The following is a 72,089-nucleotide window of genomic DNA, read 5'->3' as shown; positions in this document are numbered from 1 at the left end:
GTTTTGTCTTGATTGTACACACCTGGTTTCCATTACGTATATATTTATTCCCTATTTAATCCTCTGGTTCCCACATGGTTTTGTGCGTGTTTGTTCTTTGTTAAGTGATCGCTCTTTTGTGTCGAGCTGGAATATTTTTCCCTGTATGGAATCAGTTTGTGATTTATTTGAGTAAAGTACATTTTTACTCAGTTCTGTGTCCTGCGCCTGACTCCGTCCTACCTGCTGCACACTGACACTTGACAGAAACAAGCACCTCGATATGGAGTCAGCTGGTACACCCAGTCCTCCGTTACCAGTGGAGGAGCGCTTCCAGCAGCATGCGACCATGCTACAAAATCTTGGCACAGCCATGGATCGTGTGCTGCACACCATGGAGCGATGGGAGAGAGGGGGTTTTCCCACACCCCCATCCACTTCACCACAACCCATGCCGCTGTCCACTCCTCCGTCACCAGAACCCAGTGGAGATCGGCTCTCGCTCCCTAGGGCATATGATGGGATGACTGCCGGGTGCCAGGGGTTCCTGCTCCAGTTGGAGCTCTACCTGGCGACTGTCCACCTGGCTCCCTCGGGACACGAGAATGTGTCCACCCTCATCTCCTGTTTGTCGGGGAGAGCACTTGAGTGGGCCAACGCCGTATGGGGGAGAGAAGGTGCAGCATTGGTCCACTATGATCATTTCACCCGCCGTTTCCGTGCGGTATTCGATCATCCACCTGAGGGGAGAGCGGCGGGGAAACGGTTGTTCCATCTTCGACAGGGGATGAGGAGTGCACAGGACATTGCACTGGACTTCAGGACCCTGGCAGCCAGCGTGGGAAGGAATGAAAGGACCCTGATCGACCATTACCAGTGCAGTCTACGTGAGGATGTTCATCAGGAGCTGGCATGCAGGGACAACACCCATAACCTCGATCAGCTGGTGGATTTATCCATCCATCTGGATAACCTGTTGGCCACCCGCGGACGTCCGGATCGGGGCCCGTCCATTCCATCCCACAGCACCTACGACTCTACACCTATGGAGCTCGGAGGTGCTGCTCGGAGGGTGACCGGAGGGGGGGCCGTTTCCTGCACCACATGTGGCCGCAGAGGGCACACTGCTGGTCGGTGCTGGTAAGGTTCCCCAGGGAGTCGAGGCAGCAGGCAGGACACTGGTGGATCATCCCAGGTGAGTAGGCATCCGACTCACCCAGAGCTTCCTGTTGCGCACATGTGTGTATGTATATAATTTCCTGGGTTTTCCCTGCATTCCCGGTATAAGGCGCTAGTGGATTCAGGCGCAGCTGGGAACTTTATTGACGTTCATTCGCCATTAGATTAGGGATCCCTAATGTTCCTGTTGATGTGCCCTTCCCTGTACATGCCTTAGATAGTCGTCCTTTAGGGTCAGGGCTGATTAGGGAGGTCACAGCTCCAATATGTATGGTAACGCAGGAGGGTCATGAGGAGATATTTAGTCTCTTTCTGATCGATTCTCCTACGTTTCCTGTGGTTTTTGGTCTTCCCTGGTTGGCCTATCATGACCCCACTATTTCGTGGCAACAGAAGGCTCTCAAGGGATGGTCACGTCAGTGCTCAGGGAGGTGTGTATTTGTTTCCATAGGTGCAACTACGGTGGAGAGTCCAAACCAGGTCTCCACCATGCACATCCCCCCCTGAATATGCCGATTTGGCTCTCGCCTTCTGTAAGAAGAAGGCAATTCAACTACCACTCCATCGATGGGGGGGATTGTGCGATAAATCTCCTGGTAGACGCAGCACTTCCCAGGAGTCACGTGTATCCTCTGTCACAGGAGGAGACAGTGGCTATGGAAACATATGTCTCCGAATCTCTGGGACAGGGATACATTCGGCCTTCCACTTCACCTGCCTCCTCGAGTTTCTTTTTTTGTGAAGAAGAAGGATGTAGGTTTACGCCCATGTTTTGACTATCGAGGTATAAATCAGATCACGTTGAAGTACAGTTACCGGCTGCCTCTCATATCCAGTGTGACGGAGTCATTGCACAGGGCGCTTCTTCACAAAATTGGATCTCAGGAGGGCTTACAACCTGGTGCGTATCCGGGAGGGGGATGAGTGGAAGACAGCATTTAGTACCACCTCTGGGCACTATGAGTACCTCGTCATGCCGTACGGGTTGATGAATGCTCCATCAGTCTTGCAATCCTTTGTAGATGAGATTTTAAGGAACTTGCACAGTCAGGATGTAGTGGTGCATATAGATTACATTCTAATATACTCCGCTACATGCGCCGAGCATGTGTCCCTGGTGCATAAGGTACTTGGTCGACTGTTGGAGCATAACCTGTATGTCAAGGCTGAGAAATGTCTGTTCTTCCAACAGTCCGTCTCCTTCCTAGGGTACCACCTGACTGCATCAGGGGTGGAGATGGAAAATGATCGCATTTCAGCTGTGCGTAATTGGCCTACTACAACCACAGTAAAGGAGGTGCGGAGGTTCTTAGGGTTTGCCAACTACTACCGGAGGTTTATCCGGGGCTTTGGTCAGGTAGCGGCTCCCATTACCTCCTTGCTGATATGGGGACCGGAGGGACTGCGGTGGTCAGCTGGGGCGAACAGGGCTTTTGGTCACCCGAAGGCTCTGTTTACCTCTGCCCCCGTGCTGGCTCATCCTGATGCCTCCTTGGCGTTTATAGTAGAGGTGGGATAGGAGCTGTGCTGTCTCAGCGCTCAGGTACGCCACCAAAGCTCTGCCCCTGTGCTTTCTTCTCGAAGAAGCTCAGCCTAGCGGAGCGAAACTATGATGTGGGGGACCGGGAGTTGTTTGCTGTTGTCAAGGCTCCGAAGGCATGGAGGCATTGGCTTGAGGGGGCTACCCTTTCCTCATTTGGACTGACCACCACAATCTGGAGTACATCCGGGCAGCGAGGAGTCTGAACCCTCGCCAGGCAAGGTGGGCCATGTTTTTCACCCGTTTTGTTTTCACCCTATACTACAGACCAGGTTCCCAGAACGCTAAGGGAGATGCACTGTCCCGGATGTATGACACGGAGGAGCGGTCCACGGATCCCACTCCCATACTTCCGGCTTCTTGCCTGGTGGCACCGGTGGTATGGGAGGTGGATGCGGACATCGAGCGGGCGTTACGTACAGAGCCCACTCCCACCCAGTGTCCAGTTAGGCGTCTGTACGTTCCGTCTGATGTCCGCGATCGTTTGATCTGTTGGGCCCACACGTCATCCTCCTCTTGTCATCCTGTTATCGGTCAGACAGTGCGCTGTCTTAGTGGGAAGTACTGGTGGCTCACTTTAGCTAAGGACGTGAGGGTTTATGTTTCCTCCTGCTCGGTGTGTGCCCAGTGCAAGGCACCTAGACACCTGCCCAGAGGGAAATTACAACCCCTACCCGTTCCACAACGGCCGTGTTCACACCTATCGGTGGATTTCGTGACGGATGTTCCTCTGTCACAGGGAAACACCATGATACTGGTCGTTGTGGATTGGTTATCTAAGTCCTGACGTTTAAAAAAAAAATGTATTTCACCTTTATTTAACCAGGTAGGCTAGTTGAGAACAAGTTCTCATTTACAACTGCGACCTGGCCAAGATAAAGCATAGCAGTGTGAACAGAAAACGACACAGAGTTACACATGGAGTAAACAATAAACAAGTCAATAACACAGTAGAAAAAAAAGAAGAAAAAAAGAGTCTATATACATTGTGGCAAAAGGCATGAGGAGGTAGGCAAATAATTACAATTTAGCACTGGAGTGATAAATGATCAGATGGTCATGTGCAGGTAGATATACTGGTCTGCAAAAGAGCAGAAAAGTAAATAAATAAAAACAGTATGGGGATGAGGTAGGTAAATTGGGTGGGCTATTTACCGATGGACTATGTACAGCTGCAGCGATCGGTTAGCTGCTCAGATAGCAGATGTTTAAAGTTGGTGAGGGAGATAAAAAATCCAGAGAATTGAACCCTGTGGCACCCCCATAGAGACTGCCAGAGGATCGGACAACATGCCTTCCGATTTGACACACTGAACTCTGTCTGCAAAGTAGTTGGTGAACCAGGCAAGGCAGTCATTAGAAAAACCGAGGCTACTGAGTCTGCCGATAAGAATATAGTGATTGACAGAGTCGAAAGCCATGGCCAGGTCGATGAAGACGGCTGCACAGTACTCTCTTTTATCGATGGCAGTTATGATATTGTTTAGTACCGTCTCCTTCCTTTGCCCGGTCTCCCTACGGCTCTACAGACTGCGGAGGCCCTGTTCACCCACTTCTTCTGGCACTACGGGGTGCCTGAGGATATAGTTTCTGATTGGGGTCCCCAGTTCACGTCTAGGGTCTGGAGGGCGTTTATGGAACACCTGGGGGTCTCGGTAAACCTAATCTCAGGTTTTCACCCAGAGAGAAATGGGCAGGTGGAGAGAGTTAACCAGGATGTGGGTAGGTGTCTGCGGTCCTATTGCCAGGACCGGCCGGGGTAGTGGGCAGCTTTCATCCCCTGGGCATTGATGGCCCAAAACTCCCTCCTCCACTCCTCTACTAACCTATCCATCCTCCACTAACCTAACCTATCTTAGTATGTACTAGGTTATCAGCCGGTCCTGGCACCATGGCTTCAGAGCCAAATCGAGTCACCTGCAATGGACGAATGGTTTCCGCGCTCGGAGGAGACATGGGACACTGCCCATGTGCACCTGCAACGGGCCATCAGGCGGCAGAATGCGAGCGCCAACCGCCACCGCAGTGAGGCCCCGGTGTAAGCACCAGGGGACCGGGTCTGGCTCCCAACCCGAAACCTACCCCTTCTCCTGCCCTGCCGGAAGATGGGTCCATGGTTTGTGGGGCCATTTAAAGTCCTGAGGAGACTGAACGAGGTTTGTTATAGGTTACAGCTCCCCCTGATTACCGTACTAACCCCTCGTTCCATGTGTCTCTCCTCAGGCCGGTGGTGGCTGGTCCGCTCCAGCAGTCTGAGGTGCGGGAGGTTCCTTCGTCCCCTCTGGAAATCGAGGGTGCCCCGGCGTATACTGTGCGAGCCGCCATTGACTCAAGGCGTCGGGCGAGGGGCCTTCAGTACCTTGTGGAGTGGGAGGGGTACGGTCCGGAGGAGAGTTGCTGGGTGCCGGTGGGGGACATCCTGGACCCTTCCTTACTGCAGGATTTTCACTGTCTCCACATGGATCGTCCTGTGCCTCCGGGTCGACCCTGAGGCCGGTGTCGGCGCGCAGCTGGAGCCGCGCGTCAAGGGGGGGGGGGGGGGGGTACTGTCACGACTTCCGCCGAAGTTGCTGCCTCTCCTTATTCAGGCAGCGTTCGGCGGTCGTCGTCGCCGGTCTACTAGCTGCCACCGATCCCTTTTTCCTTTTCGTTTGTTTTGGTCTAATTGTTTTCACCTTTTCCTTGTTGGGGTTTTGGAATGGGTGTTATTTAAGTTTGTTTAGCCCACTGGTGTTTGTGCGGGCTTGTTGTTATTGTACGTTAGTGGTGTATTGTTGATTTTGGGTTTTCGCTGTCCGGTGTTTGTAACAGTGGTATTGGGTTGTTGTTTGCGCCTGTGTTTTGGGCTTCACCCTATTTTGTACCTGTTCCTGTTACGGAGGACATTAAAGCATTTTTCCTGTTTACCTTCTGCTCTCTGCGTCTGACTCCACACCAATCACTCTCCCAGCATTACATGAATAATTTGTTAAGTTTGCTGAAAATAAATGCATTTTACAGTGAGAGGACGTTTCTTTTTTTGCTAAGTTTATGTATAATAACTTTACAAATTACCTCGACTAACCTGTACCCCTGCACATTGACTCGTTACGATACCCCCTTTATATAGCCTTGTTATTGTGATATAAATATGTATTTTACTTTTTGATTGATTAGATTTTTTTTAACTTTAGTTTATTTAGTAAATATTGTATTAACTCTATTTATTGAACTGCAATGTTGGTTAAGGGCTTATAAGTAAGCATTTCACGTTAAGGTTGTATTTGGCGCATGTGACAAATACAATTTGATTTGAGATGCGGAAGTGCAACATAGGCGGATGGGGTGGATATCTCTGGCTTAAACTGACAGTTTTTTAATGGGGTTTAAATAAAAACGCTAGATTTCCGAGGGGGCACGGAGATTGACCTTAGGGGTTTAACATGATCTACACACACCCACACAGTTGTGAACAAAGCACAACAGTGCCTCTTCCCCCTCAGGAGGCTGAAAATATTTGGCATGGGCCCCGTAGAACCTCAAAGTTATACAGCTGCACTATTGAGAGCACCCCCAACTCACAAACACACAAAAACTATAGTGCCTTGCAAAAGTATTCATACCCCTTGGCGTTTATCCTATTTTGTTGCATTATAACCTGCAATGTAAATGGACTATTAAAAATAACTTGTTACAAAAAATTCTGCAACAAAAAAAACCAGGAAAAGTGGTGCGTACGTTTGTATTCATCCCCTTTGCCATGAAGTCCTTAAATTAGATCTGGTGCAACAAATTACCTTCAGAAGTCACATAATTAGTTAAATAAAGTCCACCTCTGTGCATTCTGTGTGTCACATGAACTGTCATATGATCTCAGTATATATACAACTGTTCTGAAAGTTGTGGAGAAGTACAGATCAGGGTTGGGTTATAAAAAAAATATCCAACTTTGAACATCCCACGGAGCACCATTAAATCCATTATTCAAAAATGGAAAGAATATGGAACCAGAACAAACCTGCCAAGAGAGGGCCACCCACCAAATCTCACAGACCAGGAAAGTAGGGCATTAATCAGAGAGGAAACAAAGACACCAAAGATAACCCTGAAAGAGCTGCAAAGCTCCACAGTGGAGATTGGAGTATCTGTCCATAGGACCACTTTAAGCTGTACACTCCACAGAGCTGGGCTTTACGGAAGAGTGGCCAGAAAAAAGCCATTTTGTTTTCGCAAAAAGGCATGTGGGAGACTCCCCAAACATATAGAATGAGGTATTCTGGTCAGATGAGACTAAAATTTAGTTTGTCTGGCGCAAACCCAACACCTCTCATCACCCGAGAACACTATCCCCACAGTGAAGCATGATGGTGGCAGCATCATGCTGTGGTATGTTTTTCATTGCCATGGACTGGGAAACTGGTCAGAACGAATGAATGATGGATGGTGCTAAATACAGGGTAATTCTTGAGGGAAACCTGTTTCAGTCTTCCAGAGATTTGAGACTGGGATGGAGGTTCACCTTCCATCAGGACAATGACCCTAAGCATACTGCTAAAGCAACATTCGAGTGCTTTAAGGGGAAACATGTAAAGGTCTTGGAATGGCCTAGTAAAAGCCCAGACCTCAATCTAATTGAAACTCTGTGGTATGACTTGAAGATTGCTGTACACCAGCGGAACCCATCCAACTTGAAGGAGCTTGAGCAGTTTTGCCTTGAAGAATAGTCAAAAATCACAGTGGCTAGACGTGCCAAGCTTATAGAGACATACCCCAAGAGACTTGCAGCTGTAATTGCTGCAAAAGATGGCTCTACAAAGTATTGACTTTTGGGGGTGAATAATTATGCATGCTGAAGTTTTCAGTTTTTTTTTGTCTTACTTCTTGTTTGTTTCAAAATAAAAATATGTTGTATCTTCAAAGTGGTAGGCATGTTGTGTAAATCACATGATACAAAGCCCCCCCAAAATATTTTAATTCCAGGTTGTAAGGCAACAACATAGGAAAAATGCCAAGGGCGGTGAATACTTTGCCAGCCACTGTACATACGCCCACACACACATGCATACGGGCGCCACACACACACTCACACATACACAGTTTCACACACTATGTACATAGCTACTGCAAATTACCTCATGTTCCTGCACATCAACTCGGAACTATTATTTCTACTCATTATTGTTATTCGTTATTCACTGTGTATTTATTCCCCATGACACTATTTCTATTTGATATATTTTTTTTCTTCATCTTTACCTCATTGTTGGAAAATGACCAATAAGAAAGCATTTCTGAACATTGTGATGAGTGGCAGGAGCGGATCAATCTGCTTGTCACCGTCCTCTTCCTCTCCTTTCTCTTCTCTCTCAGAATGCCCTGGCAGTCTGCAATGTAAACACACCACTCATCCCAACACTCACTCTGTACATGTGCGTCACACTGACTATCCATAGATATTTTTAAAGACATTTTATATTTATATTCTAGTCATCTAGCAGACGCTGTTATCCAGAGTGACTCTCACTACATGACAAAAAGTACAGTATGTGGACATCTGCTTGTTGAACATCTCATTCCAAAATCATGGGCATTAACATGGAGTTGGTTCCCCCTTTGCTATAACAGCCTCCACTCTTCTGGGAAGGCTTTCCACTAGATGCTGGAACATTGCTGCGGGGACTTGCTTCCATTCAGCCACAAGAGCATTAGTGAGGTCGGGCACGGATGTTGGGTGATAAGACCAACTGACTTGTTGGAACGGTGGCATCCTATGACAGTGCCCCGTTGAAAGTCACTGAGCTCTTCAGTAAGGCCATTTTACTGCCAATGTTTGTCTATGGAGATTGCATGGCTATGTGCTTGATTTTATACACCTGGAAATAGCCAAATCCACAATATTGAAGGGGTGTCCACACACTTTTGTACAGTATATATTCTGTACATTAGTGCGTTAATCTTAAAATAGCTAGGTGAGACAACAACGTATCACAATCGTAGCAAGTACATTTTCTTTCAGCAAAGTAGATATCAGCAAAGTCAGTGATAGTAGGAAAAGACAAGTGCGTTAGGTGGAGGTTTATTTAAGATACCATACCCTACATGTCAATTCAGCCAACCATCCCTTCAAAGCCACTCTGATTAGTTGTTACAGTAGGTGCCGGAAGTGTCTGGGATTTATTCTTTGTCATGTTATTTCACCCCAATCATACCTCCATGGAGAGTAAGAAAGGTTTAATTGAACCCAAAGTGACAATGACAACCCAAATAATAGGGCCCTCAAAAATAATCACTGGGTAAAACTCAATAAGAAATGTGTCCAATCAAACAGTGAATAAAAAGACTAATGATTCACCACAGAACGGATAACATGAATGTAAAGCTATAATTTGACTGTGTGAAAGAGTCATACAAAGGTGAATTAATGAGTTAAATTGAACTTTCACTTGTTGAATGCTCACACAGCCAAATCTTCGACTAACTGTTCCTCAAAGGAGTGACCATCAGCAGAGATCCAGGTATTGGCATAGCCCTGTAGAAAGAGGTTGACGGCCCAGTGCCTATAGAAGAGGTACAGAGGAGGTAAGAGAAGCATACCAGAGAGAGAGAGACAGAGAAGGATAGAGGGAAGGAATGAGCTCATAAGACTCCAGGCTTCTTATTTCATTTAACTCAGGCACCCTTTATATTGGCCAGATAGTGGAGAATTGCCTTGGGGCTGCTAGCTTATACAACTAGCTGTATGTAAACCTAGAAGTCATATCACTGTACAAACCCATGAGCCTTTCCTATGCTAATGTTGCTATGTTCATACTGTATAACCTGCCTGACAGGGCTATGATAAATGGAATCATCTCGGGGTTTTAAGGTGCATTCAAATCACCATGTAACACTGCTCTGCCGTTTCATATTCTCTCTGTATTTACCAAGTGGACCACTGTTTACTATGGTCTATTGGTACAGTAAATTAAACTGTGTTCAGTTCTTGTACGCATCGGAACATGGGATCAACAGCCATATCTTTTCTATTAAACCTTACACCAATCATCCACTAGTTGAGGTTTCTGGGATACCTGGGTAGGGAGGAGCCATTCTAATGCACGCCACAACAGCTCTCTTCCTCTGTTTGGATAACTCCTTGAGCAACACTGCCTTCCACTTGGGCTACTCTACTTATGGGCAAAGGCAAATGTTCAGATGACAATCAAAATGTGTTTCAGCTACTTTTTAACAGATATTTTTTTGCACAACAATACCCCAAGGCTAAATAAATTCAGCAAAAAAAGAAAAGTCCTCTCACTTTTAACTGGGTTTATTTTCAGCAAACTTAACATGTGTAAATATTTTTATGAACATAACAAAATTCAACAACTGAGACATAAACTGAACAAGTTCAACAGACATGTGACTAACAGAAATGGAATAATGTGTCCCTGAATAAAGGGGGGGGGGGGGGGGGGGGGTTAAAACATAAAGTAACAGTCAGTATCTGTTGTGGCCACCACCTGCATTAAGTACTGCAGTGCATCTCCTCCTCATGGACTCCACCAGATTTGCCAGTTCTTGTGAGATGTTACCCCATTCTTCCACCAAGGCATCTGCAAGTTCCAGGACATTTCTGGGGGGGAAAGGCCCAAGCCCAAACCATCAGATCCAACAGGTCCCAGACGTGCTCAATGGGATTGAGATCCAGCCACTTCGCTGGCCATTGCGGAACACTGACATTCCTGTCTTGCAGGAAATCACGCACAGAATGAGCAGTATTGCTGGTGGCATTGTCATGCTGGAGGGTCATGTCAGGATGAGCCTACAGGAAGGGTACCACATGAGGGAGGGGGATGTCTTCCCTCTACCAACAGCGTTGAGATTGCCTGCAGTGACAACAAGCTCAGTCCGATGATGCTGTGACACAATGTCCCAGATCATGACGGCCCCTCCACCTCCAAATCAGTCCCGCTCCAGAGTACAGGCCTCGGTGTAACGCTCATTCCTTCGACGATAAACGCATATCAGACCATCACCCCTGGTGAGACAAGACCGAAACTCGTCAGTGAAGAACACTTTTTGCCAGTCCTGTCTAGTCCAGTGACGGTGGGTTGGGTTTGTGCCCATAGGCGACGTTGTTGCCGATGATGTATGGTGAGCACCTGCCTTACAATAGTCCTACAAGCCCTCAGTCCAGCCTCTCTCAGCCTATCTGAGCACTGATGGAGGATTGTAAGTTCCTGGTGTAACTCGAGCAATTGTTGTTGCCATCCTGTACCTGTTCCGCAGGTGTGATATTCGGCTGTACCGATCCTGTGCAGGTGTTGTTACACGTGGTCTGCCACTGCAAGGATGATCAGCTGTCTGTCCAGTCTCCCTGTAGCTTTGTCCTAGGCGTCTCACTGTACGGACATTGCAATTTATTGCACTGGCCACATCTGCAGTCCTCATTGCAGCATGCCTAAGGCACGTTCACGCAGATGAGCAGGGCATCTTTTCTTTTGGAGTCAGTAGAAAGGCCTCTTTAGTGTCCTCCGTTTTCATAACTGTGACCTTAATTGCCTTCCGTCTGTAATCTGTTAGTGTCTTAACGACTGTTCCACAGGTGCATGTTCATTAATTGTTTATGGTTCATTGAACAAGCATGGGGAAAAGTGTTTAAACCATTTACAATTAAGGTCTGTGAAGTTATTTGGATTTTTTCGAATTATCTTTAAAAGACAGGGTCCTGAAAAAGGGATATTTCTTTTTTTTTGTTGAGTTTAGCTTTGGGAGCCAGGTAATATCTTAATTCTATGATTCAATGCTCTACTAAAAGTTTTTCTAATAGCAAATACTTGGGTGAGAGAGCAGCCTTCACTAAGCCCACCTTGTCCAGGTGGTAGAGCACACGAGGCAAGTCCACCCTGTCTACTGTCCACATGGGGTCAGGCATGGGAGGTACCTGTACAAGACATCCTACCAGGGCCCCTGGGGCCTCTTGCTGGTACAACACAGAGAACCGGCTGTTAGCGTAAGCTTCACAGAGATTTAGCGCATTTATATTATACGCCAATGCGCGCCTTTGGAATGTCTACATTTTAAACAGTCTTATAAATCAGAAATAATATGATAAAATACACTGCTCAAAAAACACTATGTAACTCCAAGTCAATCACACTTCTGTGAAATCAAACTGTCCACTTAGGAAGCAACACTGATTGACAATAAATTTCACATGCTGTTGTGCAAATGGAATAGACAACAGGAGGAAATTATAGGCAATTAGCAATACACCCCCAATAAAGGAGTGGTTCTGCAGGTGATAACCACAGATCACTTCTGAGCTCCTATGCTTCCTGGCTGATGTTTTGGTCACTTTTGAATGCTGCCGGTGCTTTCACTCTAGTGGTAGCATGATACGGAGTCTACAACCCACACAAGTGGCTCAGGTAGTGCAGCTCATCCAGGATGGCACATCAATTCGAACAGTGGCAAGAAGGTTTGCTGTGTCTGTCAGCGTAGTGTCCAGATCATGGAGGCGCTACCAGGAGACAGGCCAGTATATCAGGAGATGTGGAGGAGGCCGTAGGAGGGCAACAACCCAGCAACAGGACCGCTACCTCCGCTTTTGTGCAAGGAGGAGCAGGAGGAGCACTGCCAGAGCCCTGCAAAATGACTTCCAGCAGGTCACAAATGTGCATTAGTCTGCTCAAACAGTCAGAAACAGACTCCATGAGGGTGGTATGAGGGCCTGACGTCCACAGGTGGGGGTTGTGCTTACACTGAGCACGTGACAGACGTGACAGTCTGGAGACGCCGTGGAGAACGTTCTGCTGCCTGCAACATCCTCCAGCATGACCGGTTTGGCGGTGGGTCAGTCATGGTGTGGGGTGGCATTTCTTTGGGGGGCCGCACAGCCCTCCATGTGCTCGCCAGAGGTAGCCTGACTGCCATTAGGTACCGAGATGAGATCCTCAGACCCCTTGTGAGACCATATGCTGGTGCGGTTTGCCCTGGGTTCCTCCTAATGCAAGACAATGCTAGACCTCATGTGGCTGGAGTGTGTCAGCAGTTCCTGTAAGAGGAAGGCATTGATGCTATGGACTGGCCCGCCTGTTCCCCAGACCTGAAGCCAATTGAGCACATCTGGGACATCATGTCTCGCTCCATCCACCAACGCCACTGCACCACAGACTGTCCAGGAGTTGGTGGATGCTTTAGTCCAGGTCTGGGAGGAGATCCCTCAGAGACCATCCGCCACCTCATCAGGAGCATGCCGAGTTTGTAGGGAGATCATACAGGAACGTGGAGGCCACACACACTACTGAGCCTCATTTTGACTTGTTTTAAGGACATTACATCAAAGTTGGATCAGCATGTAGTGTGGTTTATTTTTGAGCATGTAGGCCACTTTTTTTTTGAGTGTGACTCCAAAACCAGACCTCCATGGGTTGATAAATTTGATTTCCATTGATAATTTTTGTGTGATTTTGTTGTCAGCACATTCAACTATGTAAAGAAAAAAGTATTTAATAAGAATATTTCATTCATTCAGATCTAGGATGTGTTATTTTAGTGTTCCCTTTATTTTTTTTGAGCAGGGTATATACAGTGCCCTGCGAAAGTATTCGGCCCCCTTGAACTTTGCGACCTTTTGCCACATTTCAGGCTTCAAACATAAAGATATAGAAATGTATTTTTTTGTGAAGAATCAACAACAAGTGGGACACAATCATGAAGTGGAACGACATTTATTGGATATTTCAAACTTTAAAAAAAAATCAAAAACTGAAAAATTGGGCGTGCAAAATTATTCAGCCCCCTTAAGTTAATACTTTGTAGCGCCACCTTTTGCTGCGATTACAGTTGTAAGTCGCTTGTTATGTCTCTATCAGTTTTTGCACATCGAGAGACTGAAATTCTTTCCCATTCCTCCTTGAAAAACAGCTCGAGCTCAGTGAGGTTGGATGGAGAGCATTTGTGAACAGCAGTTTTCAGTTCTTTCCACAGATTCTCAATTGGATTCAGGTCTGGACTTTGACTTGGCCATTCTAACACCTGGATATGTTTATTTTTGAACCATTCCATTGTAGATTTTGCTTTATGTTTTGGATCATTGTCTTGTTGGAAGACAAATCTCCGTCCCAGTCTTAGGTCTTTTGCAGACTCCATCAGGTTTTCTTCCAGAATGGTCCTGTATTTGGCTCCATCCATCTTCCCATCAATTTTAACCATCTTCCCTGTCCCTGCTGAAGAAAATCAGGCCCAAACCATGATGCTGCCACCACCATGTTTGACAGTGGGGATGGTGTGTTCAGCTGTGTTGCTTTTACGCCAAACATAACGTTTTGCATTGTTGCCAAAAAGTTCAATTTTGGTTTCATCTGACCAGAGCACCTTCTTCCACATGTTTGGTGTGTCTCCCAGGTGGCTTGTGGCAAACTTTAAGCGACACTTTTTATGGATATCTTTAAGACATGGCTTTCTTCTTGCCACTCTTCCATAAAGGCCAGATTTGTGCAATATACGACTGATTGTTGTCCTATGGACAGAGTCTCCCACCTCAGCTGTAGATCTCTGCAGTTCATCCAGAGTGATCATGGGCCTCTTGGCTGCATCTCTGATCAGTCTTCTCCTTGTATGAGCTGAAAGTTTAGAGGGACGGCCAGGTCTTGGTAGATTTGCAGTGGTCTGATACTCCTTCCATTTCAATATTATCGCTTGCACAGTGCTCCTTGGGATGTTTAAAGCTTGGGAAATCTTTTTGTATCCAAATCCGGCTTTAAACTTCTTCACAACAGTATCTCGGACCTGCCTGGTGTGTTCCTTGTTCTTCATGATGCTCTCTGCGCTTTTAACGGACCTCTGAGACTATCACAGTGCAGGTGCATTTATACGGAGACTTGATTACACACAGGTGGATTGTATTTATCATCATTAGTCATTTAGGTCAACATTGGATCATTCAGAGATCCTCACTGTACTTCAGGAGAGAGTTTGCTGCACTGAAAGTAAAGTGGCTGAATAATTTTGCACGCCCAATTTTTCAGTTTTTGATTTGTTAAAAAAGTTTGAAATATCCAATAAATGTCGTTCCACTAAATCATTTCCCCCCCCCCATGAATCTACACACAATACCCCATAATGACAAAGCAAAAAAAGTTTTTTTAGAAATATTTGCAAATGTATTAAAAATAAACTGAAATAAAACGTTTACATAAGCATTCAGACCCTTTACTTAGTACTTTGTTAAAGCACCTTGGGCAGCGATTACAGCCTTGATTCTTCTTGGGTATGACGCTACAAGCTTGGCACACCTGTATTTGGGGAGTTTCTCCCATTCTTCTCTGCAGATCCTCTCAAGCTCTGTCAGGTTGGATGGGGAGCGTTGCTACACAGCTATTTTCAGGTCTCTCCAGGGATGTTCAATCGGGTTCAAGTCCAGGCTCCGGTTGGGCCACTCAAGGACATTTAGTTAGAGACTTGTCCTGTAGCCACTCCTGCATTGTCTTGGCTGTGTGCTTAGAGTCGTTGTCCTGTTGGAAGGTGAACCTCCGTCCCACTCTGAGGTCCTGAGCGCTCTGGAGCAGGTTTTCATTAAGGATCTGTTGTGGAAATTCTTACATCTTAAATTAATCTATGTTAATTGTCAGGGCACTGGAGAGGTTCCAACCAACTCAATACACCATAGGACACATCAATCAGGAGCTCTCCCTGGGCAGACCCAGCAGTTGTCTAATATACAGCTATACATGATCCAAGATGGCATAGCAGTCAGACGTATTTGTCCTCCATCTTGTGTCCCATGTATACATATTTTTATATATTTTTCTTCGCATATCTTTTTATATTTTTCTAAACCCTTACTTCAAAATACTCTCCTGCAACCCGCCTCAACCAATGTGGTGTGGACCTGCTTTTTCTCTAACGTATTTGTCTTTGCCTCTATTACTGGAACCTCTCCAACATAAACTAGCCAGCTAACTAGCCAGCTAACGGTCATCAGCTAACCTCTAGCTCGGAAAGCTCTCGCCAGTTTGTACAACGCGATTCAACCAGAGCATATCGGACCTATTTTTCTCTCCATATCCCCAGATTCCTATCGCAAGCTCTGAACCTTCTCACCTTCCGACCTTCGCAGCTAACATCCGCTGAATGCTAGCTGTCTAGAGCACAACGGACTGTTGGCTTACGAGGCCCATCGAATACATTCCGAAGCCACTAGCTAGCAGTCAGGTATCCTTTGCTAGCGGTCATCAGCCACCTTTATCCCGGACAACTCTTGCCAGTCTGTACAGCGCGACTCAAACCAGAGCTAGTCGGACTTATTCTTCTCGTTATCTCCGGATTCCTACCGCAAGCTCTGAACCTATTTTTTATTTTAATTTAAAAAAAAATAATATTATGATTATTATTATTTTTTTCAACTGCAATTATAGCAGCTAATGATCCCTGAACGCACAGCCGCTAATCTGCGGCCTGCTAGCTATCTAAAGCTATCTAATTTCTTCGGCCACTATGCATATTTTATCAATTGGCCTGGTTTACCACACGGAGCCCTGCTGATCCGTCTGCACGAGGGGGCCACAACAGACTTCCCTCCATTGCGTCATCCCTCTAAGGTCTTTCTGTTAGCCTGCTAGCCCCGTGCCGCTAGCTACCTGAAGACTCGCACTGGACTTGTATGATCACCCGGCTACGCATGCCTTTCCCTAACGTCACCATGCCGTGTCAATTGCTGTTCTGGTTTGTAACTATTGTTTTATTTCACTTTAGAGCCTCTAGCACTGCTCAACACGCCTCGGCTAACAATTTAGTTCCACCTCCCACACACGCAGTGACATCACCTGGTTTAAATGCTATTTCTAGAGACAATATCTCTTTCATTATCACTGTATGCACAGGTTTACCCCTACTGTATTCACATCCTACTATACCTTTGTCTGTACATTATGCCTTGAATATATTCTACCGTGCCCAGAAATCTGCTACTTTTACTCTCTGTTCTGAACGTACTAGGCGTCCAGTTATGTTAGTCTTTAGCCATACCCTTATTCTACTCCTCCTCTGGCGATGTAGATGTTAATCCAGGCCCTGCAGTGTCTACCTCCACTCCCATCCCCCAGGCTCTCTCATTTGTTGACTTCTGCAACCGTAAAAGCCTTGGTTTCATGCATGTTGACATTAGAAGCCTCCTCCCTAAGTTTGTTTTATTCACTGCCCTAGCACACTCCACCAATCCGGATGTCCTAGCCGTGTCTGAATCCTGGCTTAGGAAGACCACCAAAAATCTTGAAATTCCCATTCCTAACTATAACATTTTCCGACAAGATAGAACTGCCAAAGGGGGCGGTGTTGCAATTTACTGCAAAGAACCTGCAGAGTTCTGTCTTACTATCCAGGTCTGTACCCAAACAATTTGAGCTTCTACTTCTAAAAATTTACCTTTCGAGAAACAAGTCTCTCACCGTTGCCGCTTGCTATAGACCACTGTTAGGAATATTATGAATAAATGACCAAACAATATCCTAATTTTAAATAGAACTGCAACTAAGTAAACTTATACTCTGTTTTATTATATCTGTTTAACAATATGAGTTCATAAGAAGGGATTATGTGACAAGGACAAGGAGTAATTAAAGTTAATGAACACCATTCCAACTAAGCAGGGATGAATGGGTTTGTGAATTAAGTAAGCAGATAGGTTAACTACTCTATGGTTGAACCGACAAAACTTAGCTCTGGGGTGTTTTAGATAAGGCTGCGAGTGCATTCCTAGGTTTTCTGTTAATTAGAATGGTCAGCTAAGTGGTGATCGATAATGGTGAGGGGTCAAGAATTAATTCAGTTATGTTGTGTGACCTGTGAGTGTGTTAGTGAGTTGGAATGAACTTTTAAACTCACTTAATTCTAGGTCGGGAGGAGGGGATTCATTCTAGAAGCAATGAAATGACGTCATGTTATTGTATATAAACTGTTGCTCGTGGTAACGTGGCAGCGCGCTCCGAGAATAAATTCTGTTACCTATTACTGATAAGACTGGTCTCCATCTATGTTATAGATTAAGGGAATTCAATTAATGAAAACATATTGGAACAACTCAATTACAGTAACAACCACCCTCTGCCCCCAGCTGTGCCCGACACCACATGTGATTTGATTGCCACCCATCTATCGTCTGAGCTCGTGCTGCTTGGTGACCTAAACTGGGACATGCTTAACTTCTTGCGACTCCAAACCTGTATCCGGGAATGTAATCATAGCCTCAAGCTCATTACCATAACGCATTGTTTCCTATTCATGAAAATCGGAAAATGAAATGAAATAAATATATTGAAACACAAGCTTAGCCTTTTGTTAACAACACTGTCATCTCAGATTTTCAAAATATGCTTTAACGAAAGCTACACAAGCAACCTTCTTTGGACACTGTTAACAACCCTCCAGGCAAGCTTCAATTCCATACAACTCTCCTTCCGTGGCCTCCAATTGCTCTTAAATACAAGTAAAACTAAATGCATGCTCTTCAACCGATCGCTACCTGTACCTACCCGCCTGTCCAACATTACTACTCTGGACGGCTGTGACTTAGAATACGTGGACAACTACAAATACTTAGGTGTCTGGTTAGACTGTAAACTCTCCTTCCAGACCCATATCAAACATCTCCAATCCAAAGTTAAATCTAGAATTGGCTTCCTATTTCGCAACAAAGCATCCTTCACTCATGCTGCCAAACATACCCTTGTAAAACTGACCATCCTACCAATCCTCGACTTTGGCGATGTCATTTACAAAATAGCCTCCAATACCCTACTCAACAAATTGGATGCAGTCTATCACAGTGCAATCTGTTTTGTCACCAAAGCCCCATATACTACCCACCATTGCGACCTGTACGCTCTCGTTGGCTGGCCCTCGCTTCATACTCGTCGCCAAACCCACTGGCTCCATGTCATCTACAAGACCCTGCTAGGTAAAGTCCCCCCTTATCTCAGCTCGCTGGTCACCATTGCATCTCCCACCTGTAGCACACGCTCCAGCAGGTATATATCTCTAGTCACCCCCAAAACCAATTCTTTCTTTGGCCGCCTCTCCTTCCAGTTCTCTGCTGCCAATGACTGGAACGAACTACAAAAATCTCTGAAACTGGAAACACTTATCTCCCTCACTAGCTTTAAGCACCAACTGTCAGAGCAGCTCACAGATTACTGCACCTGTATATAGCCCACCTATAATTTAGCCCAAACAATTACCTCTTTCCCTACTGTATTTTATTTATTTATTTATTTTGCTCCTTTGCACCCCATTATTTTTATTTCTACTTTGCACATTCTCCCATTGCAAATCTACCATTCCAGTGTTTTACTTGCTATATTGTATTTACTTTGCCACCATGGCCTTTTTGCCTTTACCTCCCTTATCTCACCTCATTTGCTCACATCGTATATAGACTTGTTTATACTGTATTATTGACTGTATGTTTGTTTTACTCCATGTGTAACTCTGTGTCGTTGTATGTGTCGAACTGCTTTCCTTTATCTTGGCCAGGTCGCAATTGTAAATGAGAACTTGTTCTCAACTTGCCTACCTGGTTAAATAAAGGTGAAATTAAAAATTTAATTAAATTTTAAAAAAATTGTGTAAGAGTATTGATAGCCTAGCATAGCATTAAGCCTAGCATTCAGCAGGCAACATTTTCACAAAAACAAGAAAGCATTCAAATAAAATAATTTACCTTTGAAGAACTTCGGATGTTTTCAATGACGAGACTCTCAGTTAGATAGCAAATGTTCATTTTTTCCCAAAATATTATTTGTGTAAGATAAATAGCTCAGTTTTGTTCATCACGTTTGGCTAAGAAAAAAAAAGAGAATCCAGTCAATATCGACAGAAACATGGCAAACGTTGTTTAGAATCAATCCTCAAGGTGTTTTTCACAATTCTATTCGATGAAAAATAATTCCTGGCAGTCGGTTTCTCAAAGGCAAACGGAAAAATACTGCAGCTGGAGATTACGCAATAATTGTGACGGAGGACACCAAGTGACCACCTGGTAGATGTAGTCTCTTATAGTCAATCTTCCAATGATATGCCTACAAATACTTCACAATGCTGCAGACACCTTGGGGAAAACGTAGAAAACGTAAGCTGACTCCTAGCTCCTCCACAGCCATATAAGGAGTCATTTCCATGAGGCGGTTTCAAAAAATGCGGCACTTCCTGATTGGATTTTTATCTGGATTTCGCCTGTAACATCAGTTCTGTGGCACTCACAGACAATATCTTTGCAGTTTTTGAAATGTCAGAGTGTCTTCTTTCCAAAGCTGTCAATTATATGCATAGTCGAGCATCTTTTCGTGACAAAATATCTTGTTTAAAATGGGAACGTTTTTCTTCCAAAAATTAAAATAGTGCCTCCTAAATCCAACTGGTTACCCCGGCCATCCTACAATCTAAGCTTGATGCCCTCAATCTCACACAATTTATCAATGAACCTACCAGATATAACCCCAAATCTGTAAACACGGGCACCCTCATAGATTTCATCCTAACTAACTCACCCTCCAAATACACCTCTGATGTTTTCAACCAAGATGACAGCGATCACTGCCTCCGTAATGGGTCTGCGAGCAAACGACCACCCTTCATCACTGTCAAACGCTCCCTAAAACACTTCTGCGAGCAGGCCTTTCTATTCGACCTTGCCGGGGTATCCTGGAATGACATTGACCTAATCCCAACAGTAGAGGATGCCTGGTTATTCTTTAAAAGTGCCTTCCTCACCATCTTAAATAGGCATGCCCCATTCAAAAAATGTAGAACCAGGAAAAGATATAGCCCTTGGTTCACTCCAGACCCGTCTGCCCTTGACCAGCAATAAAACATCCTGTGGCGTTCTGCATTAGCATCGAATAGCCCCCGTGATATGCAACTTTTCAGGGAAGTTAGGAACCAACATACACAGGTAGTTAGGAAAACTAAGGCTAGCTTTTTTAAACAGGAATTTGCATCCTGCATTACAAACTCAAAAAAGTTCTGGGACACTGTAAAGTCCATGGAGAATAAGAGCACCTCCTCCCTGCTACCAAATGCTCTGAGGCTAGGAAACACTGTTACAACCGACAAATCCACCATAATTGAGAATTTCAAAATGCATTTCTCTACGGCTGGCCATGCTTTCCACCTGGCTACCCCTACCCCGGTCAACTGCCCGGCAAACTCCACAGCAACCTGCCCAAGCCCCCACCATTTTTCCTTCACCCATACCCAGATAGCTGATGTTCTGTAAGAGCTGCAAAATCTGGACCCCTACAAATTATCCAGGCTAGACAATCTGGACCCTCTCTTTCTAAAATTATCTGCCAAAATTGTTGCAACCCCTATTACTAGCCTGTTCAACCTCTCTTTCGTTCCCAAAGATTGGAAAGCTGCCGCGGTCATCCCCCCCTTCAAAGGGGGAGACACTCTAGATCCAAACTGCTACAGACCAATATCTATTCTACCCTGCATCTTTAAGGTCTTCGAAAGCCAAGTTAGCAAACAGATTACTGACCATTTTGAATCACATCGTACCTTCTCCGCTATGCAATCTGGTTTCCGAGCTGGTCATGGGTGCACCTCAGCCACGCTCAAGGTCCTTAACGATATTATAACCGCCATCGATAAGAGACATTACTGTGCAGCTGTATTCATCGACATGGCCAAAGCTTTCGACTCTGTCAATCACCACATTCTTATTGGCAGACTCAACAGCCTTGGTTTCTCAAATGATTGCCTCACCTGGTTCACCAACTACTTCTCTGATAGAGCTCAGTGTGTCAAATCGGAGGGCCTGTTGCCCGGACCTCTGGCAGTCTCTATGGGGGTGCCACAGGGTTCAATTCTCGGGCCGACTCTCTTCTCTGTATACATCAATTATGTCGCTTTTGCTGCTGATGATTCTCTAATCCACCTCTACGCAGACGACACCATTCTGTATTCTTCTGGCCCTTCTTTGGACATTGTGACCTCTTAGAACTACCAATCCCGGATCCGGGAGAATTGAAGTAAGAACTACACTAATTAGCATAGCGCAACGGTCAAAAAATATTACAAGAAAATATTCATATTCATGAAATCACAAGTGCACTGTAGCAAAACACAGCTTAGCTTGTTGTTAATCCACCTGGCGTGTCAGATTTCAATAAAGCTTTTCAGTGAAAGCATTCCAAGAGTTTATGTAAGAACATCTCTCTCAGTAGAGAAAATAAAACAAACAGCTAGCAGTCAAGTAGATTGGTCACGAAAGTCAGAAAAGCAATAAATTAAATCGCTTACCTTTGATGATCTTCAGATGTACTCACGAGACTCGCAGTTACACAATAAATGTTCCATAAAGATGATTTTTATATCCCAAAATTGGTTTTGGCACGTTATGTTCAGAATTCCACAGGCTCGAGCGGTCACGACATCACAGACGAAAATTCCAAATAGTATCTTTAATGGTCGTAGAAACATGTCAAATGTTTTTTATAATCAATCCTCAGGTTGTTTTTACAATATATGATCGATCAACCGGAATGTAGCTCCTTCCATAGGAGAGAGAGAGAAAATGGCTGTTGCTCATGAAAAACTCTGCCATCCACTGACGCGATGGGTTCTTTCTCACTCATTTTTCAAAATTAAGCCTGAAACTATGTCTAAAGACTGTTCACACCTTGAGGAAGCCATAGGAAAAGGAATCTGGTTGATATCCCTTTAAATGGAGGCAGGGCATCCAATGGAACAGAGAGCTTTCAGGAAAAACAGCACCTCCTTATTGGATTTTCCTCAGGTTTTCGCCAGCAATATCAGTTCACAGACAATATTTTGACAGTTTTGGAAACTTTATAGTGTTTTCTATCCTAATCTGACAATTATATGCATATTCTAGTTTCTGGGCTTGAGAAATAGGGAGTTTCAAATGGGTACGTTTTTTAGCCAAAAACGAAAATACTGCCCCCTACACTCAACAAGTTAATTTATTTCCATTGAGATGGCAGTCTTGTGAGCCATGGGAACAAAAGTGATACCAAAAGAAATCAGAACATTAAAGTATCAGTTCCTGAGTTACAACAGCTCTGCCAATCTGGGTAACGGTGAGACCGTGTTATCTACCTGGCATCCAGAGACTGGACTAGTATGAGAAGACCGCTGGGGAAACACAGGGGAAATCACAATCATAAGGATCATAATCATAATCTCACAGACAGCTGATAGGATCTGTGGCTTAGGCATGTGGAGACACATAGGCTATGTATCTATGTATGCAGACAGATGAACATAAACAGTAGCAATGAAAATATAAGCAGAGTAACAAGATTTAAACAAATCTTGAGTCAATAAGCTCTATGTTAACTTAACACCATCCTTACCAAACAGAGATATCCTGTCTGACAAGAGTTCCCAGTATGTAGAACAGGCTGAAAATGGAAGGAGGACAAGAGAGGGATGGAGGGAAAAAGAGGAATATAAAATGAAATATGATGAGAATGTAAAGTTTCAGGGCACAGGGGCATATTTGAAGTCAAGTTGGGTTAAATGCCCCTTTTAAAATGCATAGACAGTTAAGACAAAAAAATCTGCTAACATGTTATTATTGTAATATATTAATAACCAACACCTGGTCCCTATCTCCTTCTCCTTATTGGAGCCATGACACCCATTGCCGTGGGAGCTGGCTGCGGTGGACAGAAAGTAGAGGCGATGGTTCTTTACTGTAGGTACTGTTCCACCAGAGGGTATGATAGAAATGACTGAATCACAATGCTTTTAGAAAAATCTAACCCAATAGACCTAACACACTATTTATTTTTGTCAGCACACCAATATGGGCTATTCATATCACTTTATCACTGTGTTTTGGTAAATGTATCCTGTTTTCCCTCGTTTTCTGCTTTGAGTCATTTCCAAAGGAACAGTGATAGTTGTGCTGTATTTGTTGCCATGTCTCAGTTTATATCTTTGTGCGTAGAGAGTGCAGAGAGACTGGCTGCTGTCTGAATTAGTGGTCCCGTCAGAGGGCCTTATGCTCTTTTATTCTCCGTCTACATAGAGGGAGCGTGGGAGGCGTAATTAATGGTCTGATGGAAATCAACACACCCACATGGATTTCCAAAATGGCTAAATCAATTCCGGTGCCACAGTAGCTTTCACTTACTGGTGTTGCCCATGGCAACCTCCCAACAAAACGATTAGCCTACATCAGTGTGTGGTCATAAAGAAATGAATAATAGCCAGGGCAAAATCAAGCAGGACAATAGATTGCAAACTGTTCATTCATATCCTCCTACAGTACATGCCCATCTCAGTTGTTGGACTGGAGAATACAAAGGGGTTTTACATTTACAAACCTTGCTGAAAAAGTGAATCAGCCTTTACTTTTGTCATCTGACCTTTTGCCTGAATGACCTCTGAGGAAAATCACCACACATTCTAGGATGTCCACCCACTTTGCTCAGTGTGTGAAATTTCACTTCCTTATGTTATAAAATACCATTTACAAAGACAAATATGGTTATTCACCTTCTGAATCATTCAGTGGGGTTTTTCTCTAACACATTAACATTATATCCAAAAAGTTGGAATTCGTAACCTTAAGCTTAATGCTACAGTCTGGGATCTAGGAGTAATGGTCATTTCAAGGAGTCAGGCAACCAGGAAAGACCAGTCTGTGACAGAGGTGAAGTGCATTTTTGAAAAAACAACACTTTATTCCTCTGTGCAGAAAACACTGGACAAACTAGATGCTATTTAATGGCAGTCTGACAAAGCTCAAAGTTGATTTCCAAACTGTATCAAGGGTTGGTTAATAGAGGCTTTTCCCGATGACACAAAACATGTAAAACAAAAATTTGAGAAAGACCTGGTAGAAACTGTTGATGACGATAAATGGATGAAGATATGCTTGAACGCCCAGTCATGTTCAAATTATTGCAGTTTTAGACCATCCATAGAACGTACTATATGCTAGTGAAACTGAATGGCATGCACTCAGAAATGTCATTCCTCTGCTGAAGGTGTAAAACACAAAGGGGAACATATTTGCATATATTATGATCTTGTGAAGGTTGGCAGAATTCTGGCAAAGAGTACAGTGGCTTGCAAAAGTATTCACCCCCCATGGCATTTTTCCTTTTTTTTTTGCCTTATAACCTGGAATTAAAATATATTTTTTGGGGGGGGTTTGTATCATTTGATTTACCACTGAGTCAATACTTTAAAGTGCCACCTTTTGCAACAATTACAGCTGCAAGTCTCTTGGGGTGTCTATGTACACTTGGCACATCTAGCCACTGAGTTGTTTGCCCATTCTTCAATGCAAAACCGATGAAAACATACCACAGCATGATGCTGCCATCACTAGGGAGATGGTTTTCTCGGGTGATGAGAGGTGTTGGGTTTGCGCCAGACATTTTCCTTGATAGCCAAAAAGCTCACTTTTAGTCTCATCTGACCAGAGTACCTTCTTCCATATGTTTGGGGAGTCTCCCACATGACTTAAGGCAAGCACCAAACATGTTTTCTTATTCTTTTCTTGAAGCAATGACTTTTTTTCTGGCCACCCTTCTGTAACGTCCAGCTCTGTGGAGTGTACAGCTTAGTGATTCTATGGACAGATACTCCAACCTCCACAGTGGAGCTTTGCAGCTCCTTCAGGGTTATCTTTGGTCTCTTTGTTGCCTCTCTGATTAATGTCCTCCTTGTCTGGTCCATGAGTTTTGTTGGGCAGCCCTCTCCTGGCAGGTTTGTTGTGATTCCATATTCTTTCCATTTTTTAATAATGAATTTAATGGTGCTCCGTGGGATGTTCAAAGTTTGATATTTTTTTATAACCCAACCCTGATCTGTACTTTTCCAAAACTTTATCCTGACCTGTTTGGGGAGCTCCTTGGTCTTCATGGTGCAACTTGCTTGGTGGTGCCCCTTACTTAGTGGTGTTGCAGACTCTGGGGCCCTTCAGAACAGGTGTATGTATATACACTGAGATCAGATCATGTGACACTTAAATAAAGTCCATCTGTGTGGAATCTAACTACTTATGTGACTTATGAAGGTAGTTGATTGCACCAGATCTTATTTAGGGGCTTTGTAGCAAAAGGGTGAACACATATGCACGCACCACTTTTCCATTTTTTGGGAAAAGTGGTGGTTCTTTTTCTTCATTTCACCTATTTCGTGTATGTCCATTACATGAAATCCAAATAAAAATCTAATTTAAAATTACTGGTAGTAATGCAACAAAATCGGAAAAACACCAAGGGGGATGAATACTTTTGCAAGGCACTGTAGTTGTTAACAGTCAAGTTTGGATTATACAACTTTGTTTATAAGACCTTTCCTTTCTCTGGAGGCCGCCAAACTTTATATGCATGTTGTTATCTTCTCACATATTGCCTCACATGCTGGTCACAAGCAGGATCTACTATTCTGAAACCAATTGAAATCACTCCAAACAAAACATTGTGATTTTTGATAACAAACCAAACAGTTACCACCATTGTCATATCATTTACAAACATAAATTATTTAGTCTGGATACTTTTTTGCCCCACTGTATATGAATGAGTGATGGTACAGAACGGCATAGGCAAGATGCAGTAGATGGTACAGAGTACAGTATGCAAATGAGATGAGAATGTAGTGTCATGACGTTGGCCTGGGGTAGGTTTATGACAGTCATAAATACCTCTTCCCCCCCTTTTTCCTCTCTACCCTACTGATTTGAAATTCAAAAACCCCTTGATTAACATAGAGATTCTGGGAACATCAGAAGGTGGGGGGAAATGAACTATATTCTGGTAATCCGACCAATTGAACATATGCGGTGGTACTTAATGAATATGATGTCTGTTTTGGTTGTCATCTGAGACATTCTCCTTAATGATAGGAGGACATAACTCTGTAGACTTTCCACTGTAGAGTTTATCAGATTCACATGGAATGGTTGTCCAATTTAAATGTTTGAAAATAAAATTATTGGTGAAAAGATTAAATGTAATTTTAGCTTCCAAATGAGAGATTTGGGTTTTCATAAGGTTAGGGCTCTGCTCAATCAGTGACCCGCCCCTGTAAAGAGACATGGCTGTAGACTGTGAAACACGCCCTTCTCCATCCACTATATAAGCCCTGTTCCAGGTACATGAGGTCTGCAGCCTCTGCGTTAAAAGGACTAACATGTCAACTACAGAACTAAACCAACCTCAGCGTGAGCTTTGGTTGCGAATGGTATGAACTTTGAACTCTTATTCACTACAGAAGTGATACCTCCTAGCTGTTGAGTTAGCAACAGCAGCTGCAAACGAGGATTAGGAAGGAACAGACAGAGTATCCCGTCTATCACACAACGACGTTACTACAACGTATCCAATTGACCGCCAGAGACATTCTTCAAAGGACAAAGGACTCGGTTTGGCAACACGGCCTTCCATCTACCACCAACCTACCGAAGCGCAGCTCAGAGTAAATATTTACTGCATTTTCCTTTTCCAAACGAGCGGTAATTTAGAATGCATAAGATACTGTATTTACGATAGCACAGCTTCTCCCTTTGTCCCTCAGTCTTCCCGCTCTTTCACTCAAACCCAGCCCCTTTTCTTTTGTGTAACCAGCTGTCATATGTTCTCTCCGCCAGGGACGTTTTCCTTTGTGACGTAATCAAGGTATGATTCATTCTTTGTATATGTAATTCTGCGTGATTAGTTAGGTATATAGTAAATAAATAATTAAACCCAATTTTGTATTGCTGATTCAACTTGTTAGCCAGGGTTCGTGAAGATAACCAAGAATTTACAACTTTCAGATGAGACTGAATTAAGGTGACGAATAATATTGACTGCTATTGATATAAAATATTACTACGTCTTTAACCTCTTGAAGCTAGGGGGCACTATTTTTATGTTTGGATAAATAACGTTCCCAAAGTAAACAACCTATTTCTCAGGACCAGATGCTAGAATATGCACATAATTGACAGATTAGGATAGAAAACACTAAAGTTTCCAAAACTGTCAAAATATTGTTTGTGAGTATAACAGAACTGATATTGCAGGCGAAACCCTGAGAAAAATCAAACCAGGAAGTGGCTTTTATTTTGAAAACTCCATGTTCCATATCCTCCTATTGCTCCATTTAAAGGGATATCAACCAGATTTTCCTATCGCTTCCTCAAGGTGTCAGTCTTCAGACAGTTTCAGGCTTTTATTTTGAAAAATGAGCCAGAACGATAACATCGCGTCAAGTGGTCACATGAGTTTTGCTCACACAAGAGTTTGGATAGGTATTGCTTTTCCCTCTCCTACTGTGAAAGACATTTACGGTTGATATATTATTGATTATATATTTTAAAAACAACCTGATGATTGATTATAAAAAATGTTTGACATGTTACTGTGGACTATACGGATATTATTTGGAATTTGTCTGTGTTGTCGTGACCGCTCTTTCCTGTGGATTTCTGAACATAATGCACCAAACAAACGGAGGTATTTTGGATATAAAAATAATATTTATGGAACAAAAGGAACATTTGTTGTGAAACTGAGAGTCTTGTGAGTGAAAACATCCGAAGATCATCAAAGGTAAACGATTAATTTGATTGCTCTTCTGATTTGTGACCAAGCGACCTGATGCTAAGTGTACTTAATGTTTGTCATGCGATCGATAAACTTACAAACGCTTGGATTGCTTTCACTGTAAAAAATAATTTCGAAATCTGAGACGACAGGTGGATTAACAAAAGGCTACGCTGTGTTTTGCAATATTGCACTTGTGATTTCATGAATATGAATATTTTTTGTAATATTATTTGACTGAGTCGCTATGCTATTCAGCGGTTGCTGATGACAATTATCCCGCTTAAGGGATGGGTAGCGTCAAGAGTTTATTCGGAAGATAACAGCTCTATAAATATTATTTCATGGTGCCCCAACTCTAGTTAATTACATTTACTTGATTAGCTCCATCAGGTAATATTCATTACGGAGAAAGGATTTTATAGAATAGCATATCACTTAATCCGGCATAGCGAAAGACAAAACAGTAGGGTAAGTGGCATTGTTTAAAGTGGCTAGTGATACATTGATGTAAAAAATGTTTCCATTATTAAAGTGGCTGGAGTTGAGTCAGTATGTTGGCAGCAGCCACTCAATGTTAGTGGTGGCTGTTTAACAGTCTGATGGCCTTGAGATAGAAGTGTTTTTCAGTCTCTCGGTCCCTGCTTTGATGCACCTGTACTGACCTCGCCTTCTGGATGATAGCGGGGTGAACAGGCAGTGGCTCGGGTGGTTGATGTCCTTGATGATCTTTATGGCCTTCCTGTAACATCGGGTGGTGTAGGTATCCTGGAGGGCAGGTAGTTTGCTCCCAGTGATGTGTTGTGCAGACCGCAACACCCTCTGGAGAGCCTTGTGGTTGAGGGCAGTGCAGTTGCCGTACCAGGCGGTGATATAGCCCGACAGGATGCTCTCGATTGTGCATCTATAAAAGTTTGTGAGTGTTTTTGGTGACAATCCGAATTTCTTCAGCCTCCTGAGGTTGAAGAGGTGCTGCTGCGTCTTCTTCACCACGCTGTCTGTGTGGGTGGACCAATTCAGTTTGTCCGTGACGTATATGCCGAGGAACTTCAAACTTAATACCCTCTCCACTACTGTCCCGTTGATGTGGATAGGGAGGTGCTCCCTCTGCTGTTTCCTGAAGTCCACAATCATCTCCTTTGTTTTGGTGACGTTGAGTGAGAGGCTATTTTCCTGACACCACACTCCGTGGGCCCTCACCTCCCTGTAGGCCATCTCGTCGTTGTTGGTTATCAAGCCTACCGCTGTAGTGTCATCTGCAAACTTGATGATTGAGTTGGAGGCTCGCATATGGCCACGCAGTCGTGGGTGAACACGGAGTACAGGGGAGGGCTCAGAACGCACCCTTGTGGGGCCCCAGTGTTGAGGATGTTACCTACCCTCACCACCTGGGGTCGGCCCGTCAGGAAGTCCAGTACCCAGTTGCACAGGGTGGGGTCAAGACCCAGGGTCTCGAGCTTGATGACGAGTTTGGAGGGTACTATGGTGTTAAATGCTGAGCTGTAGTCGATGAACAGCATTCTCACATAGGTATTCCGCTTGTCCAGATGGGTTAGGGCAGTATGCAGTGTGATTGCATCGTCTGTGGACCTATTGGGGCGGTAAGCAAATTGGAGTGGGTCTAGAGTGTCAGATAGGGTGGTGGTGATATGGTCCGGGACTCATCTCTCAAAGCACTTCATGATGACGGAAGTGAGTGCTATGGGGCGGTAGTAGCTCCGTTACCTTAGATTTATGGGAACAGGAACAATGGTGGCCCTCTTGAAGCATACTGGTGGCCCTCATACCAGCAGACTGGGATAAGGATTGATTGAATATGTCCATAAACACACCAGCCAGCTCGTCTGCACATGCTCTGAGGATGCGGCTGGGGATGCCATCTGGGCCTGCAGCCTTGCGAGGGTTAACACGTTTAAATGTTTTACTCACATCGGCTGCAGTGAAGGAGAGTCCGCAGGTTTTGGTAGCGGGCCGTGTCAGTGGCAGCGTATTGTCCTCAAAGCGAGCAAAGAAGTTGTTTAGTCTGTCTGGGAGCAAGACATCCTGGTCTGCGACGTGGCTGTTTTTTTTGTAGCTAGCCAACAACTCAGCTAACACAATCAAGGCACCCTTTGCCAGATCTGTGTAAAGCTGTTCTAACTCTAGTTGTAAAGATTTAAATACAAACTATTTTTGAGATAGTATTTTTCTTTAAAAAACTGTCAAGCTTGCTCATCAACTCTTTTTCTCTAAGGTTATTTAGGTGCATCAGCTCTTTGGCACATTTAGTGGCTACAACTCTGACTTTATATTTGAAAAATTCCCATCTACAGTGCCTTGCGAAAGTATTCGGCCCCCTTGAACTTTGCGACCTTTTGCCACATTTCAGGCTTCAAACATAAAGATATAAAACTGTATTTTTTTGTGAAGAATCAACAACAAGTGGGACACAATCATGAAGTGGAACGACATTTATTGGATATTTCAAACTTTTTTAACAAATCAAAAACTGAAAAATTGGGTGTGCAAAATTATTCAGCCCCCTTAAGTTAATACTTTGTAGCGCCACCTTTTGCTGCGATTACAGCTGTAAGTTGCTTTGGGTATGTCTCTATCAGTTTTGCACATCGAGAGACTGAATTTTTTTCCCATTCCTCCTTGCAAAACAGCTCGAGCTCAGTGAGGTTGGATGGAGAGCATTTGTGAACAGCAGTTTTCAGTTCTTTCCACAGATTCTCGATTGGATTCAGGTCTGGACTTTGACTTGGCCATTCTAACACCTGGATATGTTTATTTTTGAACCATTCCATTGTAGATTTTGCTTTATGTTTTGGATCATTGTCTTGTTGGAAGACAAATCTCCGTCCCAGTCTCAGGTCTTTTGCAGACTCCATCAGGTTTTCTTCCAGAATGGTCCTGTATTTGGCTCCATCCATCTTCCCATCAATTTTAACCATCTTCCCTGTCCCTGCTGAAGAAAAGCAGGCCCAAACCATGATGCTGCCACCACCATGTTTGACAGTGGGGATGGTGTGTTCAGCTGTGTTCCTTTTACGCCAAAGTTTTGCTTTGCACACTTGGCATTCTCTCAACCAGTTTCATGAGGCAGTTACCTGGAATTCATTTCAATTAACAGGTGTGTTTTGTTAAAAGTACATTTGTGGAATTTCTCTTTGCTTAGTTCCCTCCTGTTCTCCTTGTTCACCCACGACTGTGTGGCCACACATGACTCCAACAACATCATTAAGTTTGACGACGACACAATGGTGGTAGGCATGATCACCGATGATGATGAGACAGCGTACAAGGAGGTCAGAGACCTGGCAGAGTTGTGCCAGGACAACAACCTCTCCCTCAACCTCAGCAAGACAAAGGAGTTTTTTTAATATTTTTAACTTTTTAACACAGCATTGTCTGGAAAATGCTCGTAAGCAAGCAATTTACTATAAACATAGTCTACACCTGTTGTATTCAGCGAATGTGACACTTTTTTCAATTTTATTTATAGTATACTGTTTGCACTGTAATTCTGACTGTCCCCTCTTCAGCTTGATTCAATTAGGCATACAGTAATGTCAACTGACCTTTAAACATGAGTAAAATCTGTCACGCCCTGATCTGTTTCACCTGTTCCTATGTTGCCTCCACCCCCTCCAGGTGTCGCATATTTTCCCCAGTGTATTTATCCCTGTGTTTCCTGTCTCTCAGTGCCAGTTCGTCTTGTATGTTTAGTCTTGTAAGTCAACCAGCGTGTTTTTCCCTGTACTCCTTTTTGCTATTCTCCTTTTTCTAGTCCTCCCGGTTTTGTCTCTTGCCTGTTTCTGGACGTTGTACCAGCCTGCCTTGACTACGAGCCTGTCTGCCACTCTTTACCTTGACTCAGATCTGGTTTTGACCTTTTGCCTGTCCACGACCAATCTCTTGCCTACCCCTTTGGATTATTAAACAGGACCATCAGGACCTTCTACTCCGCCCTCATCAACCTGCTGGGCCGCTGTGCTCCTGAGATGCATGTGAGTCTGTTTAACCTCCTGATGGGACACTGTCAATAGACTAGTGCTGTTTTGTAGGACCACAAATAGCTACCCTGGGTTTACACTGATTGGCCATGCAGTGATTTACATGGCATACTAATCCAAACTTTATCAGGGTTAAGAATCTGTATTTCCTCACTTTTGTGTGTCCAAAAAGTGCAGGTTGGTATTATATCGTGCAAATTATTTGACAGCTAAATTATTTGACATTGACTGCTTCTCTGAGGTCTGGGAAATTAGGAATAAATCTATTCTAGATTTACGTGACATAGTTGTGCTGGTCCAGGTATAACCCTTTGCATCTGGATTTCCGGTCACGACTTGCAGACTTGTTTTTGAGTTGCTGTGCGTTTTGTTGCCAACCTGTTTTGCTACCTGACAAATTTACGGTTTTTACTTTTTAATTACCGTTTATATTTTTGTTTTTTCCTACTCAACTTTTTCACTCCGGACGCTTTATCTGGACACGATTCGTCAGGACCTCCAACAGCCGAAGCTAAGTAGTAACATTAACATGATGCCTTCTAATTGTAGTCGCTGTACTCGCCTTATGGCGAGGATAGCTGTGCTACAAGCCCAGCTTCAGACGCAATCGCTAGGCAAGGGTAATTTCAGTGTAGGAAAGGATGAAACAGCGTCTGTGCCACCAGTAAGTACAGATAGTATAAATCCCCTGGCACAGTCCCCGCAGCCGGACAACTTTCTCACGGTTTCTGGAAGGAAATGCTGTAGGAACGCTCAACCGGTGTCGCTCATTCAGCCGACAGAAACTTTCAACCGGTTTTCCCCATTAAGCAGCGGGTCGGAGTCAGAGGCCGAGTCTTCTCTGGTCTCTACTCCTCCCGTTACGGGGTCTGAGACGCCGAAGCTTCCCACCATTAGCTCTGACAAATTGAAAACTCTAGTCATTGGCGACTCCATTACCCGCAGTATTAGACTTCAGAATCATCCAGCGATCATACACTGTTTACCGGGGGGCAGGGCTACCGACGTTAAGGCTAATCTGAAGATGGTGCTGGCTAAAGCTAAAACTGGCGAGTGTAGAGAGTATAGAGATATTGTTATCCACGTCGGCACCAACGATGTTAGGATGAAACAGTCAGAGATCACCAAGCGCAACATAGCTTCTGCGTGTAAATCAGCTAGAAAGATGTGTCGGCATCGAGTAATTGTCTCTGGCCCCCTCCCAGTTAGGGGGAGTGATGAGCTCTACAGCAGAGTCTCACAACTCAATCGCTGGTTGAAAACTGTTTTCTGCCCCTCCCAAAAGATAGAATTTGTAGATAATTGGCCCTCTTTCTGGGACTCGCCCACAAACAGGACCAAGCCTGACCTGCTGAGGAGTGACGGACTCCATCCTAGCTGGAGGGGTGCTCTCATTTTATCTACCAACATAGACAGGGCTCTAACTCCTCTAGCTCCACAATGAAATAGGGTGCAGGCCAGGCAGCAGGCTGTTAGCCAGCCTGCCAGCATAGTGGAGTCTGCCACTAGCACAGTCAGTGTAGTCAGCTCAGCTATCACCATTGAGACCGTGTCTGTGCCTCGACCTAGGTTGGGCAAAACTAAACATGGCGGTGTTCGCCTTAGCAATCTCACTAGGATAAAGACCACCTCCATTCCTGTCATTATTGAAAGAGATCATGATACCTCACATCTCAAAATAGGGCTACTTAATGTTAGATCCCTTACTTCAAAGGCAATTATAGTCAATGAACTAATCACTGATCATAATCTTGATGTGATTGGCCTGACTGAAACATGGCTTAAGCCTGATGAATTTACTGTGTTAAATGAGGCCTCACCTCCTGGCTACACTAGTGACCATATCCCCCGTGCATCCCGCAAAGGCGGAGGTGTTGCTAACATTTACGATAGCAAATTTCAATTTACAAAAAAAATGACGTTTTCGTCTTTTGAGCTTCTAGTCATGAAATCTATGCAGCCTACTCAATCACTTTTTATAGCTACTGTTTACAGGCCTCCTGGGCCATATACAGCGTTCCTCACTGAGTTCCCTGAATTCCTATCGGACCTTGTAGTCATAGCGGATAATATTCTAATCTTTGGTGACTTTAATATTCACATGGAAAAGTCCACAGACCCACTCCAAAAGGCTTTCGGAGCCATCATCGACTCAGTGGGTTTTGTCCAACATGTCTCTGGACCCACTCACTGTCACAGTCATACGCTGGACCTAGTTTTGTCCCATGGAATAAATGTTGTGGATCTTAATGTTTTTCCTCATAATCCTGGACTATCGGACCACCATTTTATTACGTTTGCAATTGCAACAAATAATCTGCTCAGACCCCAACCAAGGATCATCAAAAGTCGTGCTATAAATTCACAGACAACACAAAGATTCCTTGATGTCCTTCCAGACTCCTTCTGCCTACCCAAGGACGCCAGAGGACAAAAATCAGTTAACCACCTAACTGAGGAACTCAACTTAACCTTGCGCAATACCCTAGATGCAGTTGCACCCCTAAAAACTAAAAACATTTCTCATAAGAAACTAGCTCCCTGGTACACAGAAAATACCCGAGCTCTGAAGCAAGCTTCCAGAAAATTGGAACGGAAATGGCGCCACACCAAACTGGAAGTCTTCCGACTAGCTTGGAAAGACAGTACTGTGCAGTACCGAAGAGCCCTTACTGCTGCTCGATCATCCTATTTTTCTAACTTAATTGAGGAAAATAAGAACAATCCGAAATTCCTTTTTGATACTGTCGCAAAGCTAACTAAAAAGCAGCATTCCCCAAGAGAGGATGACTTTCACTTTAGCAGTGATAAATTCATGAACTTCTTTGAGGAAAAGATTATGATTATTAGAAAGCAAATTACGGACTCTTCCTTAAATCTGCGTATTCCTTCAAAGCTCAGTTGTCCTGAGTCTGCACAACTCTGCCAGGACCTAGGATCAAGAGAGACACTCAAGTGTTTTAGTACTATATCTCTTGACACAATGATGAAAATAATCATGGCCTCTAAACCTTCAAGCTGCATACTGGACCCTATTCCAACTAAACTACTGAAAGAGCTGCTTCCTGTGCTTGGCCCTACTATGTTGAACATAATAAACGGCTCTCTATCCACCGGATGTGTACCAAACTCACTAAAAGTGGCAGTAATAAAGCCTCTCTTGAAAAAGCCAAACCTTGACCCAGAAAATATAAAAAACTATCGGCCTATATCGAATCTTCCATTCCTCTCAAAAATTTTAGAAAAGGCTGTTGCGCAACAACTCACTGCCTTCCTGAAGACAAACAATGTATACGAAATGCTTCAGTCTGGTTTTAGACCCCATCATAGCACTGAGACGGCACTTGTGAAGGTGGTAAATGACATTTTAATGGCATCGGACCGAGGCTCTGCATCTGTCCTCGTGCTCCTAGACCTTAGTGCTGCTTTTGATACCATCGATCACCACATTCTTTTGGAGAGATTGGAAACCCAAATTGGTCTACACGGACAAGTTCTGGCCTGGTTTAGATCTTATCTGTCGGAAAGATATCAGTTTGTCTCTGTGAATGGTCTGTCCTCTGACAAATCAACTGTAAATTTCGGTGTTCCTCAAGGTTCCGTTTTAGGACCACTATTGTTTTCACTATATATTTTACCTCTTGGGGATGTTATTCGAAAACATAATGTTAACTTTCACTGCTATGCAGATGACACACAGCTGTACATTTCAATTAAACATGGTGAAGCCCCAAAATTGCCCTTGCTAGAAGAATGTGTTTCAGACATAAGGAAGTGGATGGCTGCAAACTTTCTACTTTTAAACTCGGACAAAACAGAGATGCTTGTTCTAGGTCCCAAGAAACAAAGAGATCTTCTGTTGAATCTGACAATTCATCTTAATGGTTGTACAGTCGTCTCAAATAAAACTGTGAAGGACCTCGGCGTTACTCTGGACCCTGATCTCTCTTTTGAAGAACATATCAAGACCATTTCAAGGACAGCTTTTTTCCATCTACGTAACATTGCAAAAATCAGGAACTTTCTGTCCAAAAATGATGCAGAAAAATTAATCCATGCTTTTGTCACTTCCAGGTTAGACTACTGCAATGCTCTACTTTCCGGCTACCCGGATAAAGCACTAAATAAACTTCAGTTAGTGCTAAATACGGCTGCTAGAATCCTGACTAGAACCAAAAAATTTGATCATATTACTCCAGTGCTAGCCTCTCTACACTGGCTTCCTGTCAAAGCAAGGGCTGATTTCAAGGTTTTACTGCTAACCTACAAAGCATTACATGGGCTTGCTCCTATCTATCTCTCTGATTTGGTCCTGCCGTACATACCTACACGTACGCTACGGTCACAAGACGCAGGCCTCCTAATTGTCCCTAGAATTTTTAAGCAAACAGCTGGAGGCAGGGCTTTCTCCTATAGAGCTCCATTTTTATGGAACGGTCTGCCTACCCATGTCAGAGACGCAAACTCGGTCTCAACCTTTAAGTCTCTACTGAAGACTCATCTCTTCAGTGGGTCATATGATTGAGTGTAGTCTGGCCCAGGAGTGGGAGGGTGAACGGAAAGGCTCTGGAGCAACGAACCACCCTTGCTGTCTCTGCCTGGCCGGTTCCCCTCTTTCCACTGGGATTCTCTGCCTCTAACCCTATTACAGGGGCTGAGTCACTGGCTTTACTGGGGCCCTCCCTCTCATTCCCCTCTCATGCCGTCCCTGGAGGAGGTGCGTCACCTGAGTGGGTTGAGTCACTGATGTGGTCATCCTGTCTGGGTTGGCGCCCCCCCCCCCCCCCCCCCCCCCCCTTAAGTTGTGCCGTGGCGGAGGTCTTTGTGGGCTATACTCAGCCTTGTCTCAGGATGGTAAGTTGGTGGTTGAAGATATCCCTCTAGTGGTGTGGGGGCTGTGCTTTGGCAAAGTGGGTGGGGTTATATCCTTCCTGTTTGGCCCTGTCCGGGGGTGTCCTCGGAGTGGGCCACAGTGTCTCCTGACCCCTCCTGTCTCAGCCTCCAGTATTTATGCTGCAGTAGTTTATGTGTCGGGGGGCTAGGGTCAGTTTGTTATATCTGGAGTACTTCTCCTGTCCTATTCGGTGTCCTGTGTGAATCTAAGTGTGCGTTCTCTAATTCTCTCCTTCTCTCTTTCTCTCTCTCGGAGGACCTGAGCCCTAGGACCATGCCCCAGGACTACCTGACATGATGACTCCTTGCTGTCCCCAGTCCACCTGGCTGTGCTGCTGCTCCAGTTTCAACTGTTCTGCCTTATTATTATTCGACCATGCTGATCATTTATGAACATTTGAACATCTTGGCCATGTTCTGTTATAATCTCCACCCGGCACAGCCAGAAGAGGACTGGCCATCCCACATATGCTCTCTCTAATTCTCTCTTTCTTTCTCTCTCTCGGAGGACCTGAGCCCTAGGACCATGCCCCAGGAATACCTGACATGATGACTCCTTGCTGTCCCCAGTCCACCTGACTGTGCTGCTGCTCCAGTTTCAACTATTCTGCCTTATTATTATTTGACCATGCTGGTCATTTATGAACATTTGAACATCTTGACCATGTTTTGTTATAATCTCCACCCGGCACAGCCAGAAGAGGACTGGCCACCCCACATAGCCTGGTTCCTCTCTAGGTTTCTTCCTAGGTTTTGGCCTTTCTAGGGAGTTTTTCCTAGCCACTGTGCTTCTTCACCTGCATTGCTTGCTGTTTGGGGTTTTAGGCTGGGTTTCTGTACAGCACTTTGAGATATCAGCTGATGTACGAAGGGCTATATAAAATAAATTTGATTGATTGATTGAAATAACACCAGGCATCAGAGATCCTTGCATAATGCTGATATTGCTGTTTTTAGAGCTTTGATTCATTCTAGGACGAAAACGATCAACAGTCGTGCGTTTCATTAAAATTCCCTGAAATAATTAGAAAAGCCTCTGAGTATTTGTTGTGTAAATCCTGTAATTTTCTGGTAAATTGGGAAAAAAGGGGTCTTATGTGAGTTGTGAGTTATGGCCATACATATTACAGATGATGGAAATAGCATTGTCAAGTTTAACAGTTACTATGACTCATCTCCCATCCTGTGAAGATGTGGATTTAAGAATGTCACCTTTAAACTTGTGGAGAAGTGTCAAAAACACCAGCAGAATGGTTTTCATATCCCTTTCACACAAATGTGTTTCCTGAAGGACAAAATCTACATTACTGCGTTTACAATATAAAAATAAGGCTTTCCTTTTTCTAAGATCTCTCAAACCCCTAGCATTCAGCCTAACGATATTGAGAGAAATGAAAACAAACTACTGCATTAAAAAAAATAGAAAACTAGATGACAGATGTAGCAATGTGAACAATAAAACAAACATTTAACCTTGAGGGTTACTCTGACAGAAAACTACAGTCAGCTGAGGTAGTGGTGGTTAACAGTATAATAAATCCCTTTTTTCTTGGAAAGTGTTCATAAATTGTAGTTCAAACATTAAATGTACTTTTGGCAGTATTCCCAGTTCAACTGTGGTTCATGTCAGAGTTAACCAGTAATCTTTCTTCCTTTGATAAACGCGTGTGGGCCCTTGAACCCAGCCTTCTTTCCCTCTTCTCGTGCGTTCTGTATAAGTGGCCACAGTCTCTCCCTGGCAGTCTGATCCTGCGGTATCAGAGTCTCTTTGGATGCGGAGCTTCTTCTCGTCCAGAAACTTGTTCCCCTAGGCCATTTTTCAGATGTCCCTGCAATGGTGCATAGTGAAGCACAGGATGACATTGCGAGGGGGTATATCTGATCTTAGTTTCCCAAGTCAATGTACCACGTCGATCATGTCTCTTAGCTTGTCTTTGATGCAGAGCCACAAGGATATTAATGACGGCTTCCCTAATGTCCTCTCCCTCTCTTACACCTTGGATTTTCAGATTGCACCTGCAAGAGTACCTTTGAAGTTCAGCTACATTCTCACAGCTCATTATTTTGGGATTGCAGTTTCTTCAGCTTATTCTCTAGGAACGTTATTGTTTCCTTGTTCTCACTCACAACTTTGTGAAGCTGAAGGACAGTCTCTAACAATTATCAATCTTTGATGTGTCCTCGGTAGCCTGCTCTATGATTGACACTTTTGATAACATGACACCTTGTTTATTAGACAGGGAGAGGATTTCGGAGAAAAGTTCAGACATGGAAATGTCCTCTTTCACTTTTTTTAAAATTTGTGGTCTGAGGTAAAGAGGTTGCAAGGATCTCATCCTGGTCATTTTTTTCTCTTGCTTGAGTTTGCAGCATCTAGTGTATCCATGCTGTGCTGTCTCATCGTAGCCACCTACTCCTGTCATCTTCTGTGAGGCTTGGATATTCCATCGTCTTCTTTCTGTCATGCGCTTCCCATTCAACTTGACAAAAACTAAAACTGGTCCTGTGGTTAAAACAAGTTATAGTTAGTTTCTTACTACATTGATAGCCAATATTAGACTGTTAACCACCTAACCCTCAAAGTTGCTTTGACAAGCGAGAAAACACTCCCTCACAGGGACGCCATCTTGGCTTCATCTCTTATTGGTATATTAGCTAATGTCACCAGGCAGGCCAAAACTCTATCCCACCAAAATAGGCTGAAACTGCAGGTGGCCTTTTCAATCAGCTCTTACACGAAAAGGGCATTATCATCATTTTCACAATAGCATTCCAGTATTCTCATAGTGCAGAAATATATGTTAATATATGTAAAACACAGGAAATTAAGTTAACTGCACTGTAATACCTACATGTTTCAAGCAGACCATCATAGTCCCTGTGCACAAGGAAGCGAAGGTAACCTGCCTAAATGATTACCGCTCCGTAGCACTCACATCGGTAGCCTTGAAGTGCTTTGAAAGGCTGGTCATGGCTTACATCAACAGCATCCTCTCGGACACCCAAGACCCACTCCAATTCGCATACCTTCCCAACAGATCCACAGATGACGTAATCTCAATCGCACTCTACACTGCCCATTCCCACCTGGACAAAAAAAACAGCTATGTGAGAATGCTGTTCATTGACTACAGCTCAGCGTTCAACACCATAGTGCCGATGAAGCTCATCACTAAGCTAAGGACCCTGGGACTAAACAACTCCATCTGCAACTGGATCCTGGACTTCCTGACGGGCCGCCCCCAGGTAGTAAGGTTAGGCAACAACACATCTACCACTCTGATCCTCAACACTGGGGCCCCTCAGGGGTGTGTACTTAGTCCCCTCCTGTACTCCCTGATCACCCACAGCTGCGTGGCCAAAAACGACTCCAACACTATCATTAAGTTTGCTGACAACACAACAGTGGTAGGCCTGATCACCGACAATGACGAGACAGCCTGACGAGACAGCCTATAGGGAGGAGGTCAGAGGACTGGCAGTGTGGTGCCAGGACAACAACCTCTCCTCTCTCAATGTGACAAGACAAAGGAACTGATTGTGGACTACAGGAAAAGTAGTATTAACATCAATGGGGCTGTTTTGGAGCGTGTCAATCTACCAACGATCTTTCATGTTCCAAACACACTAAGACAGTTGTGAAGAGGGCACAACAAAATATTTTCCCTCTCAGGAGACTGAAAAGATTTGGCATGGGTCCCCAGATCATCAAAAAACTCTACAGCTGCACCAACGAGAGCGTCCTGACCAGTTGCATCACCGCCTGGTATGGAAACTGCTCGGCATCTGACCGTAAGGCGCTACAAAGGGTAGTGCATACAGCCCAGTACATCCCTGGGGCCAAGCTTCCTGCAATACAGAACCTATATAATAGGCGGTGTCAGAGGAAAGCCCATAAAATTGTCAGAGACTCCAGTCACCCAAACCATGGACTGTTTTCTTTGCTAACGCACCGCAAGCGGTACCGGAGTGCCAAGTCTAGAACCAAAAGGCTTCTTAACAGCTTCTACCCCCTAGCCATAAGACTGCTGAACAATGAATCAAATGGCCACCGGACTATTACATTGACCCCCCCCCCCCCCCCCCCCCATATGTTTTGTACACTGCTGCTTCTCGCTGTTAATTATCTATTCATAGTCCCTTCACCTGCCTCGGTACCGGTACCCCCTGTTTATAGCCTCGTTAGTGTTATGCTATTGTGTTACTTTTTATTATTTTTTAAATATGTTCTTAACACTTCTTGAACTCCACTGTTGGTTAAGGGCTTGTAAGTAAGCATTTCACGGTAAGGTCTACACTTGTTGTATTCGGTGCATGTGACAAATAAAGTTTGATGTGATGGCTCCCAACGTTTTTGTAATTATTTTCGGTAATAACAATTACCCCAGCGAAGACATTCTTTAAAAAATATATAATTGGTCATAACAGACATCATATGGGCAAATGCATTTCATCTAATAAATAGGAAAGTTTTACATCTTCCTAAGTCTGAGGGTGGTTTTAACCTTCCAGACTTGGAACTGTATCAATTCTCTACCCAAGGCTTATCTTACAAGAACCAATATCACTCCCTAGAAACACAACCTAACGGAACAATCCTTGGATAGCTTTTCAGAATTCATCGTAAAATTTTCACACATGGAAAACTAAATGCATAGAAACCGTAAATGACTTGGTATATTTATTTGCATCACATTTAAAAAAATACATTTTGGATTGACCAATGTATGTAGATATTTTCAAATACATTTAACTTAAAATTATAAAAGATGGCGTAGCAGTCAGGCGTCTTTGTCTTCATCTTGTCATGTCCCTTCCCATCTTTTTTTCTTCGCATATATTTATATTTTTTTGAATCTCAACTTCAACATACTCTCCTGCAACCCTCCTCACCCAATGTGGTATGGATCTGCTATTTTCTTTACTTTAGAACCGGAACCCCCAACAGAAGCTAGCCAGCTAACTAGATGCTAGATAGTTGTCAGCTAGCCACTGCTAGCGGTCATCAGCTAACCTTTAGCCTGGACAACTCCTGCCTGTCTGCACAGCGCGATTCATCCCAGAGCATATTGGACTTCTTTTTCTCCACATCTCTGGATTTCTACCGCAAGCTCTGAACCTTTTCAAGTGGATCATCGCAGCTAGCAAGTTGCTATCCGAGTGGCTACTCCTGGCAAACGTCTCTGTCCCGAAGCAAGCACCAATTAGCCTGGAGCTAGCCTATACTAGGCCCATCTCCCGGCTAGCTGAAGAGGTCCATCAGCCACTCGTTGGGCTATAATATCTATATGTGAATTGGCCTGGACCGCTTTTACTTCCATTACAGAGCCCCGCCGATACTGGGCGTAATCTGTACGAAGGGGTTTTCAACAGGCTCCTCCGTCGTGACGTCCCCTGACTGCCCATCTGCTAGCCTGCTAGCCGCGGCCAGCTAGCTGTCTAGAGCATATCGGACTGTTAGCTGGAGAGGTCCATCAGCCAATTTCTTGGGCAACAATACCTATTTTGCCAATTGGCCTGGACCCTTTTACTACACGGAGCCCTACCGATCCATTACGACTGGTCTGCCGGCGTAACCGCACAAGGGGGCTACAACAGACTCTTCCGTCTCGACGTCCCCCTAAGGCCCTTTTGCCAGCCTGCTAGTCCCGGCCCACTAGCTGTCTGAATCGCCGTGTCTCCAGCCCGCCTCGCTACTCACTAGACCCCATGATGACTCGACTACGCATGCCTCTTCCTAATGTCAATATGTCTTGTCCATTGCTGTTTTGGTTAGTGATTATTGTCTTATTTCACTGTAGAGCCTCCAGCCCTGCTCAATATGCCTTAGCTAACCCTTTTTTCCACCTCCCACACATGCAGTGACCTCACCTGGTTTAAATGGTGTCTCTAGAGACAATACCTCTCTCATCGTCACTCAATGCCTAGGTTTACCTCCACTGTATTCACATCCTACCATACCTTTATCTGTGCATTATGCTTTGAATCTAATCTACAGCGCCCAAAAACCTGCTCCTTTTAATTCTCTGTTCCGAACGTACAAGACGACCAGTTCTTATAGCCTTTATCTGTACCCTTATCCTACTCCTCGTCTGTTCCTGTGTTGATGTAGAGGATAATCCAGGCCCTGCAGTGCCAAGCTCCACTCCCATTCCCCAGGCGTTCTCATTTGTTGACTTCTGTAATCGTAAAAGCCTTGGTTTCAGTCAGGCATGTTAACATTAGAAGCCTTCTCCCTAATTTTGTTTTATTCACTGCTTTAGCACACTCTGCCAACCCAGATGTCCTAGCCGTGTCTGAATCCTGTCTTAGGAAGGCCACCAAATCAAATCAAATCAAAACCCCTGATATTTCCATCCCTAACTATAGCAATTTCCGACAAGATAAAACAGCCGAAGGGGGTGGAGTTGCAATCTACTGCAGATAGCCTGCAGAGTTCTGTCTTACTATCCAGGTCTGTGCCCAAACAAACAAGCTTCTATTTTTAAAAATCCACCTTTCCAGAAAAAAGTCTCTCACCGTTGCCGCTAGCTGTAGACCACCTTCTGCCCACAGCTGTGCCCTGGACACCATATGTGAATTGATTTCCCCCCCCCCATCTATCGTCAGAGCTCGTACTGTTAGGTGACCTAAACTGGGACATGCTTAACACCCCGGCCGTCATACAATCTAAGCTAGATGCCCTCAATCTCACACAAATGACCAATGAACCTACCAGGTACAACCCCAAAACCATAAACACAGGCACCCTCATAGATATCATCCTAACCATCCTGCCCTTGAAATGATCGCTGAGATCCTGGTTGAAGACAGCAGAGGTGTATTTGTTGTTGCCATCCTGTACCTGTCCCACAGGTGTGATGTTCGGAGGTGTACAACACCTGCACAAGATCGGTACATCCGAACATCACACCTGTGGGACAGGTACAGGATGGCAACAACAACTGCCCGAGTTACACCAGGAACGCACAATCCCTACATCAGTGCTCAGACTGTCCACAATAGACTGAGAGAGGCTGGACTGAGGGCTTGTAGGCCTGTTGTAAGGCAGGTCCTCACCAGAAATCACCGGCAACTACGTTGCCTATGGGCACAAACAAACCGTTGCTGTACCAGACAGGACTGGCAAAAAATGCTCTTCACCGAGGTCGCAGTTGTGTCTCACCGGTGGTGATGGTTGGATTCGTGTTTATCGTCGAAGGAATGAGCGTTATACCGAGCCTGTACTCTGGAGCCGGATCAATTTGGAGGTGGAGGGTCCGTCATGGTCTGGGGCGGTGTGTCACACCATCATCGGATTGAGCTTGTTGTCATTGCAGGCAATCTCAACGCTGTGCGTTACAGGGAAGACATCCTCCTTCCTGCAGGCTCACCCTGACATGACCCTCCAGCCATACTGCTCGTTCTGTGCGTGATTTCCTGCAAGACAGGAATGTCAGTATTATGCCATGACCCAGCGAAGAGCCTGGATCTCAATCCCATTGAGCACGTCTGGGACCTGTTGAATTGGAGGGTGAGAGCTAGGGCCATTCCCCCCAGAAATGTCAGGGAACTTGCAGGTGCCTTGGTGAAAGAGTGTCGTAACATCTGACAGCAAGAACTGGCAAATCTGGTGCAGTCCATGAGGAGGAGATGCACCTCAGTACTTAATACAGCTGGTTAACAGACACCAGATGCTGACTGTTAATCAAAAGATTTTGACCCCCCCTTGGTTCAGGGACACATTATTCCATTTCTGTTAGTCACATGTCTGTAGAACTTTATGTCTCAGTTGTTGAATCTTGTTATGTTCATACACATTTTTTTAAATAAGCGCAGTTCACAGTGAGAGGACGTTTCTTTTTTTGCTGAGTTTATATACCGTAATTTCCGGACTATAAGCCGCTACTTTTTTCCCACGCTTTGAACCTTGCGGTTTATACAATGACGCGGCTAATTTGTGGATTTTTCCCGCTTTCACAAGATTCATGCCGCCAAAAAACTGAGCACCGTCACATACAGTGCCTTGCGAAAGTATTCGGCCCCCTTGAACTTTGCGACCTTTTGCCACATTTCAGGCTTCAAACAAAGATATAAAACTGTATTTTTTTGTGAAGAATCAACAACAAGTGGGACACAATCATGAAGTGGAACGACATTTATTGGATATTTCAAACTTTTTTAACAAATCAAAAACTGAAAAATTTCAGTGCAGCAAACTCTCTCCAGAAGCTCAGTGAGGATCTCTGAATGATCCAATGTTGACCTAAATGACTAATGATGATAAATACAATCCACCTGTGTGTAATCAAGTCTCCGTATAAATGCACCTGCACTGTGATAGTCTCAGAGGTCCGTCAAAAGCGCAGAGAGCATCATGAAGAACAAGGAACACACCAGGCAGGTCCGAGATACTGTTGTGAAGAAGTTTAAAGCCGGATTTGGATACAAAAATATTTCCCAAGCTTTAAACATCCCAAGGAGCACTGTGCAAGCGATAATATTGAAATGGAAGGAGTATCAGACCACTGCAAATCTACCAAGACCTGGCCGTCCCTCTAAACTTTCAGCTCATACAAGGAGAAGACTGATCAGAGATGCAGCCAAGAGGCCCATGATCACTCTGGATGAACTGCAGAGATCTACAGCTGAGGTGGGAGACTCTGTCCATAGGACAACAATCAGTCGTATATTGCACAAATCTGGCCTTTATGGAAGAGTGGCAAGAAGAAAGCCATTTCTTAAAGATATCCATAAAAAGTGTCGTTTAAAGTTTGCCACAAGCCACCTGGGAGACACACCAAACATGTGGAAGAAGGTGCTCTGGTCAGATGAAACCAAAATTGAACTTTTTGGCAACAATGCAAAACGTTATGTTTGGCGTAAAAGCAACACAGCTCATCACCCTGAACACACCATCCCCACTGTCAAACATGGTGGTGGCAGCATCATGGTTTGGGCCTGCTTTTCTTCAGCAGGGACAGGGAAGATGGTTAAAATTGATGGGAAGATGGATGGAGCCAAATACAGGACCATTCTGGAAGAGAACCTGATGGAGTCTGCAAAAGACCTGAGACTGGGACGGAGATTTGTCTTCCAACAAGACAATGCTCCAAAACATAAAGCAAAATCTACAATGGAATGGTTCAAAAATAAACATATCCAGGTGTTAGAATGGCCAAGTCAAAGTCCAGACCTGAATCCAATCGAGAATCTGTGGAAAGAACTGAAAACTGCTGTTCACAAATGCTCTCCATCCAACCTCACTGAGCTCGAGCTGTTTTGCAAGGAGGAATGGGAAAAAATGTCAGTCTCTCGATGTGCAAAACTGATAGAGACATACCCCAAGCGACTTACAGCTGTAATCGCAGCAAAAGGTGGCGCTACAAAGTATTAACTTAAGGGGGCTGAATAATTTTGCACGCCCAATTTTTCAGTTTTTGATTTGTTAAAAAAGTTTGAAATATCCAATAAATGTCGTTCCACTTCATGATTGTGTCCCACTTGTTGTTGATTCTTCACAAAAAAAAACAGTTTTATATCTTTATGTTTGAAGCCTAAAACGTGGCAAAGTTCAAGGGGGCCGAATACTTTCGCAAGGCACTGTAATGTGACGTAAATCGAGCACGCTCAAACTTCCCATAGTTCTGATTACGGTAGTCATTTTGTCACCCTCATCATGGCAAAGACACGGAGAAATGCATATGATGCTGCTTTCAAGTTGAAGGCGATCGATATGGCTGTTGGAAAAGGAAATAGAGCTGCTGACAGCGTGGAGCATTGTCAAAAAAGACACAGTGACCAATGACTTTCTTGGTAGGTTACTGTTTACTACTATTTTTTAAATTTTTGTTACAAGCCGTGTTTCGTTTAAAAGCCTATTTATTTTTGTTACAAGCCGTATTTCGTTTAAAGGCTGTGTAAAGTTCATTTGTTTCAATGTACCGGTAGGCACCTGCGGCTTATAGACATGTGCAGCTTATTTATGTACAAAATACATTTTTTTTTTTATTAAGTGGGTGCGGTTTATATTCAGGTGCGCTTAATAGTCCAGAAATTACGGTGCATATATTACTGTCCTCTACAGTACATTTATTTTATGCTGAGTGGGTCATTCTCACCTGGTAGCTCATATAAGTAGTTGAGGATGTTCTCCCACTCATCTGCTCCCTTTTCCCAGCAGCTTAGCAAAATGAGTTGCGTTGCTGTACAGGTGTAAATGGTCAATGCAGTCAAGGACCAAACCTGATGACCCCCTGAGAGAGAAAGAAATATAAAGTGTTAAAACAGCACATTTTCAAACAAAAACACACAACTACAGAACACGTATTTTGTTGTGGCTATTCTGGGGACATTAGATTCAAGGCTAAATAAATCACCATTACCTACACTGTTCTTCAGTGCTCGCACACTTTTCTACCTAGCCTCAGGTCTTAGCCCCTCCCCTTGTGTCTGGAGGTAGCCAATCAAATCCTGCAGACTCATGCCCACTGTCTCTAGTGGCAGGTTGAAAGAGGGAACGTTCCCCTGCTGACTAAGACCATCAAGTCTCCTAAAAACAGGAGAGAAGATTGAGAGAAGATTGACAACATTCAATCAACCATTTCTGCATTTCCAAATGTATAAATTTTTTGTCCATGCCTTCCTAATTGAGCCCAAATCTTCACAAACTACACAATGGCTCCATCATGTACACTCTTTACTAAACCAATCACACTGTTACCTCAGCTAAATCCCTCTGGGGGAACCCAGTTAGCCAGGTTCCCTAGAGGGCTGTGTGGTGGCCTGTTTGATGAAGTGTGTGAAGAAGAGGACTGTGCTGAGGATGAGTCTGGTTGGGTGGGACTCTTCTCTATGATAAAGGGACAGGCTCAGACCGTCATCCATGTGACACTCACTGTGCATAATAACCAAGAGAAAAGGTCATGGGACAATGTGACAACAAAACACAATACAGTACACAGTACACACAAAAGTCAACAAATTAAAGATGGGAAAATAAGCACATGTCAAAGTAATGACTCAAATACTGAGTAAGCCTACAGTGTAATGAAGTTCAGCAGAAATCAGTGCTGGAAAAATACATTATATTACCTTGTGCTGCACCCCTCCCAGGCAGACAAACTTGGCATTGATGGCTTTGTAGGTGAGCTACAGACCAAAGTCCACATGCTGGACGTAGCACATGGAGTCTTCATACTTGATCACTGTGGCAGCCATACCATCTATGTGCTTCTTTGGTCCATACTTCAGCTTCTCCTAAAGACTAATGCGGAAATGTGATTCTAATCAACAACAACATTTTACCAATCAATACCACTGGGTATCAGATTTTGCCTATGTGTTCGGGGTAGACAAAGAACAGATAATTTGTCATTTGACCTCTGACCTTGGAGGGTCGGCAGCAGGATATGGACCTGACGTCGGCCCTCCCCCTGTCCATCAGGTGAAGGCCTCTCTCCACAGTCAGACTCAGGTACCTCCCTGTGGTGACATGGTGGAGCCGGAATGGCTGACCTCAGCGTGTATGGCTACTGCTCAATCAGCTAGAGTTCAGTCGGCATGCAATAAGTGCATGGAGCTATGGTAATAGCAGTAAGAGGAGGGAGGAATGCTGTCTGCACTTAGATTCTTTGAATATTTTTGCAGTTTGCAAACAGTTTTACCTCTCCTCTTACCGCTACCACTCCACTGGACCAAATACAAGTGAGCGCATATTTTACAAACACAGATACACATGACTGCACATGGCTGCATCTTATGGGGTGTGTATGAGGGGTATGAGAAAGAGATGTGACAGACTTACGCAACACGCAGTATCTCCAGCCTCTAGAGAGAGCGGGCATGGCTGGGCTTCACCGACCTCGTGTTTGTCTTCACCGACCTCGTGTGGCGTTTCAGGATCGTGACTAATGTAGACCTAGCTGCAGCTTGTGGTCCTTTTAGTCTGATACGTTCACATTTAACTCAATCTTTTATACCCTCTGGTAAAAATGTCATGCTGTCATGCTCTCTGGGCTCCATGGGGTGTGGCTAGTTATGAGGCGAGGTATCATAATTACTATGATCTCGTTAAGTAACTAAAATCACAATCCTATTGTCACAAACATTCTGTTTAGCCTTGATATTTTCTACACAACATAAAGGATGTAAACCTGATATACGCAGTGTAAAAGCTCTTCAAGTTACAATATTTTCATTATATCATCTTTATATTAATATTAATGACATCACAAAATAGACATACATTTTCCATACTCCATCTCTCATCATTTCTAACATTTGGATGTTGAAATATATTGTTTGTGTCCCCCCTCTCCCGCTGATCCACTGTCCTAATCTTTGGATCCTCACAGGACAGTCATGACATAGATATCGTGACGAGATCCTGAGGCCCTGTCACAACTTCCGCCGTTTGGGCAGTGTTCGGTGGTCGACGTCACCGGGTTTCTAGCCACCGCCGATCCACTTTTCATTTTCCATTTGTTCTGTCTTTGTCTTTTCTCCCCTGGCTTCACTCAAGCAATTACTTGTTTATTATTTAACCCTCTGTTCCCCATGTTGTGTTTGTGATTGTTTATTTGTAATTCGGTCCGTGTTTGTGGGCTATCATTGTTGCCTTGTATATTTATATTTTTTGAGTAAAGTACTTTGATTACTCATATCTTCTGTCCTGCGCCTGACTCCCTACACCAACTACACATAGGACCCTTACAGGCCCATTTTTGTGCCATTCATCCGTCACTATCACCTTATGTTTCACAATTCCTGGAAGCTGAAAATGTCCACATTGCACAAGCCACAATCAACAGCCTGATCAACTATGCGAAGGAGATATGTCACGTTGCATGAGGCAAATGGTGGTCACACCAGATACTGACTGGTTTTCTGATCCACGCCCCCAAAAAATGATGTATAATATCTGTCACCAACAGATGCATATCTGTATTCCCAGTCATTTGAAATCCATAGATTAGGGCCATTCTTTTTATTTTCCAATTTACTAATTTCCTTATGTGAACTGTAAGTTTGAAATTGTTACATTGCGTTTATATTTTTGTTCAGTATAAGTTAATGAGGCAATACAAATTTGATGTGACTAAAATGAAAGGGCATTTGGTTGACTAAAAGACCAACTGTTTTCATAATTTTGACAATAACTACACAAAATCATTATTCAAATGGCAAAAATGTGACTCTATTAAATTTTAATCAAAATGACTAAGTCTAGACTCAATTTAAAAAAGAATGCCAAAATGAACACTGCTTAGATACTACTTCAACATTGTAGCAAAGATTCCTTTAAAAAGTGCACACCAAGGGAGTCAGGTCACAGCCATATAAGGAAAGCAGCCAGGCTGGAACTCCTCTCAGTGCCCAGGGCATGATGCCACTGTGGTGTCTGATCCCTGCCTCAACCTCCATTCCACCCTACTATGAGCAGCCTCTGGACTTTATGAGTCACACTGCACAGTAGAACCACTTAGGGACCAAACTGAGTAAGGAATAGGGCTGGCTGGGGTGAAGAGCTGGCTGGGGTGAAGAATGTCATTTCCACTCAGGCCATACATTTAAAATTGTCAATATCCCATGAGATTTGAAAGGTTTTGAATTGTTACTGAGCTTAATCTTGCATTGTAGAGTCAGGTCAGGGCAGGGCAGGGGGATTGACTTGGCCCATCTCAAGTTCTTTGCAAGCAGAGATAAGGGCCACAGCAAAATTAACTGCAAACTTAGTTTCAGAGATTTCCAGCTTGGGCTGAGAGACCAAAATGCCTGAAGCAGTACCTGTCACCACGGCCCTAAATAGTCCATCTAAGCACGTGACTGTCTCACACAGCATCAGCCAACACTCCACCAGTGACATGTCTTTATCAAATGGCTGAGATACCAAGCCATGAGTGTCACGCCCTGACCTTAGAGCTTTTTATGTCTCTATTTTGGTTTGGTCAGGGTGTGTTTTGGGTGGGCATTCTATGTTCTTTTTTCTATGGTTTTGTATTTCTTTGTTTTGGCCGGGTATGGTTCTCAATCAGGGACAGCGGTCTATCGTTGTCTCTGATTGGGAACCCTACTTAAGTAGCTTTTTCCTACATGGTGTTTGTGGGTAGTTGTTTTCTGTTTAGTGTTTTGCATCTGACTGGAGTGTTTCGGTTATTCACGTTGTTATTTTTGTTTAGTGTTCAGTTTAAATAAAAAGTAATGAGTAATGCGCTTCGGTCCGATTCCTCTTCATCCGACGACGACACCCGTTACAGTGAGAGGATGACTCACAACCATAGAGAATGATAGGCCTCCGTTATCTCAGTAGAGATAATATATTTAAACACAGAAAAAAAAACTAACATTTCTACAGTAGTAGGCTAATGTTTATTTAGAGTTTGTAAGAAAAGTCAGCAAGTAATTTGCAAGAGTGACTAAAGAAAAGGGATAAATGGTTGTTATTCACTCAAATGAGAGGAGAGCAATAGAGAGAGTGACATTCTGTAATTTACTGTCTTTTCTTAGCAAAATAAAAACATGTCATGGTATCGTAAAAATAGTAAGTTTTAAAGGCTCAGTGCAGTCAAAAACATGATTCCCTGTGTTTAATATATATTTCCACACTAGGAGGTTAGGAGAACTGTTTGAAGGGAGAGCTGTTTGAAAAAACGCCTAAAATGTCAGCCTGTATTGATGGGATGACATAAACGGGCATTAAATTAGTTAATAAAACAATAACAAATAGAGTTTCAAACCTCTCTGCTAATAACAGCTAGTTTTTTGTTTCCCCCTTCACACTCAAACCACTCCCAGACAGTCCTAGCAAAATTATTTATTGAGGAATGTTAAGAAACTTTTTTAGTAGATTTGTGACCATTTTAATTTAAAACAATCACAGTAAGGTACTTAATTGTTACCCAAAAATGTTGTGATTTTGAGAGAAAAAATCTCTGCATTGGACCTTTAAAAACAAGTAATAGCCATTCAACACAGTCTAATAACTTTCAAATAGACAAACAATTAAACAGTTTCATAGTGTACTCAACTCTCTATCATGAAAACGAAGGTTTGGCTTTTGTAATTCTTTATAAGTAACTTTCAAAAGAGTGTGTGACAGTGGGAAAGGGTGAAGAAGTAAAAGTGTTATCATACCCCTGACCATTGTGGCCGAAAGTACCAGTGATTATTTTACGGTAGTCTACTGTAAATGGTTATTTTTCTGGCTACCGTATCGATACCCAACATAGTGTATGCGGCACACAACCTTACTCTCCCGCCAATGCAACCACTTGTGTTAAATTCTCATTAGCATTAACCTACTTACCGTACTTAGAAATTTGATTTTATCTTCGCTTTCTCCCGATTCAGCCATGTCTGAAAATGTAAAACAGTTCACTGTCTGTAGAAAGCATAGTTGAAAAATAATCAGTGAGATGGACCGACTCTCATTGGGTGGCTCCTTATCATTCTGACCCAGCGTGCGCTTGGCAGGCTACAGTCCACCATTTGGGGGGAAGGGTACAGATCTGGGGAAGGGTACTAAAAAATGTCTGCAGCATTGAAGGTCTCCAAGAACACAGTGGCCTCCATCATTCTTAAATGGAAGAAGATTGGAACCACCAAGACTCTTCCTAGAGCTGGCCACTCGGCCAAACTGAGCAATCGGGGCAGAAGTGCCTTGGTCAGGGAGGTGACCAAGAACCCGATGTTCACTCTGACATAGCTCCAGAGTTCATCTGTGGAGATGGGAGAACCTTTCAGAAGGACAACCATCTCTGCAGCACTCTACCAATCAGGCATTTATGGTAGAGTGGCCAGATGGAAGCCACTCCTCAGTAAAAGGTACATGGCAGACCACTTGGAGTTTGCCAAAAGGCCCCTAAATGACTCTCAGAGAAACAAGATTAAACTGGTCTGATGAAACCAAGATTGAACTCTTTGGCCTGAATGCCAAGCATCATGTCTGGAGGAAACCTGGCACCATTCCTACGGTGAAGCATGGTGGTAGCAGCATCATGCTGTGGGGATGTTTTTCAGCAGCAGGGACTGGGAGACTAGTCAGGATCAAGGGAAAGATGAACAGAGCAAAGTACAGACATATGTTTGATGAAAACCTGCTCCAGAGCGCTCAAGACCTCAGACAGATGCAATGGTTCAACTACCAACAGTACAACGGCCCTAAGCACCCAGCCAAGACAATGGAGGAGTGGCTTCAAGACAAGTCTCTGAATGTCCTTGAGTGGCCCAGCCAGAGCCCGGACTTGAACCTGATCGAATATCTCTGGAAAGAGCAGAAAATACGCTCCCCATCCAACCTGACAGAGATTGAGATGGTCTGCAGAGAAGAATGGGAGAAACTGCCCAAATACAGGTGTGCCAAGCTTGTAGCATCATACCCAAGAAGACTCAATGCTGTAATCACTGCTAAAGGTGCTTGAACAAAGTTCTGAGTAAAGGGTTTGAATTCTTATGTAAATGTGATATTTCAGTTTTTTATTTGTGATAAATTTGAAAACATTTCTTAAAACCTGTTTTTGCTTTGTTATTGTGCGGTATTGTTTGCATATTGATGAGGGGAATAAACATTTTAAGCAACTTTAGAATAAGGCTGTAACGTAACAAAATGTGGAAAAAGTCAAGGTGTCTGAATACTTTCCGAATTCACTGTATGAGGAGAAAGCTGAAGTCTCTACTCAACTGTTGATGTTTATCCTCTGTCTGATTCCTAGTTCATCCACTAGAGAGCAGTAGGAGATCACATGACATCTCTTGGGCACTTGAAACAAATTGTGTCTGGTTTGGGTAGTGAGCCTGACATCTTAAAATGAACTTAGCGATCAGGGCTTTCAAGTTCAACTAGCTTTCAGTCTCACACCAGAATAGAGGTTCATCCATGTTTCTGAAATGTTAAATTTCGAAGTTGTTGCTAATGTCAAATTTCAATTTGTTTAAGATTAAGTTTTGGCATTAACTACACATTTTTAAGGATAGGGTTAAGCTTAGGCATTAACTCAGAAATCATAAGGTTAGGAATTAACTCCGAATGGTTAAGGTAAGGGTTAAGGTTTTGGATAGGCTTAAAACAAATATCTCAAAAACAACTTTCTTTTGCTGGATTCGAACTTGCTCAAATGTCCAAAAGACATCAGCATTTGTCAGTGATTAATGGGAACTGACTTAATAAATACCCCTCTTTGTCAGGAAGTGTGTGCTTGTGGAATATATGCCCACTATCCTCACATTTAAAGAGGTGGTGTCAGGTAACTAGGGTACGTTATCCCCACTTTTGTCCTACATTTTGGCACAAAACGGCTCAATATAGCCTCTCTGGGCTCATAATCACACTCATACAGTAGCCTTTGACTGCAGGAATGCTACCATTGAGAGCCCTTGCCCTGCCAATCTTATCAAATGTAGGATATTCACATCAGATTTTGCAGATCATTTTTATTTGATTATATCCATGTTTGAATTGTGACTGTCATTTTAACTTTCATATAGCCAACTTTAATCAACTTCAATGAAAGGAAATATAGCTTTTACAGATTAGGCCTAAAGAATAGAAAAACACAATGTTGTATTTAACTGCACCCTTTTATTATGTAAAGAAAAACAAACATCAGTGATGATCAGGAAGAGGGTTTATTGAATAATCAAATCACTTGAAACTACAAAGTTTACTGTCAACAGTCTCTCAAACGGTCAAATGTTTCTTTTTGTTGCTTTGGATTGAATAATACATGGATTCTCTTCTCCCTCCCTGTCTTCAAATGGGAAATCCCAACTGCTTAACAGGGGGCAGGCTGAGAGACAGGCTTAACCCTCTGAGGTTTGATTCAAAGTATGTAGGAATCTCATAGGATTTAAGGAAATAAGCAATATAATCAAAGAGGCAACGTTGTTCCAAACTCCTTATGTTCTCAAATAAGAAAATGTAACAATGATTTCTCTTAGCTTTGGGTGTGAGAAATATACTGTACATTGTTTGTTAACTGTTCAACCTATTATTTTATCAATCAATCATAGCCTATCTACCTAGTTATTTATATATTTATATATATATATATATATATATATATATATATATATATATATATATATATATATATATATATATATATATATATTTATTTATTTATTTTGGGTCAAATGTGATGCGAGAAAAGTTTGCATGGAGCAGGAAACATGAGCTATGATTTTACCACAAGTACATTTTGGTTACATAAACAACATCCCGCTGGAAACCAGCATCAGTTCAACATCTTACTTCAATGTTTTTGTCTTATTCCCAGTTAGAACTCATACAGTAGTTCCTAATAAGGCACTGAAAGAAGATGAGGAGAAGATGCTGACTATTAGCCTGCTATTTTTCTGTTCTAGCTACATATCCAACTGCCGCTATTACTGTGGTCAATAAACATATTATATCGAACTATTGTAGCTTATATGATCATGTTACTCCTTAAAGCCGATAAGAAAAACTGTTATTCTGTCTTCACTTCACCGCAGAACTCATATGAGAGAAACTATTTTGTTACAGTAAGTAGCTAAATGTACTGTATCTACCTATTGTGACTCTAACATAGGTAACCGCCACTCATTTGTGTGTTTGGTTAAAGGGAATTTCATCCAGACGTATTAGGTGGGGTCAAGAGGTCACTTTTGGGTATCATCTTGCAGGGTTAGAGGTCACTCTCTCCATAGAGGGCAGTGGAGAAGGCGGTGTAGTCTAGTGCCCCTGCGGATCCCCCTGGGCCACTGTAGCGGGGCATCCTCAAGATGCAATACTCTGCCTGGTCAGGGGGGAGCTCTCTCCTCAGCTCCTCAACCAGGATGTAGGGCTGTGGAGTCGGGAGAAAAACAGAGAGAACACTGGCTCATGTAGGTAAATCCGCTTGAGCAAATATTAATAATCTGACAGAATAATATGCGTGTTGACCATTGTACTGAATCTGCCCCATCTGTGTGATTGACATGTTCCACTCAATTGTCACACTCCTGTTCACTTTCTCTCACACACACACACCTTATCGGCTGCCAGGATCCTGAAGGATGCCACAACCTGCTCGGCGGTGTCCGTGTCAGCGGTTTCTCTGGTCATAAAATCGATAAATGATTGAAAAGAGACCATGCCAGTGGCACTGGGGTCAACCAGCATCATGATACGGGCAAATTCCACTTCACCCTGACAGACAGAGAGAGAGAGAGAGATATTAGTGCGAGATCAGAGACGAGCACTGATATCTTCGTTCGTTATTACACATAGAATCAATACCTCTTGGTATTAGTATGCATTATTTGCACACTGTAATTCTGCGTGAGAACATTGAGACCCCTACCAAATCATAACCCATGGAGATCAGACAGGCCCTAAAGTCATCAGTGTCCATCGCCCCGTGTTTCTTCTGTAGTCGGAGGTCAAGGGTCATAGGGTGGAGGTTGGGAGTAGGTCACCTCACAGGGAGGGGATGGGATAGAGAGGAGGGAGGGAGACCAAGAGAAGGTGGATGGTAGAGCAGTGGAGATCCGGTAGGGGAGAAGACCAAAGCTAACATCAGAAACATGGACACATACACACAACCACAGACGAAAGCTGCTACCGCCAACATAGCCATAATGTAGTGTATTATTTAGAGCCCACTATTGAAAAATAGATAGAACTGGGAAATATGTGAGGTAGCAGCAGATTTGGTCTGTTCTAGAAGGATGGAAGAAGCCTAAGTCTTCAATGAGAGTCAGTCAGGAATCATGAAAGGTTAGAGGTCAGTAGGGGTGAGTACCTGATGTTCATTGCCCACATGACCAAGGCTGATCAGACAGGTCTTGATCTCCTCCCAGTTTTCCTGTGTTCTCCTGGGACCAGGTGTTAGAGTTCATTCAGAGGTGTCACACACACACACACACAAACACACACATGCAAGTGTCCACTGTCCATAATATGCAGCATTACAACAATGTAGAACCAATATAAAAAATACAAATTGTATACATCTATACATTATACAGAAAAATTGGAATGGTATTATTTTTTAATCGTCTAAACAACCAAGGCCACAGAGCAGTGACCATTCTATTACAGTATCAACAACAACATATTACCCCAGTTTCCTTATGCAGCTTCTGAATAAGATAGGCATGACAGTAAAAAAAAAACAATTGTCAGTGGTATTATGCTACTTAACATGCCATTCAGGTTAAGTGTTATTATATGAGACTGAGAACCGGGAGTCCAGGGTGTGGATAGAGTACTATACCCGGTCAAAATGGTTGAAGGAGGAGCGGAACTCGTGCATCTGTTCCTGGCTGATGCCCTTGGCGTCGCGGGTCAGGATCTGGGTCTCGATCTCGTTGATGGTGCGGGCGATGGTGGTGAGGAGGAGCTCCCAGCCCACACGGATGTGCTTTTACCATGACGATTAAACACACCGACAGATATAGACACAGACAGACAGATTAATCAGCTGTCAACAATGTATTCCAACAATGCACTTTGGGATCTCGATGACATCCATCATCATTATCCCCATGACCACATCTAATCTATATAGACCGCATGTAGAGACCGTCTCTCTGTGCTCTCTGTACTGCTCTGCAGTACCTCCATGGTGTAGTTGGTATGCTTGTTGTCAAACACCAGGGACTCCTGGATGTGCTGGTGGTCTCCCTCCAGCTTGTCGATGTTGGGCTTGTAGGTAACGATGATGTGCTCAAACTGCTTCAGCTGGGTCATCTGGTCCTCCAATGTACCGCCCACCTCCAGGGAGCAGTGCCCAATCTCCTGTCAGAACCAAACAAATTAGCAAACCAGGTTTTTGTTCCGGATCCAAGGGTACCCTTAGACACTAAACGGATGGCTGACTCTCTGACCTCCATCCTTGTCTGTATCCAGGGTCCTATGAGGTTAGCCTGGGTAGCAAACAGCCGTCTCAACCTTTCATTAGTATGCTGTCGGGCTAGCTCCTCCTGGAGGGAGCCTTCTCTCTGGGGAACAAGCTTCTTCACCTGGTCAGCAACATGGCAACAACGCATACATCAATCTGACAGAAATTGGCTGTGTATGTGCATGTGTGAATGCATATGTGTGCATGTGTGTCTCAAGTTTATGTATGTACATTTTCAAGGTTGTACCTTGTCCCACTTGGCGAGGAGCTCCTCTGTGGTGATGGTACTGTAGAGGTTGAGGAGGTTGGCCTTGATGCCGTAGCTCTGGGAGATCTTCTGCACCTCGTTGTGGATCCCCAGGATGGCCTGTCTCTCTCCGTCTGCCTCTGGGAGGGTGGCCTTGAACTGCTCATGGGCAGATATCAGGCTCTGCAGGGGAGAAGGAGAGGAGAGGTTGAAGTGTACGTAGCAAGTACTTTGGGCACTGAACCAAAATTACATGGCTGCAACATTTGTAACAACGGTAGGATGATTAAATTGTAACAGCGAGTATTACGTACCTGGACCTCATCGATCGTGTGTACAATAAACATATCCTGCAGATCCTCCATAGCCCCTTCCATCCAGTTGTTGAAAGGTGCTGATCTCTTGGCAAACTCCAGGAACAACTGATCAATGGTTTCCAGCAGCTTCTCTGTCCTCTGGAAAACAGGAGCGAGAAAGAACTTTGCCATTCATCTCATTGACAATTCATTAATATTGCTTCACCTGTTTGGGATGCTAATCCCAGGATGCATCACATTGACGTGACCCAATTGACCCCTGAGTTTGGCAAGATGGTCTGCATGGATTAGACCACTCCCTTTGGGCAGGGGCAGGTGGCAGACAGCAGCCCATGTCAGTCACCCTAATCCCAGGCCTGGATAAAGGTCTTGACACATTTGCAGGTCATGAGCGTACAGTATGGATCAGAGGGGCTCAGAGGAAGGGGACTGTGGGCATCCTGCCAGCCGGATAATGTACAGACAGCCATATCTACATGATTGTGCCTTTAGTTCATCCCCTTATCTCGGTCAGAAGACTTAGTGGGCAACCAATAATCAGCTGTGTCTTCATTCCCAAGACCCAATCCCAAACTATCGCATTAGAAAATACATGAGATGTAACTTTATCATGGATTAAGCTGACCTGTGAACACTCCACCCCAACCCAAGGTTACGTCATTCACTGCTTTACCTCCTCAGTTCTCAACTGGATTGATGGAACTGGTTCTCTTTTCACACTACTGAGATGTACTGTGCCGGCTTGCTTTTCACTGGGTTTAGCGCAGTTTAGCTGAGAACATAGCATGTCATGTCCTTAACCTCAACCCCCGAAACTCACCTCCAAAGCCTCTCTCCTCTTCTGGGTCAATGTACCAAGTTGATCCCACAGATCACAGATGCTCTGACACCTCTTGTTGACAGAAGCCACACCATGATAGTCCAGCTCACTGCACAACACCACAGGAAACATACAGGTCAATCTAGGGCTGGGAAGTGTACTGTGTTTTACTAACACAATACTGGTATTGATGCATGGACCAGTTTGGATTTTTACTGTACCTTCTCTAACAGTTTTTTTATTTTTTATTTGTTACATTAAATAATTTAGCAATGACTCTGAAAAAATATGTCAATCATACATTTTTATTGCCAGTAAGAAACTGTTAACAGCTGACAACTCCTAGCTAACTTGCTAGCAGACCAAGTCAACAACTTAGAGAGAACAAGCTTGCCAATTAGAGACCCCCGGAAATCATCCGACTGCAATATACTCCAATGAAATAAAAACTGCAAGTGAATCCATTGAAAAAACATGGTCACAGAGGAGAATAAGTATTCTTATGAAGGAAAAGTGACTTATTGACAAAATAGAGGCACACAAAGACAAAACAAATGTGGTACAGTGTGGAAATTAGTTCAGGAAATGTAGAAATGTACAAAATTGATGAAAATGAACAGAATGGAGAAAGCCCAATAAAATAACTTAAAATGTATTTGTTGCCACACCTAATCACAGATAAAGTGCATCATACCATATTTATGTATTTTGAAAGTTCTATATCTTAAAAACTTAAACATTTGGGGACTATATCAACAATGGACTGGTTTTTGGGTGGAATTTTCCTTTAAGTAGAATGCAGATTGTATTCCTTGTCAAAGCCATGATTTTAGGAATAGGATTTGTTAGGGATGATGGTTAGGAGTGAGGGTTAGAGGAAAAGTCCGCACTTGAGCTCCTGTGCGATGGCAGCGATCTGCTCCACCCTGTCCTGGTGAGCAGCCAGGTCACTCTCAAATGCCTCATGTTTCCTTAGCAATGCCCGCACCTCCGTCAGGGTGGCAGTCTCATAGTCCTTCTGAGATAGAATTAGCTCTTTACCTTGGTCACAGGTAGCGAGATAGAGAGATTATTGTTAATTTCACTTTGGATATTATCTACTTCACTTGCTTTGGCAATGTTAACATGTTTCCCATGCCAATAAAGCCCTTTGAATTGAATTGAGAGAGAAAGAGAAAGAGACAGAGACAGAGACAGAGACAGAGAAAGCGAGAGCAATGGTCATGAATCTCCCGTTAGTCAAAACAAATGCTGAAGATTCACTCTGACATTTTCCCATTGAAAAATCTCAAAGGATTAGGAGCTAATCACTTACATTCAAAGGTCAAACTCTACCAAAGACATAAGTAAACACTGCACAGACAGACAATAATAGCCCAGACTGACCACTAGCCCAGGTCTCATGGGTGGTGGCTTTCTGGCAAAACTTTTCAGCCAAGTGGTCCAGTCTCTCCAGCCTGCGGATCTCAGTCAGAATCCACTCCTCATAACCTTTCTCAGCCCCCTCCAGCCCCTGCCATGCACTGGCTATGTCCTACAGCAACATGGAGACACAAAGACACGCTCATCACGCTCAGTTGATATGCTATTAAAATAGCTTTTTAACTTTATCAACATTCTGGTAAGAGTGCCTTGGTCTTTACCTTGGTCTTTTGGATTACCTATATCCATAGCTATCTATAGCTACTGTACTTTGACTGGTGGCTTGTGTTTCATCAGTTTTACATGATTCATCATTGAATGTTGGGTGTTAACACTTACAGATACCATCTTTCCTTCAGAAGGCATAAAAGCAGGCCGGTTGCTTATGCGCAGCTTGGTCTGCAAGGTATTGAAGCTGATCTCCAGCTGACACTTCTCCTGCACCTTGGGGGGCTTGTGCATGCGGCGGTAGTCCCTGAAATCCTCCAGCTTCCTCTGCATCTCAACCATGGTCTTCTCTGCTGCCCTATTCTCTAGCCATGGGGTGGTCCGGCGGATCCACTCCAGTAGCTACGGAATACAGACGGTAATGATGGAGTGGAGCTATGGGGTTTGTGTGTTGTTATTCCTCTCAAATCAATTCAGTTGAATTGGACTTTGAATTTGATTTGAATACTTGGGCATTTCCAAGTGGGGTAGAAGTATGTCCCCAAGAGAGTTCACCAATATGAAAGGATATATCCAAAAGTATGCTTTACCTCGCTGGCCAGCCTCTCGTATTCCTCCATAAGTTTCTCATTCTCCTGGTTCACATCCAGCACTTTACAGATCCTGTTGGCTGCTGTCTCAGCCTACCAAGGGGAGGGAGGATGGAGAAATGAGGTCAGGGAGGAAAGAGAGGTGAGGTGAGGGTGTTGTCGCATATCTAATGCAATTCCTCATACAATTACCCCCCACCCCACCAACATGCACACCATCTAAGTCATACATTTAAAGCAATCTGTGTGTGTCGTTTCAAAAACACGCATGTCAATGTCAAACTCACAATTGACCAACTTAGCATGATGTCAAACAACTTTCAGGCTAGTGAAGAGAACAGACCAGGATATGTGTTTTTGGTAGTGACGGGGAAATAAGACCTTAGAAAATTTGAATGATTGGATTATCATGTGCTTATTTTAAGTGGAATCATTGACACATGGTAAACATCATCAAATGATTTGGGGATATTGTACATAAAACATATTGCATTCACAAACTCGATTCAAATTGTTCATGGTGCAAGCTGTATACCTGCTCAGCTCCAGCAAAAGCATGATAGAAGCAGGAAACATAGGTCATGATAGCTCTCTCATCAGGCTTAGGAGTGTTGATGATGTCTACAGTGTGGACGGAGGGACAGAAGAGGGTGACGGACAACAAGTAGAGAATGAGGAAGACACTCAAGGTGGGAGACAGGAAACACAAGAGCACCGACAGAGGAAAAGGACCACAGATCGAGACTCCACCCCTGAACGTCTTAGCCCAGGGCTATCCTGGAAGGAAAGTGGGTTGGTCTATGGCCAAGGGGTCTAAACAAGGACCTAAAGCTTGACAAATGTGCCCTCACCTTCTGTACCATTGCAAATGTGGGATACAAACTGGACATATAGGTCATAACAGTCCTGTTGTCTGGCCTTGCTGCACTTATCAAATCTGTGGGATACCATGCACATAGGACTTTATCGTTACAATGTTCATACAAGTACAGACAATCCTCCTGGCAATCTCCTGCAGACAATCCTGCAACAAAGCCCATAGTCTGACTCCCACCATTACAGTACCAAATAAGATGGTTTATGTTTTCATATTGAGCAAAACAAGATGCCTATAGCTAATGCCGAATTCAAACGTTGTTTCCTTAGAAGACATTACCTTCTGCGTCCAGCATCTTAGGAATATCCAGGTGCTTCTCTGCTATTTCAAAGGCCAGGTTCAGGTTCCCCATAGGATCATCCTAGAAAATAATCAGTATTATAGAAACATACGTTCCAATTATATTGTTACTTAGCAGTTAGCATATAGCTGTCTTTCAACGCCACCTTAACACCATTACACTTTTTAAAACTAAGATACAGTCATGTTTTCATTTACATTTAACATGAAAAAAACATGCACATGTACAGTATTTGAAACCAGATTACAAACTGTCCTGCACCCAGTGATGTATTAACCAAGCAGGTGACAGACAGTCAGTAAGTGTCTCCTCACTAATGGGGTAGGGTGAGTCAGTTTGTTTAGTGGGAGGAGAGGGCTCATGCTGCTACTATTGTCCTAAGTCTGATCCACTGATGCTGGCTGAGGGGGGAAAGCCTGTTACAGGACAGTGGCAGCTGCAGGGATACAGGGGGGGATACAGTAAGCTAACACTCATGGCTTACTGAGCCCACTCACCTGGAGCCAGACATGACAGCTGACAGGGCCTGTCTGGGTCCAATGCATGCATGGGAGTGTTTGGGGGGGGCAGAGGTGGGTGTGTGTGTATGTGTGTGTGTGTCCACATGCATATGTATGAGAGAGAGGGGGGACACCTCTACTAAAACTGGCTCTTTTCTGTATTAAACAACATTCTGAATGGTTTGGGTTGCCCAGATCTATCCATTTTTATGTGTATTCCCAAACAACAGTGGATATAGTGATTGCCCTATAAAGAGCTGCCTCATTTAGAGGTATCTGTCCACCACAGCTGAGGTAAACCCTGGGCTCTATTGGGATATGGCTCATATTTCTTCATCTATTCACAGTCAGGGCTAAGTCAGTTCCGCCTCCCGGGAAAACCATAATGGACTATGTTACTTTTTTTTAGATTAACAAGGATGGATATGTACTGTTAATGTAATTCGGCATTATAAAGGCCACAGGTTACACGGTGTAAGGACACAAATCTGTATATTTCACACTGTAGTAGTCTACTCTTTAAAGTTACAATCATCACATATTCTTCAAAAAATACATTATTTTTCTTTTTTTTACCCCTTTTTCTCCCCAATTTCATGGTATCCAATTGTTTTAGTAGCTACTATCTTGTCTCATTGCTACAACTCCCGTACGGGCTCGGGAGAGACGAAGGTTGAAAGTCATGCGCCCTCCGATACACAATCCAACCAAGACGCACTGCTTCTTAATTAACACAGCGCACATCCAACCCGGAAGCCAGCTGCACCAATGTGTCAGAGGAAACACCGTTCACCTGGCAACCTTGGTTAGCACGCACGGCCCGCCACAGGAGTTGGTGGTGATGGTACTGATCTGTACATTTGCTGAGCAGAAAAGGTACACATTTAAAATGTATTGAAGAAAGGTAGATATTTGTACCCACCATTAGATAGAATGATGAATCGAATCCACCTGTGCCATCTTATTGACAGGATTTATGCATTGTAATGGTGGGCCTCGTTAAATAAGAGGCGTGGTTTAATGAGGGTGTGGCTTTCAGTAAGTTATTTTTGGCCACCCGTGAGTGGAAGTTTTGTACCAGTTTAAGTGGTCTATGGTTATTCTAATTCAACTTTGAGCAGATCTGCTGCCAGTTCTATAAAAGCTTGCATAAGAGCAAATTAAGCACACTAATAAATGAAATAAATAAATATATGTAATTCCCCAGTGTGTACTAGGCTTGGGCGGTATACTGTGTATACCATATACCAAGGTATTTGGAAATAGCCGAGATGAGGAGGGGATTATTTAAGATACTCGATTATTTAAGATACTGTCCTAGCTTCCGGGGGAAGCTGGTTCCACCATTGGGGTGCCAGGACAGAGAAGAGCTTGTACTGGGCTTAGCGGGAGCTACTCTCCTGTAGGGGTAGGAGGGCCAAGAGTCCAGAGTTGCAAAACGCAGTGCTCGGGGTTGGGTGTAGGGTTTGAGCATAGTCTGAAGGTAGGTTGCTGATCCGTAGGCAAGCATCATGGTCTTGTAGTGGATGCGAGCTTCGACTGGAAGCCAGTGGAGTGTACGTAGGAGAAGGGTGACATGTGAGAACTTAGGAAGATTGAAAACCAGGCGGGCTGCAGCATTCTGGATAAGTTGCAGGGGTTTGATGGCACAAGCCGGCAGCCCAGCCAACAGCGAGTTGCAGTACTCCAGACGGGAGATGACAAGTGCCTGGATTAGGACCGGCACTACTTCCTGTGTGCAGTAGGGTCGTACTCTCAGGATGTTTTAGAGTATGATCCTGCAGGATGTTTATCCTAGTTATTTATCCCCCCCTGGACAAACATTGAATATTGAAGTAAGACCGTGAGATCTTGTTAGTGTGTGTGTGTGTGTGTATGTGTTTATGCATATGTTTATGCATATGTACAAGTGTGTGTGAGTGAATGTGTGAGCGAGTGCATGTGTGCTAAGAGTCAGTGCAAGGTGTGGAGGTGGTCGGTCCCGGTTCAGGAGTTCAGCAGTCTGATGGCTTGTTGGTAAAAGCTGTCTCTGAGCCTGGTTTGAGATCCGATGCTCTGATACCATTTGCCAGACGTTAAAGGAGAGAACCGTCTGTGGCTGGGATGTGTGGGGTCCTTGATGATGTTACGAGCCTTGGACTAAATGTACTGTATGGGTGGGAGCCTGGCCCCAGTGATGGACTAGACCATCTTCACCACCCGCTGAAGGGCTTTGCAGTCAAAAGCGGAGCAGTTTCCGTACCAGGCCGTGAGGTAGCCAGTCAGGATGATCTCAATGGTGCAATGGTAGAAATTGGAGAGTGTCCGGAGGGACATGCCACATTTCTTCAAACACCTGAGGAAGTAGAGGCACTGTTGCACCTTCTTCACCAGAGTGGTGTTGTTGAGGGACCATGTCAGGATCTCAGTGATGTGGACGCAGAGGAACTTCACCTGTAACATTATTTTACATTATGAAGATTACCATAGTTTCTCAGAACAGTCGAGCCAGTCACGTGTTTGTTTGTAAATAGCACAAAGGGAGAATGTGGAAAATGGTGAGTCCAGCTGTGTATTTGGTTTGACTTGCTAGTTAGCTAAGTGGCCGAATTAACAAAGAGACAGGACATCATAGAGTGCTTTGGATTAGTTATCTGTACAGCTGCGACTGCTATCTTGATTTCCTTGCGTTTGTTATTCTCTCTGTTCTCGGTCCCTTAGTCTGCTCCTCCGCCCTCTCCTCCAAGCAGAGCAGGCAGGCCCATTGCCCTAGCGACGCCAGACTCCACACAGACACAGTATGCACACATGCTACTTCAGAGCCTTACTACTACACACTGCACACACAATTCTACATAAAACAAAGTCTACTTTTATGAGATTTCAAACACTGCTGTACCTACACATATGATACCTTCAGATTTTGATAGTTGATTAGATCTGGCCTGTGTTTGTGTATCAGGGCACAAAAGGCTAAACCTTCCTTCCAGCTTTATACAATAGTGGGTCATTCAGGTGAGCATGTCAGTAAGACAGTGAATGCAGAAATCAGTAAGGAATAGATTGGGTGAGTTAAATCAGGGGTTCATTTCATTTTTTGGGGGAAAGGGATCCATGGAATAAGTTAAGATAATAAGATATTGGTATCCACAGTACCACACCAATTATCTATTTTTTTAACTCAATACTATCACCCCCGCAAATTTTTGGGGGACATAAATGTACTGTAATTGAATCTTTAAAAATGCACAGTTTTCTCTCTGCCTCATGGCAAAATGTGTAGAATTGAAGGATATTTGCTTTAAAGCTACAACAACAAAAATTATCTCTGCCTTAGACAAAATGTGTAGAATTGCAGGAAATTAGCTTGAAAACTGCAAAATTTTCTCTCCAATGCCAAGAGGCAGGACTTTTAAATGTTATTTCCTGGGCCTGAGAATTGGTTTGTCCAGCCATGTAGTGTAAAAGTCCTTGTTGGCCATTTTAAACACACTCGAGTTGTGTTCTGATCATGAGGGAGTCCCTGATGAATTTGCTAACACAAAAGGTGTCCCTGGCCCCAAAAAGTTTGTGAACCCCTGAGTTACACATAATGAAACACTCTCTTATTTCTGCTTCTCAAAAGTCAACCCACCCACATCATAACTTTCTATTAATCCACGCTGTGGGAAAGACTGGAGTTAATATTATGGACATAGGGAACCCTTCTCTGTTAGTATGTGGGAGGCACCAGACACCATCATGGTTAGTGATTGGGACACACGAGAGACCTTGTTGAGCTTAGCATAGTCGATAAGGTCAGGTCTGTGTCTGTGAATCAGGGCGCAGAAGGCCAGTCCGTCCTTCCAGCTTCACCAGGAGGCAGCAGAGAGAACCAGGTCAGAGGTCAGATTGGCATGATAACTGAGTAAAGGTCCCCAACACTGGTCCTAGAGAACTGTAGTGTGTGCAGGCTTTGCATCTCTTATTACTTAGTACTAACACATTAGTATAGAAAATAATAAAATAGAAAAATACATATTAGGCAACTTCAAGGAGTCTTAAAATTCAAAATCGAAATAACAAAATGATCCTTGGTATGGCCTTCTTAAAACAATTCCATATAGCTAAGTAGAACACCATCAGCCCGGGGTAGACAGTGCTTGGACTCTAAAGGGTTAGGAAAAGACTAAAGAGTGTTCTCACCTAATGTGGAAGTTCTGGACATTGACATTTCTGTAGGGGGCAGTCTTTCTCTGACACCACAAGAGAAGGCCTTCCTTTGCAGAGGTTTCTGAAAAGAGAGAGAAATATATGTTCAACAGCAATATTCCCCAGTGAGATCTCTATTTCATTAAACCAGGAAGGTAGCTGCAGTATAAAAACACTGGGAATCCATATGCAGGACATAACTTATTATACAATAATAACAAAGGAAGGTTTTTTTCCTCAAGTACGCTATTTTGTTAGAATTGTCCTATATTACCTTCTACAGAGATGTCCTGGATGGCAAAGCGGAGGATGATGGTCCATATCATTCCCAGAGTCATCTTAATGTTACCATCCACAATTTCTGAAGAGAAAAAAATCCAACTACCATCAGATTCATCACATAATTGTAAAAGTTCGTGCAAAATGGACTGTCAAGTTTTAAAACATTGTGGAACACTCTACCTTTGATGAATAAGACCTGCTTCAGTGAATTAGATAATTGATTATTCAAATGAATCAAAAGATACTGAGCTGCCAACAGGTAAAGTACAGGCCAAATGAAATATCACCTTCAGCTCCAATAGAGACGAGTTTCACTCCCTTGCTGGTGATGAAGTCTAGGGCTTTGTTGACATTGGCAATCTTGTGAAAACGCATCTTCCCTCTGTCGGGCTTAGGTAACCTCTCACCTGAGGGAAGGAGCAAACAGCATTAAACTCTCTGTGAGTACCAATCAATGTATTCAACTATCAACTATTTAGTCAACAAACAGTACCTGAAATTATTTCCAAGAGAAGCATGAGTTTGAGGCCATTCCTGAAGTCGTCCTCAATGTTCTCAATCTGTGTTTCTGCTTTCCGCAGGTGGGAATTACACCAAGCTGTGAAGGTCTACAAATTAAATGATATTTTGGTGAGTAAAATACAAATAGGACAATGTAAATTTCACATAACTTAGGATGGGTTTGAGCATTGATGGTAGAGAGACTTTCTGTGAGCTAATCAGAGAACCTTGAGTGAGTTTTCCATCAAGGGTCTTATTCATCAAAGGTAGAATGTTCCACAATGTTTTAAAACTTTACAGTCCATTTTACATAATTTTCCAATTTACCCTTCCCAGTTGAAAGTGTTTGCCATCTATACTTTATGAAGGTAGCTACTGTAAGTGTATCGCTTGGTTGTAACATACTATAAGATAACAGCTTAGCATGACTTAGACCGAGGCCATCAATTGTGCTGACTGTGGTCCCTATGGCAAGTGCCACATATTGAGATGAACCTATTTGTCGAGGGTCAGCAAACCCCTGGGTTTCAAATTTCACCTTCCCTCCAACCAACCTACTGCCTATAAAGGATAAAGGATAAAATCATTTGTTCTCCGATAATGCTCATGCTTTCTACTGTATCCTTATGCATGACTTTAACATTACAACGCTCTCCTGCTATGTTTATATTAAGTCACTCGATCTCACAATAGCAAACAGAGCCCAGAGGCAATCAACACTGTATAGATAAAAGCTTTGAGAAGATCCCAGCTCACATTCCTGATGATCAGTGGTGGAAAAAGCACTCAACTGTCATACTTGAGTAAAAGTAAAGATGCCTTAATAGAAAATGATTAAAGTAAAAGTGAATGTCACTGAGTAAAATACTACTTCAGTAAAAGTCTAAAAGTATTTGGTTTTAAATATACTTAGGTATCAAAAGTAAATGTAATTGCTAAAATGTACTTAAGTATCAAAAGTAAAAGTATAAATCATTTCAAATTCCTTATATTAAGCAAACCAGACGACACCATTTTCTTGTTGTTTTTTCATTTACGAATTGCCAAGGTCAAACTCAGTATTAAAGTACAGACGAAGCATTTGTGTTTCGTGAGTCCGCCAGATCAGATGCAGTAGGGATGAGCAGGGACGTTCTCTTGATAAATGTGTGAATTGGACCATTTTCCTGTCAAAATGTAAAGAGTACTTTTGGGTAGTAGAGAAAATGTATGGAGTAAAAAGTACATTATTTTATTTCAGAATGTAGTGAAGTAGAAGTTGGCAAAAATATAAATAGTAGAGTAAAGTACACATCCCCCAAAAACGACTTAAGTAGTACTTAAAAGTATTTTACTTTACACCACTGCTGATGATATGAGGTGTTAAATGTAGCCTGCTCTCTGGTGGCTCTAGTGATAAGAGACAGGAAGAAAACATTTGAACTGAATTTCAAAATGATAGGAAAATGTCACATGCATACAGTGCATTCTTCTCTTATGTGTTTCTCTTTGAAAAGAAAAAAGCCACACTTTTACTAAAATGAATACAAATATATGCTAATCAAAAAGGATAAGTGGAACTATTGCCATATTGCTTTGACTATCTATCCAGTCTTTCCAGATACTGTATGTGAATACCGAAAGGGCAAAGGCTAAAACGGGCTATGGGCCTTAATTGAAATACTCAAATGTGTCAATTCTTGCACGTGTTACAAACTGAGAGCGATCTACAGTTTATTGAATGGGATACATTGAACATCCCTTCTCAAAATGCCTTATTGGATCAGCCTCAATTAGACTCCTTACATCCAATCAGGAATGTGATCTGTCAATCTGCTTCCAGCAGTACTGTGCATAAACACAGAGAATGTTTGTATGCTTCAGAGACATGTATTTTCAAGCCATTCCAGTCCACACAGCATGACTGGGGGAGTGATCCTCTGGCCCTTAAGAACCTTAAGTTCTTATAGTACATAGCCTGGTCCCCCAGAGGGCTGTGGGTTAACGCCACCTGCCTGGAAAGGTTGCCCGGTGGAATGCCTGTCTAATTTAGGAATATTAGAGGCTTTGGAACAAAGGGCGCAGCATGACAAAACAGACCAAAGTGTATGTGACATTGGACTGCTGCCCCCTCGTTAAACATGGCTAGTCCTCCAGACCTAACCCCGCCAACCTCATTCCTCCCTCCAACAGCCCTAACGCTCAGAGATCAATGTATTCATGAACCATGTCCAATAGGGACCAACCTTGTTATTGAAGGAGGTGTTCAAACCTATGAACTGGTTGAAGGCTGTTTATTCATTATTTTCACTCTTGGTTCCAAGAATCATGCCTAATTTGCCTCCGTTCACCAAACCCGGCTGAATCAGTTGGCACCTGGTACACCTAGCCTGTGCTAGAACATGGTAGCCTAATTGTCAAGTTAGTGTACAAAGGTAAGGACAGTTCAGTGTGCCAGCAGGTCTCATTCAAGGGCAGCCCTGTTCTCCCTGGTGGCTCTTACTGGGTAATAGGATTAAAGTGGAGGGAAAGCTAATACAGAGCCTTAATTAAGATGCCAAATAAGTTACTGAGATCTGCAAACAAATCTCACGTGGTCAACACTGCTATCCAACTATACCATGCTTATACCATGCAGAAGGCACCCAGTAGGCCTATAGGTCTTAATTAGCATGTACCTAAAATACCCACAAAAAAAATATTTGCTTTGCCTTGTTAAATGAAGATAGTTGAGACACTGTTCAACCTCTTCCATGACAAAGTGTGAGCATTTCTGAAGGAAGACATACTGTAACCTCCTTCTGTATTAAACTAGTTGACAGATAGGCTACTGAGTTGGGGTCCTATATTCAGATGCTTGGTACAGTATTTTGTGGTTTCTATAAACAAATTAATTCCACACCAAGGACACTTGATTAACCCACTATAATGCCTTTTGGTCTCGAGGTTAAAATTAGATATAGCATCCATTCTAATCCCAAGCACGTCATCGTGTGTTAAGAAGCATCTGTTGACACTTCACATTCCTCGCGTATCAGTGGAATGGCAGCAGTTCGAGAGCCGCTCATTGAGCTATTGTTAGCTGGTACCCAATGCATCTGTCCGTCAATATTCCCGTCAACTGGAGCCAAGACAGACCCCTGGCTCCATCTGAACCCAATACCAGGAACCAGAGAAGATTTGAAGTCTGAGCTCAACGTGAATAACTTAACATTTAATTATCAAACCATTTGGAAATGCAAACAAATGTTAATTTGCTGTCATGTAAACTCCCAAACCGGTGCGTAAAGTACTGCAGTGCATAAAGTTAATTTGTTGAATTGGTTATGTGCATGTCGTCATCTTCTCTCGATTTACCTTTCTTTGCTGTTTTTCCCAGGCAGGGTCCAGCAACATGTCCCTGTCCCACTCATCCTCCTGTATCATGTAGTCCTCCTCATCTCCGAATCCGTTATCATAATGCACCGTTGTCTCTATTTGGGTCATCATTGCGTCCTAAGTATTTCTATTTCCCCAAATTCACTGCGTTTTTGTCTTCCAATATCCTCATGTGTTTTGACTCTGATAATTGAATTCTTGACTTGAGATGGGTAACTTCCACTCTCCCTCTCTAGCTCACTCCCTCTCTCTCACTCACGCTTGCCTGTGTTCTGTCTGGCCGCAGTTGCCACAGCCAGACAAGTGCTGATATCAATTAGTACTGACAGGTCATGTGACACGCCCGTTGTGTATCAGGGCTCTACTGTATCACTGCTCTACTGTTCACAGACCCACAGGCAGGCACGCACGCACGCGCACACACACGCACACGCACACACAGAGGCAGGCAGGCAGGAGGATAAGTATTTGTTTAATTAATATAATATCAGTATGATTGTAAGATGGATAGTTATATTGTTGTAATGATAACTAAGAGTTTCAAATGCTATCATCCGTGAAAATACA

The 72,089-nt window shown here is 43.5% G+C and overlaps 1 protein-coding gene and 1 long non-coding RNA gene across 4 annotated transcripts; both read right to left on the bottom strand.

Annotated features, from left to right (window-relative positions):
• Window positions 1–44,500: 44,500 nt before the first annotated feature.
• Window positions 44,501–52,647, bottom strand: LOC110502522. Of its 2 annotated transcripts, XR_002470339.2 has the most exons (5): window positions 48,201–52,647; window positions 47,830–48,003; window positions 47,492–47,658; window positions 47,228–47,362; window positions 44,501–44,546 (listed from the first exon to the last, which is right to left on the bottom strand). It is a non-coding gene; the product is annotated as an uncharacterized LOC110502522 (long non-coding RNA). The 2 variants fall into 2 exon arrangements; XR_002470338.2 differs by having other exon boundaries at window positions 47,830–52,647.
• Window positions 52,648–55,648: 3,001 nt separating this feature from the next.
• Window positions 55,649–71,829, bottom strand: LOC110502521 (alpha-actinin-2). Of its 2 annotated transcripts, XM_036960072.1 has the most exons (22): window positions 71,502–71,829; window positions 68,158–68,272; window positions 67,952–68,071; window positions 67,657–67,743; window positions 67,377–67,464; window positions 66,962–67,040; window positions 62,691–62,772; window positions 62,070–62,155; window positions 61,535–61,627; window positions 61,116–61,346; window positions 60,741–60,888; window positions 60,245–60,395; window positions 59,355–59,463; window positions 58,532–58,672; window positions 58,218–58,400; window positions 57,957–58,091; window positions 57,688–57,867; window positions 57,344–57,490; window positions 56,870–56,932; window positions 56,429–56,494; window positions 56,116–56,274; window positions 55,649–55,930 (listed from the first exon to the last, which is right to left on the bottom strand). In XM_036960072.1, the coding sequence occupies exons 1-22, from the start codon at window positions 71,631–71,633 to the stop codon at window positions 55,772–55,774; spliced, it is 2,754 nt and encodes a 917-aa protein (XP_036815967.1). In that variant the 5' UTR covers window positions 71,634–71,829; the 3' UTR covers window positions 55,649–55,771. The 2 variants fall into 2 exon arrangements, with proteins under 2 accessions (XP_036815967.1, XP_021436271.1); XM_021580596.2 differs by lacking the exon at window positions 56,870–56,932 and having other exon boundaries at window positions 71,502–71,828.
• Window positions 71,830–72,089: the final 260 nt, after the last annotated feature.

This window comes from Oncorhynchus mykiss, chromosome 23 (assembly GCF_013265735.2).
Source record: "Oncorhynchus mykiss isolate Arlee chromosome 23, USDA_OmykA_1.1, whole genome shotgun sequence".
In the NCBI taxonomy this organism is placed as follows: Eukaryota; Metazoa; Chordata; class Actinopteri; order Salmoniformes; family Salmonidae; genus Oncorhynchus; species Oncorhynchus mykiss.
The sequence above is the reverse complement of the archived record's forward strand: the minus strand, read 5'-3'. Positions and strand labels throughout refer to the sequence as shown.

Coding starts and splice junctions, on each gene's coding strand:
- LOC110502521 (XM_036960072.1), bottom strand. CDS start 71,633: ATGATGACCCAAATAGAGACAACGGTGCATTATGATAACGGATTCGGA. Junction 61,347..61,534: donor ACGAGAGGCTGGCCAGCGAG/GTAAAGCATACT, acceptor TGTATTCCGTAG/CTACTGGAGTGGATCCGCCG. Junction 59,464..60,244: donor GCCATCGCACAGGAGCTCAA/GTGCGGACTTTT, acceptor GGTGTTGTGCAG/TGAGCTGGACTATCATGGTG.